General features: G+C 39.4%; 1 protein-coding gene and 1 long non-coding RNA gene across 2 annotated transcripts; both read right to left on the bottom strand.

The window, feature by feature from the left end:
* Window positions 1-35,635: 35,635 nt before the first annotated feature.
* Window positions 35,636-40,894, bottom strand: LOC107825604 (endoglucanase 11-like). Its single transcript, XM_016652482.2, has 6 exons — window positions 40,633-40,894; window positions 40,322-40,534; window positions 39,677-39,877; window positions 39,284-39,538; window positions 36,321-36,614; window positions 35,636-36,194 (listed from the first exon to the last, which is right to left on the bottom strand). Exons 1-6 carry the CDS (start codon window positions 40,858-40,860, stop codon window positions 35,823-35,825), a joined length of 1,563 nt encoding a protein of 520 aa, XP_016507968.1. The 5' UTR covers window positions 40,861-40,894; the 3' UTR covers window positions 35,636-35,822.
* A 14,678-nt stretch (window positions 40,895-55,572) lies between these two features.
* LOC142164880 (uncharacterized) lies at window positions 55,573-56,220 on the bottom strand. Its single transcript, XR_012695959.1, has 3 exons — window positions 56,170-56,220; window positions 55,776-55,923; window positions 55,573-55,618 (listed from the first exon to the last, which is right to left on the bottom strand). It is a non-coding gene; the product is annotated as an uncharacterized LOC142164880 (long non-coding RNA).
* Between the last annotated feature and the right edge of the window lie 15,869 nt (window positions 56,221-72,089).

Genomic DNA, 72,089 nt, shown 5'->3' with positions numbered 1-72,089 from the left:
GAATGAGACCCCACTAGTCTCAAGAATACCTACGGTCTGAAGAATCCTCTAACACTTGTCCAAGAAACCCTGGGCATCCTTGCCCTCTTCACCACTGAAAGTCAAAGGCTGAAGTCTACCAAAACTCTCCAATTTGCACTGCTCGTCCTCTGGCATAACAGGAGCTACATTGTCCTAAGTAGATGCAACCGGCTGGGCTGGAGGTGCCCCCAGTGTCTAAAGTCCCTGCACGACCTGCTCAGGTGTGCGAGCGACGGGAGTCTAAGTGCCTCCCCCGGTCCTAAGAAGTAGCTGCGGCCGTAGTAACTGAGACTGTTTGAGCCAGGCCAGTACACACTAATAGAATCTGGTCCAGGGCCTCATGAAGGCCTGGGATAACAATAGACATATCTGGTGCCTGAGCTGGTACTGTTGGAGCGCCCGCAATTGGGACCTGATCCTGGACTGGGGCGGCTGGTGGATCTGCAGGTGCTGCTCTAGCTGCTGTACGGGCTACACCCTTACCCCTACCACGGCCTCGACCGCATCCTTGGCCACTCGTGGCCCCAATTGGTGACTGGTGGTCGTCAGTCCTGACCGGTAGCATGTGTCTTCACCATCTGTGAGAGAATAGAATAACAGAAGTTTAGTTACCAGAATCAAGAGGTTCGAACGACAGGAATTCAAGAATGTGAAGTTCTTCCTAAAGGTTCTACAGCCTCCCGAGGATAAGTACACACTCCTCTGTATCGATTCGCGAGACTCTACTAAACCTGCTCATGACTCGTGAGACCTATATAACCTAGGTTCTAATACCAACTTGTCACGACCCTAAAACCGACCCGGTCATGATGACACCTATCGTGAAACTAGGCCAGCCGACACGATTCCCAAATCAAACCATTATTCTATAAAATTCATTTTAAGCCATTAATTAACAAGAAATCTCATAATATAAGTCTAAATAGTCAGTGCGGAATAAATACACAAGCCCGACATCGGGGTGTCACAAGTCACGAGCAACTAAAACTCTGTCATAATGCAATAAAGTCTAAACAAGACTGGAAACCATACTAAATAAATCTAAGGAATATATGAGGGAGAAGAACAGGGTTGCGAACGCCATACAACCACCTTATCGACTCCAAAATCCTGTTGAATGGAGAATCAATGCTCACTATTGCGACCTACAACTCCTGGATCTGCACACAAGGTGCAAGGAGTAATGTGAGTACGCCAACTTAGTAAGTAATAAAAGTAAATGAAAGCTGAGCAGTAAGAAAATAGATAATTCCATGTCATAATACCAAAACAAATACAGTACATTTCCCAAAACAGTGCAGAAATAATTTACCTCGTAAAACAAACTCAGTTTCAGTAAAGCCTTTCCTATTAAAACATCTTTCAATAGTTTCAAACGAGTGATGAAAATAGTGAGTAAAATGATAGAAATGTAAACAGCCCCTCGGGCAAAACATGTACCATAAATCGCCCCTCAGGCAAAATATCAACAGAACCAGTCCCTCATGCTACCTCACAATCACTCATAATCAGCCCCTCGGGCAACAATATGAATCAATAATAGCCCCTCGGGCTACATCACATCACTCACACTGGGTACCCGTGCTCACTAGGGGTGTTCAGACTCCGGAGGGGCTCCTACAACCCAAGCGCTATCACAAGCCATCTCGTGGCATAATAAATCTGGCCCTCGGGCTCTCATATATCACAAATCATTAAAATAAGCTGCGACACACAACCTGATCCCATGATATCCTCACAACACAGGCCCTCGGCCTCACTCAGTCAGAAACCTCTCAAGCCACTCGGGCAACAGTAAAACAAGCCACTCGGACAATAGTAAAACAGGATGCTCAGTCCAAAATATCATTTAAAGTATCAAAACAGAGTAAATATGGATGAGTTGTAAAATCAGTAAAACACGACATGACTGAGTACAAATATTAAGTCAAAACTCTGAGGAATAGTAGTAAAAACCCCTAAGGGTCCAAACAGTTGGCACGAGGCCCAAATATGGCATTCAGCCCAAAACATAATAATATTTTCCAAAACATAATAGTATCAAATAGTTTTCAATAAAATACGTGACTTAATAGTCATACGGGACGGACCAAGTTACAATCCTCAACGGTGCACGCCCCCACGCTCGTCATCTAGAGTGTGTGTCACCTCAAAGTAGCACCACGATGTGAAATCCGGGGTTTCATACCCCCAGGACAATATTTACAATCATTACTTACCTCAAACCGGTTCAAACTATAGCCCGCGATACCTTTGCCTCTCGAATTACCTCCAAATGCTCCAAATCTAACCAAAATCAGTATATTATCATCAATATACGCTAAAGGAACAAAGCCCAAGCGAAAATAATCAAATTAACTCAATAATCCCGAAACTGGTCAAACTTGATCCCCGGGCCCACGTCTCAAAATTTGATAAAAATCATATCACAAGAATCCTTATCCTCCCACGAGTCTATACATGCCAAGAACATCAAAATCGGACCTCAAATGGCCCCTTAAATCACCAATTTAAACTCTCCCAGTTCAAGCCCTAATTTTTCAAATTTTCACCCTTAAATCCCACAAATTTCATGCTTAATCAACTGAAAATCACCATAGAATCGAGTTTTAGGTTCAAGAAACTTACCTCAATTAAAACCCCCTTGATTCCCTCTTCAAAACCCTCCAAAAAGCTCCAAGGTCGAACACAAATGGTGGAAAACTGACCAAATTTCGCGAATGCAATAATTTATATGTTCCGTCCAGGGGTTCCACATCTGCGGTCCAATACCGCACCTGCGACCCCCGCACTTGCAACAAAATGTGCGCATCTGCGGAATTTCACTTAAATACCATATATGCACCTGTGATCACACCACCGCACCTGTGGGCCCGCAGGTGCGACTCGTCGTCCGCTTTTGCGATTAAAAAAATTGCATATGCGGTCTCTTCCCGCTTCTGCAATCATCACACCTGTGAACCCCAATCCACATGTGCGAAAACAACAGAAGCAGAAAAATTTCTGCAACTCCACAACCACTCCAACCTTCTGACAACCACCCAAATCCATACCTCGGGACCTCAACCAAACACACCAACAAGTCACATAACACCATTCAATCATGTTCCAACCTTTGAAACACTCAAAACAATATCAAAATATCAAAACACCCTCGGATTCAAGCCTAAGGATTCCAAAACATTCGAATACCGCAACAATCCAAAAACATATCAAACCTCATCCGAATGACCTGAAATTTTGCACACACGTCACAAATGACACAACGGGCCTACTTCAACCTCCGAAATTCCAATCCGACCCTGATATCAAAATTTTCACTGCAGGCCGAAAAACGCCAAAATTCCAATTTCGCCAATTCAAGCCTAAATCTACCACGGACTTCCAAAATAATTTCTATCACGCTCCTAAGTCCCAAATCACCTAACGAAGCTATCCGAACCATCAAAATTCACATTCGAGACCTTCTTCACATAAGTCAATCTCCGGTTGACTTTTCCAACTTAAGCTTACTCAAAAGAGACTAAGTGTCTCATTCCTCTACAAAACCACTCTGAACCCAAACCAACCAACACAATACGATGAAATACAGCTAAACAACACATAAAGAAGCAGAAATGGGGGAAAATGAGCGGTAACTTATGAAACGACCGGCCGGGTCGTTACACTTGACATAGATAATGAATACTCCTACTTGAAGCTCTCCAAAAATCGTCCAACCAAGAGAGAATGGAAGAAAATGGGCCAAATCCCTATTTTAAAGAAACTTCACTGCCCAGCACGAATTTCGTTTCTGCGATGAGAAGGTCGCTTGTGCGACATCCACTTCTGCAGCTCTAAGTCCCATACCTGCGAGAAACCAGACAAAGGACAGAGGCCGTTTTTGTAGCCCTTATACGCATTTTCTCCCACGCTTCGGCGACTCTTTGTGCGTAGGTGCAGTCCCGCTTCTGCGGAACTTGACCGCATATCCGATCCCAGCCTTCTGCCAGGAAACTCCACTTCTGCGCCCTCTCTTGGGTGCTTTTATGGCTTCGCACCTGTGGCCAAAACCTCGCAGGTGAGGTTACACTAGATACCAGCTGCCACTTCATTCTTTTAGCCCAAAAGTTGATCCGTTAACCATCCAAAATCCACCCGAGGCCCTCGGGACATTAACCAAATATACCAACACATTCCAAAACATGACACGGACTTGCTCGAGGCCTCTAACCACATCAAACAATGCCAAACCCATGAATCGCACCCCAATTCAAGCTTAATGAACTTTAGAACTTCAAACTTCTACGTTCGATGCCGAAACCTATCACGTTCGATTGACCTCAAATTTTGCACACAAGTCACATTCAACATTATGGACCTACTCCAACTTCAGGAATTAGAATCCGACCTCGATATCAAAAAGTCCACTCCTAGTCAAACTTCTCAAAAACCTTCAAATTTCTAACTTTCGCCAATTGATCCCAAAATGACCTACACACCTCCAAATCCACTTCCGAACGCGCTCCTAATAACAATCACCATACGAAGCTATTATCAGACTCGGGATCTCAAACAAACATCGATAATCTTGAAATGAACTTCAACCCAAATTTATGAAATTTTTCCAAAATGCTAATTTCCACAATAGGCACCTAAGCGCTCTCGGGTCATCCAAAATCCGATCCGAACATGCGCCCATGTCCGAAATCATCATATGAACCTTCTGGAATCTTCAAATCCTGATTTTGAGGTCGTTACTCAAAATCCAATCTTAGCTAATTCTTCCAACTTAAAGCTTCCGAAATGAGAATTTTCTTTCCAAATCAACTTCAAACTTCCCGAATTTCAATTCCGACAATACATACAAGTCATAATACCTGAAGTGAAGCTACTCATGGCCTCAGACCGACGAACGATATGCTAAGGCTCAAAACGACCGGTCGGGTCATTACAAGTGTGATTTACACAATTTCCTTCATGTACCTATTGCACCACATATTCAATTTATGAGGGTCGAAAACACCAAGCAAAAGGTCCACCAAACATCTTTCGATACAAATTGCCTTCTACTAAGGAATATCGAGCTACTTTTATTCGCATTAGTTGGGATCATTTTTTATCCTCAGGTAATATTTCATACTGCAGATAATTCACGAATTCTTTTCTCCAATCCCTTGTTAAATTATTGAAATTTACCTCATTCTTTGTTTGATCAAACGCTGAGTGAATAAGTGTACCACGATTGCTTTTTTCATCTTTGCCACATCAACTACTGATCCCAAATTTGCTAATGCATCAGCCTCTACATTCTCCTCTCATGGTATTTGAATAGCTTTCTATACTCGAAACTGATGCAATAATTCCCACACTTTTTCCAAATATTGTTGCATTTGTGTTTTTCTAGCCATGTAATCCCTTGAATTTGATTTACCATAAGTTGTGAGTCGCTTTTGATTTCAACTTGATCAATCTCCATCACTTTTGCAAGTCCCAAGCCTTCAATCACTGCCTCATATTCGTCTTCATTATTAGTTATAGTGTAACATTTTATTTTTTGCCTAATAATTTCTCCTGTAAGTGAAATTAAGCATCCAAACATGCTCTTTTTATATTTCAGTATCCACTAGTATATAATGTTCACATCCCCATATTAGATCCGATAAATATTTGTACCTCATTTTCAGCTTCAGGAAGTAAGCTCGAACTAAAATTTGCTACGAAATATGCTAGTACATGTGACTTTATAGCAGTTCGAGGCTGATAAACAATATCACACTCACTAAGTTCTATTGCCCATTTAGCTAATCTTCCTGATAATTCATGTTTAAGTAAAGTATTCCTTAACAAAAAAAGTAGTTACAATATAAATAAGATGGCATTGAAAGTAGGGTCGTAACTTTCTTGATGCCATTATTAGTGCTAACGTAGTTTTTCTAGACGATGGTATTGTGTCTCATCATCTAACATAGAATTACTAACATAGTAAATTGGAGATTGTGTACCTTTTTCTTTTTGCACCAATACTGCGGTTACTGCTACCTCTGACATGGCTAAGTAGATGAGTAATCTCTCGCTATCTCTTAGATTTGACAACAGAGGCAGTTTTGGCGGATATGCTTTAAAATGTTTCAAAGCTTGTTGACAGTCATTAGTCTATTCCAATCAATTTTCGGTTTTTAATAATAAGAAGAATTTAAAACACTTCTCTAAGGATCTACATATGAATCTCCCCAAAGTTGCTACTCTCATTGTTAATCTTTGTACTTCCTTTTTACTCATGATCACATTTGGTATCTCTTCGATAGCTTTAATCTGAGTCGGATGTACTTCAACCCCATTGTTAGAGATAAGAAAACCTAAAACTTTACCTGAGGCTGTGCCAAAAGCGCATTTCTTCGGGTTCAACTTTATATTATACTTGCGGAATATTTCAATGGTTTCATTCAAATGCCTGAGATGATCTTCTGCATATGGCGATTTTACTAGCATGTCATCGATGTAGACGTCCATAATTTTTCCCAAATATTCTTGGAACATCTTGGTCATCAACCTCTGATACGTAACTCTAGCATTCTTCAATCCAAAGGGCATGACTTTATAGCAATAAGTTCCCATGTCTGTAATAAAAGTTCATGACTAGCGGTAGAATCAATTAGTTTATCAATTTGCGGTAAGGGGAATGAATCTTTGGGGAATGATTTGTTTAAATCAGTCTAATCTACACATACTTGCCATTTTCTATTTTTCTTTGGCACAACAACAGTATTAGCTAACCAGTCAAGGTATTTTACCTCTCAAATTGAACCAATTTTCATAAGCTTTTGCACCTTCTCTTGAATTACCTGATTTTTGAATGCTCTGCTTTCGTTTCTTTTGCTTTACCGTGTGATGTAATGGATATTTATTTAACTTGTGAGTCATTACCTTCGGTGGAATACGTGTCATATCTGAGTGCGCCTATGTAAAATAATCAGCGTTAATGCATAAAAATTCAATTAACTTACCTTTCAATTCTAGGCTTAGATTTGTCCCATCATAGACTTTTCTATTGTGTTCGTTCTTCCGTGGTTATTTTAATAGTCTCGTTCTCCTCCAGTTCTTGGATCACATCTGGCCTCAAATCTATATCTGCTTCATTCCTTGAACTTTTAGTTGAGGTAGAAAATAAATTCTCCTTAGCTGGACACTATAATTGCTATGTGTCATCTCCGTCTTTAGATGTTTTGCTTGCCAAAACAACAGTGTTGGTTTCTCATGTCACCTGCTGATCTCCCCTGATCTAACGAACTCCACATTGTGATAGAAATTTGATAACCTGATGTAATGTTGATGACACCGCATCAATGTCATGAATCAACAACCTTCCTAAAATTATGTTGTAAGTTATGTCTGCATCCACCACTTGAAATTTGGTGTCTTTCACGACTCCCTCGATGAATGTTGATAACATAATTTCCTCCTTTTTTATAACACTTGAATGGTCGAATCCAAACAAAGATCGAGCCTTGGGTATCACACGATCAATTGATTGCATCTCATTAACCAATCTTAATAATAGGATATTCACAGAGCTACCTAGATCAATCAAACTCGTTTGACATTAGTATCATGGACAGGTAAAGATATTACAAGCATCATTATGAGGGATGAACAAGCCATCTGCATCTTCGTCATCAAATGTTATGTTGTTTGCTTCTAATACTGGTTGAATCCACTTTTCGTGGGTCATCGAGATCCTAGTTTTTCTTTTTACTGTCGTGTATGTAACTCTATTAACCTCCTCATCCCCAGTTATTACATTCACCGTCCTTTTTAGCGATAGGGTCTTTGGTGGTTCTTGCAAGTTTTTCATATAAGACCGCTTTCCTTTCTCACTAAATAGATCAGTAAGATAACCTTTTTCATAAATAATCAATCTCTGCTTTTAGGAGCCTGCAATCTACTGTTCTGTGACCATGATCATTGTGGAATTCACACCAGAATTTCTGACTTCTTTTGCTGGGATCCGATCTCATATCTTTTGGCCATCAACTTTGTCACTCATACCTCTTAACACATCTATTAACTTGGAAGTAATGACATTGAAATTATAATATTCTATTTTTTATCAAGAATTTTGAACATTGCCCCTTATTATACTCGTTCCTTTCCAAATCGAGAAGAAGAACTTACTTCTTTCTACCTTGATATCTAATCAAACTGTGCAAGTTCTAGTTTTGACCTAAGATCTCGTCCCGCAGGTCCCATGTAAGGTTCACACCTATTTTTTCTGGATCTCCTTTATGACTCTGAGTGTCTAGGTCCGAACCTCTCCTCCAAGTTTAGTTGGGACACTATATCTTCTTTTATTTGTAACTTTGTGTTGTACATGTTATAAACATCATTCCAAGTAGTTGCAGAAAATTGCACTAAGCTATTCTTTAATCATCTCGTGGCTTCTGAACTTCTCTCATTCACGTTGCTTGTAAATGCCATTGCTGCCCAATTATCAAGTACACGAGGTACATCATCCTTTCTAACTAGAATCAATCCACAAATTCTCTGAGCAATTCTGTACTCTCTTGTTTTACCTTGAAGATATCTTCTATTCTTTTTTTCACTTTTTGAGTTCCCGAATATTCTTTTATGAATGAATCTACAAGCTCAACAAAAGAGTCTATTGAATTTTCAGGTAAGAGAGAATACCATGTTAATGCCCCTTTCGTAAGGGTTTCGCCAAATTTTTTCACCAGCACTAATTCGATTTCCTTTTTTTGTTAGGTCGTTGCCCTTAACTCCTGTAGTAAATGTAGTGACGTGATCTTGCGGGTCAGTAGTCCCATCATACTTGGAAATATCGGGCATCTTAGATATTTTCGATATTAGTAACAGTGATGCACTTGGCTTCCATAGTTACTGTGAGTATTTATTAATATCTGCTCCTTTAATCACATGCAGTACTCCCGATATTTGTTCTATTCGCTCGTTTTGTTCCTTGAGCTGTTTCTGCAAGGTCAGAACTAGATTTATAAATTAGTATTATTTGGCGTACTTGACCCTCCGGCTCTAGAACTATTTGGTATTTCTCTACCGCCTGAGTTTTACAGTCTTGAATGATGGTTTTTCACTATTGTGTTAACTGGTGGTGGAGCCGCCTAAACAACACTCATTAAACCACATGCAAAATCAAGAAAAGCTTCATTGATCTGCTGCATGATAAATTGCTTCAAGTTATCTTGCTCATTTGACTATTCTTCTAGTTGTTGTTGTCCAACATGGCGATAAGCTAAAACGACCCGGCTGGTTATTCTGAGCATTTGCACTTTGCTCGCTAGTTCCTTGGAATGAATAGCCTCGTATGATATATTATGATTTATGTAAATCGTCGGTTTTGGTTTTCAGGATAATTAGAAAAGATTTAGAAGAACAATTCTCAGTTTGAAGCTTTAAATTTGAAAGGTTTGACTAAGTTTTGACTTTTAGTATTCGATATAGGATTTGGATTTTTATGATTTGGTTAGCTCTGTTAGGTGATTTTGAACTTGGGAGTGTGTCCGGAATGTATTTTGGAGGTCTATGGAAGACTTAGTCTTGAATTGGCAGAATTGGAATTTTAGCATTTTTCGGTCGGCAGTAGAAATTTTAACATCGGGGTCGGAATGGAATTTTGGATATTGGAGTAGGTCCGTTGTGTCATTTGGGATGTGTGTACAAAATTTCAGGTCATTCAGATGAGGTTTGATAGACTTTTTGATCGAAAGCGGAATTTGGAAGTTTTGGAATTCTTAGGCTTAAATCCGAGGGTGATTTGATGTTTTGATATTGTTTTGAGTGTTATGAAGATTGGAACAAGTTTGAATGATATTATGGAATGTGTTGGCATGTTTGTTGAGGTCCCGAGGGCCTCGGGTTGAGTTTCGGGTGGTTAACGGATCAAATTCTTATTTTGGGAAGTTGCAGATTTCTTTAGGTTTCTGTTGCAGAGATTTGTCCTTCGCGTTCGCGAAGGGATGTGAAGTGAGGCAGGAGAATTGCCTTTCACGTTCGCGATGTTGGTCCTGCATTAGTGAAGGGTGAGGCTGAGTGTGCATCGCGAACACGATGTTGGTCCCGCGTTCGCGAAGGGAAGTAGGAGTAGCTGAGGGCCCTGGTAGTTGTGCATTGCGTTCACGTAGGTAGCGTCGCGTTCGCAAAGGCTTAGGCAGCTGAAGCTTCGCGTTCGCATGGAAGGACTCGCCTTTGCGTAAGAGGAATTTTTGGGCAGTGGAATTTTGTGCTTCGTGTTCGTGAAGAAGGAATTAATCCCTGGGCAGAATGTTTAAATACTAGCCTTCACGATTTTTAGTCTATTTTCCACCATTGTTGAGCGGTTTGGAAGATTTTTGAGAGGGATTGAAGAGGGAATCGAAGGGAAACACTTGGAGGTAAGATTTTTGAACTCAATACTCGATTCTATGGTGATTTCTACCTAATTAGACATGAAATTAGAAGAATTTAAAGCCTAAAATTGGGGAAATAGGGCTTGAATTTGAAGAGTGTAAATTGGGGATTTGTGGGAACATTTGAGGTTCGATTTTGATGTTCTTGGTAATTATGGACTCGTAGGAGGATAAGGATTCTAATGATGTGATCTTTATCGAAATCCGAGGCATGGGACTGGGGGTCAGGTTTGGCCAATTTCGGATTTTTTGATGTAATATGATTATTTTCGCTTGGGCTTTGTTCCTTTAGCGCGTATTAATGGTATGAATATGGTTTTGGTTAGATTTAGAGCATTTGGAGGCCGATTCGAGTGTCAAGGGCATCACGGGCTAGAGTTTGGACCGAATTGAGATAAGTAATGATTGTAAATATTGTCTTGAGGGTATGAAACCCTGGATTTCATATCGTTGCGCTACTTTGAGGTGACGCACATGCAAGATGACGAGCGTGGGGTCGTGCACCGTTGGGGATTGTGACTTGGTTCGTCCTGTATGACTGTTAAGTCATGTATTTGATTGAAAATTGTTTGATATCATTGTGTTTTTGAAAGTATTACTATGTTTTGGGCTGAATGCCATATTTGGGCCTTGTGCCAACTGTTCTGAACCCTTAGGGGCTTTTTACTACTATTCCTTACTGTTTTGACTTATTATCTGCACTCAGTCATGTTGTATTTTATTGATTTCATAACTTATCCGTATTTACTCCGTTTTGATACTTTAAATGACATTTTGTTCTGAGTTTCCTATGTTAAAGTTGCTTGAGTGGCTTGAGAGGTTTCTGACTGAGTGAGGCCGAGGACATGTGTTGTAAAGATATTATGGGATCGGGATGCACGCTGCAACAGGTTGTTACTGATTCATGATATTGTGAGGCGAGGGCTTGATTGATTTATGCCACGAGGTGGCTTGTTGTTGTGTAAGGTTGAGGGGCCTGATTGATTATGCCACGAGATGGCTTGTTATAGCACTTGGGCTATAGGAACCCCTCCAAAGTCTGAACACCCCCAGTGAGCGCGGGTACCCAGTGTGAGTGATGTGATGTTGCCTGAGGGGTTGTTGTTGTTTCGTGTTGTTGCCCATGGGGTTATTCTTGATCCATGTTTTGCCCCGAGCTGTGGTTCTCGATTCATGTTATGCCCGAGGGGCTGATTACGAGTGATTGTGAGGTAGCTCAAGGGGCTGGTTTTGTTGATATTATGCCTCGAGGGGCGGTTTGTGGTACATGTTTTTGCCCGAGGGGCTGTTTACATTTCTATCATTTTTACTCACCGTTTTATCACTCGTTTGAAACTATTGCAAGATGTTTTAAAAAGGAAAGGATTTTTACTGAAACTGAGTTTGACTTACGAAATAAATGATTTATGTACTGTTTTGGAAGTGTATTGTATTTGTTGTAGCATTATGACGTGGTTTACGTATTTTCTTACTGCTCAGCTTTCATTTACTTTTATTACTTACTGAGTTAACGTACTCATATTACTCCATGCACCTTGTGTGCAGATTAAGGTATTTCTGAACCCGATGGCGGGTGTTGATTACTCAGTGGCAGGTTCATCGGAGTTAGCGAGGTAGCTGCCTGGCGATCGCAGCCTTGCTTTCTCCCTCCTTTATTCTTCCTTAGTGTATTTTTTGTGATTTTTCCGGCCATGTTGGCCTTGATGTCATCAGAACAGTGGTAATATATGCTCATGACTTATGACACCCTGATGTCGGACTTGTGTATTCATTTCGCACTGCTTATTTTAGATTATAGTAAGGGATTTTGGTTAATTAATGGCTTAAAATGACTTCTTATGATTTTCTGGTTGGTTTGGGTTTGTCAGCTGGCATTTCACGATAGGCACCATCAAGATCGGGTTAGTTTTAGGGTCGTGACAAGTTGGTATCAGAGCCTAGATTACATAGGTCTCACGAGTCATGAGCGGGTTTAGTAGTGTCTCGCGGATCGGTACAGAGACGTCTGTACTTGTCTTCGAGAGGCTGCAGAACCTTTAGGATAATCCCACATTCTTGAATTGTTATCGTGAGACATTGATTCGCTTGAAAGATAACTCTTGAAATTCCTTCCATGCGTTCATATGTGTGCATGAGCGCTCGATATCAGCTGTGCATCAACGGCTTGTGATTCCCTGATCAAAGGGCAAGATGTGATTCTATGTGTTGATGTTGGGCCAGTCTGGAGGACTTGAGGCCGGGTTTTGCCTATAGCTTGAGCATTGAGGCGTTGATTATGTTAGCGTGTGCTTTTGGATTTATATGTTCGATAGTGTTCCTATTAGTAGAAGTGATGATTGATAGCTACGTGATGAGTATGATGTGACTGCGAGATGTGTTGATATGATTTGAATGTGACGAGAAGAGTCTGCTTGAGGGTAGGAAGAACTATCTGGTGCTTGATTTCCACCATGATTTGATGTAGAGCCCGAGTTGTGGGTGTGTTAAAGGATCCTTTCATGTTGTCTAGTTGGGTAGTGAAGTAGATTTCATGTTATGATATGAGTTTAGACTCAAGAAGATTAAGTGATTGCGTGACGTTCATGACGGTGGAAGGTATAAAGAGATGTTAGTTTGAGGCGAAGTAGGTGGGTTATCTCCTACGGAGTGTTCTAAAGTTTGTGTGATCTCTATGTTATTTTAGAGCGAGTCCTCTTTTACTAGTGAAGTACGTGTGCTGCAGTTTGAGTTTGGATTGCATATGAGAGTTGTCTTGACTGTTAAGAGAGTGAATGCGAGATTTGCAAATGATTTGAAGTACTAGATAGTTTGTGTTGCACGAGCTTATGAAAGATTTAGTTAAATCTCACTATGATATTATGGCAGTAATAAAGTATGGGCATTGTGAGTCTTTGGGTGTTTTGACCTGCGGATTTGAGCTAAGTGGGAGAGTTTGCTATCGATAAGTTGATTGCACGGCTAAGTCTCGTATCAGTTTCAGTTTGAGGTATGCTGGTGAATCAGTTGTGAATTGCAGAGGTTGAGATCGAGGATGACTCCAGTGAAGGAAATTTGGATAAGGGTGTGTTATGCTTTATGGGTATATAAGAAATCGTTGGATGATTATTTGTTGTCGTAAGGGATGTAACGGGTATGGAGTAGGATATCACTCGGCTGCTTAGAAGGAGGGGTTACTTCCTAAGTGTTGCTATACTAATGAGGCACAGGTTGTTCGGTTCATTTGATTAGTCTAATTGAGGTTTGAGCAGAGTGGATGACTCTCGAGAATGGTTTTGAAAGACTCAAGATTTACATGTAGTAATTGGGAATCTTCAGGATGTGTATTTGGCTAGAACTGAGGTTTACATTGGAGAGTGTCAGGACTCGTGGTATTTTTATATCAATTATGGATTCTGCATATCAGTATCAGGAAGGTGAAAGTAATGGCTTTAGATTCGTAGGAAGTTTTTTCAGGGTAAGTAATTGGAATGTGGTGCTTTTGGGGATATTTAAGAGAGTATTCAGTGGCTTATGAGCCTTAGGCAGTGTGGTTTTTTCCTTGGGTCTCATATGGTGAGTCTGGGTTGAGGATTACGGTATTATGGCGAGATGAGGTATCAAATTGAAGGTAATTTAGAAGGAACTTGGATAAATAGTATAGCTTGGTAGTAGGTCAGATCGATATAGTAAGGGATATAATTAGTTCTTTAAGTGCTTATGAGGTAATAAGTTTCTACATGTGTTTTATGGTAATGCTCTTGGATTTTTGGTAACCTGCGTAACTTGGTTGGGTTAAAAGGATTCAGCCCTGACGGTTTGGTTTTGTGCAAATGGGATTCGGAGAAATCCTGATGGTTTCTACCACGGTTAGAGATGATGTATATTTTCTACTGGCGTGGGGAGCATGTGATGTACAATGATTTTCTTCTAGATGGGATCAAATAGAAAGTTCTTGGCTAATTGAGTACGTAGTTGCTTGTGACGCGGAATGAATTATGAAATTCTTATATTTATCATAGGATGGCATGGTATATGCGGTATGTTGTGTAAGGTTGCGATGTGCATCTGTAAGGTCACGGTTCAGTTTTGGAAGGAAAGACATAAGTTCTTATGCAACACATGCAGTTTCAAATGATTGGGTAAAGGGTATTACTAATTGGTGTGTCTTGATAAGGGTATACAATTCAGAAAGGGCAATGTGATTGAGATAGGGTACTTCATTGGTATTGCGGCGCTCTCTTGTTTGATAGACTACTAACATTCAAGTTTGCTTGGTGGCACAGAAGAATTATAGGAGTATCCCTCGTGGGATGATTGGGTATTAGAGGTGTGTTATATATTTTGATGGTGGAGTTGGGATCAGATAAATTGATTCATGTTCTTTATGGATTTGGGGACTATTGGGGGGTTTGGAGACCCGAGTGGATCCTTTGTTTCTTAGTATGTTAGATTTTGATGTGATGTTGGGTATGGACTAGTTGTCTCCGTGTCGTGTTATTCTGGGTTGTCGCGCTAAGACGGTGACGTTGGCTATGCCAAGGATATCACGGATTGAGTGGTAAGGTTCGATGGGTTATGTTCCCAGTAGAGTGATTTCATTTTTGAAGGCCCAGTTGATGGTTAAGAGTGGGTTGTCTTTCTTATTTGGCCTTCGTGAGAGATGTTAGTGCAGAGACTCCTACCATTGATCCAGTTCTGGTGGTGAGGGATTTTCCGGATGTGTTTCCTGTTATCAGGCATGCCGCAGGATAAGGTTGTCAATTTTAGTATTGATTTGGTGTCGGGCACCGTATCATATGGCACCGGCGGAGTTAAAGGAGTTGAAGGAGCAGCTTCAGGAACTCGTTGATAATGGGTTCATTTGTAGGCCTATATGGATGTGTGTTCTGCATCAAGTCAGCTTTGTTGACTCCGAGTTGCTATTGTTGAGGGATGTGTTGATTCAATTGTTATTGAGCTTATTAGTGTTCTGGAGTGATCTATGAGTTACCTTTCCGTGTTGCGAGGCATTATGATTTGTTGGATTATAGGCATATGTGGTACGATTTATTTGGGGTCTCATAGTGGAATTCGAGCGGGAAGAGTATTGGGTATTGCTCGGTGGATGGCGTATCGGTTGTATCCTTTCGGGTTTGTATGATGCTATGTCAATTGCTTCGCCATGGTTATGATGAGTTTCTTTTAGTTCCAGACATCAAATTGTTTGTGGTTGTCGATATTGAGCATAGTGACTTGAGGTGTTTCATGTGAACCAGTGTTTGGATAAGGTCGCGCATTGAAGTGAAGCTATACGGAGGTATGATTCTTCGGGTTAGATTTGTGTGCTCTGATTCTACGATGTGTGATGGGTTCTCAGCATTGTGTTGTGGTGGTACTGGTGAGCTTGCGGTACAACTCTCTCATTTGAGTCATTTTTCATGATTTGAGTACGTTCGGATTGTCGCTTATTGGTGCGCGGATTGCACGAATTGTGGCTTTAGATTGCATTGATGTGACATGTCAGCAGACTAGTCGTGTTGGATGACATGAGGTCATTGGAACTACGGTGAATACTATCGGATTCGATTTCAGCATGTTGGAAGGATAATATCGGGTTTCGGCTTAGAAATTTACTATGGTCCTTGCCAAAGGAGAGGGAGTTTCATGAATGGTTAATCTGAGGAATGGTTATGACTCCTTGCGTGTTTCTTTCATCATTGGCAGTATATGAAAGTGTTGGAATGAGGTTTTGTTTAATAAAAGGTTTATTGCCAGTATTGTGTTGCGGTGAGCAGTTGCTGTGATTAGAAGTTATCGTTATGAGAGTTTGAGTTGAGTGGTATGTCATGTGATTTCATCTTGAATTGCGGTTATGGCTCGATACAGCGTGTTGATACCCAATTTTCCCATAATATTTTCAAAACTATGCCTGGGCATCAATTAGTATTTTTCATACAATTTCTGCATTTTAAAATATTTTTAATTAATTTATCCCAACATTTTATTTATAAAACAATCATTGATTGCATCACAAATAGTTTTATAATAATTTTTGTGGCCTAATTTTATCATTTGCATTTGTACTAAGTTTCAATTATTGCACAAATAGTCATTTGTATTTTTCGGATGCAATTGCAATTACTTTACAAGTATAGCCTATGCATGCATTATTACAGTATTTTACTGAAAAATAGCCTTTTATATTTTTAAAATATTAAATAATTATTTTAAAACATTTATATGCATGAAAATTATTTTTTATATAATTTATTAACTATTTTTAGAAATTATTTTTTATCAATTAAAGAGGTACTTAACAAATAGCCTTTTCTATTTTGGACCTGGCCTAATTAAATGCCCAAATTCAATCCCACATTAGCCTAAAATCTACCCAGGCCCAAATCCCATCTGCCCCTAACCCAATTTAAGCCTACCCGACCCAAAACCCCATCGAATCGTGGTCGTTGATCCTTTAGATCAACGGTCCACATTAAAACCTTCCTTTTTTTTAGTCCCAATGACCCTTAAACCCTAATCATTTGCTTACACCCGCCTCCCCTGAAACCCTTTCCTCTCTAATTCTCTCTGAGACCAAACTTAACCCTATCCGCCGCCACCCAAAACCAGCCCTAATCCCTTTGATTCCTACTCGATATATGGCTTCCCATGGCTATACGAGACCTCTACTTGTCTCTTATTTTCCCCGGTTGCTCGATTGTGTGGTTTTGTGGAAGGACCTCGAAGAGATCTGGTCCAGATCTCGTTTAAAACTCTTCAAGGGTCTGTCTATGGTCTTTGAGTGATTTCTATCCAAGTTTCACGACTCAAATCTTTGATTCAAAGGCCAAATTTTCTTTACCCTTTCTCTTTTCTTCAAAACTTAACATTTGGACTTGAATCCGTCCAGATCCTTGTAGATCTGGAGCGATTTGAGTTCGTCGTTGCTTTTTCCTTAAGGCTCCTTTATTTCTTTACTAATTAATCAATTTTTGGAACATTTTGTTATATTAGGATTTGTTTTTCTTGTTGTTTGTTAGTCGAACCTCTGGGTATCTAAAGTATTTTCAAACTTCCGTTGCTATTCTTTTAGATTTTTTTACTTCTCTACTACTAACCGATTTTTAAACACTACACTACTTCAGGTTTCGATTTCTATGATTTATGTTATTCGAATCTCTGTGTGTTGACGTGCTTTCAAGTTTTCCATGGTTGTTTTCCTTCTTTAAATGTTTTCAAATTAGGGTTTTTTGAATTATTTTCCATCTAATTTCTCTGTGTTCCTAAAAGCTTTACTCAACCTATTTTGTTTATGGGAATTGATATGTTCTTTCCAGAATTGTTGAGTGATTTGTATGAACAACTAATTTTTGACTAGACCCGAATTTTATATTATTTTAGTGTAAATATTTCTTTTAGATCAGAGATATCGACAAGGTGGAAGAATTCCTCCAACAAATGCACAATTTGGACAAAAAGAAGACTTGACAGCTTATCAGCCGCCAGGACCCACTTAAACAGTAGATACACTGTTCATCCACAGTAGAAACACTGTTTATCTACAGTAAAAACACTGTGTAGGGACCCAGATGTGGGACCCATTTTACTATTCAAGATTCTTTTTTTTGTTATATAAGGATGCTTCTTCATTTGAAGAAGGAGAGCCGAAAAACCCCCCTCTCTCTCTACTTTCTCTCTCTCTCTCTCTCTCTCTCTCTCTCTCTCTCAACCAACCCCCTTTGTAAACACTTAGTTCATAGCTTAGTTTATAGTTTGTAAATCAAGTTCAAGAATTAATAAAAGTTTTGAAGTTCATCTTCAGGGCCTTGCTTCTCGGCCTACAAGGTACATATTTTTATTCTTCTTTTTAGTATTTTTGGTCTCTCTCCCTAGCCGTGACTATGTCCGGCTAAATAGATTCATATCTATGTTGAAGAACTAATTTCTCTTGTCCGGCTAGAGAGATACATTGTCGCTCTTTCTTATGCAATTCAAAACGTTTCTCCTTTTTCAACTTTTTCCACACCTTTTTCTCTTTCGCTTTTCTTGAATCCCTTTTTATTCTTTTTCACATTGGGCTTTCTTTTTCTTTTTTTGTTTTTTTCTTTTTTCTTTTTTTTTTCTTTTTTAATTTCCTTCCTTTTCTTCACTTTTGTACCTTTTACCACTTTGTTCCCTTTCTCGTCTCTCCCCCCAAACTTAGACTTTTGCCATTGCTCAAGGAAAGATCGGGTGCCAAGAGAGGGTATATTTTCGAACGGGTATAGGCTTGTAGCATTGGTTCTTGGAAGAAAAAGGTTTAAGACTCAAAAGGGTTAACTAGGGATTATATCATTGGTAGGCTATGGAATTGTTCAACTATCATTTGGATCAAGGAGAGCCTATAATCACTTCTCAAGTCAAATTTTACTTAAGATTTCGCCTCAATAGACGTTCAGGGCAAGTTCTAGACCATTGGCTTGGTACTTGGACTCACAATTCGATTTCTCACCACACGAGCTAACGGATTGCTAAAGACATATAGTCAAGGGCCCACAACAACCTTAGACACGATTTGAGCACACAATGATCCCAAAAGACCACTTGATGATTGTTGGTCAACACAAGAGTCCCAAGGTCACGACTTTCACCATCCTAAACACAACATTTTGTCTTTGACCATGGGATCAAAGGCAAATGTGCTAGGCCCAAGTGAAGCTTTCCTTGAGATACCCTTAACTATAAACTACCAAAAACAAAAAAAAAATAAAAACGGACTCAAACCCTTAAGAAGGTTGTCACGCCATCCATCATCGGGAAGAGCCACCCGGTGCACACAATACTCTACCTTTGGAAAGAATCGTGACATTAAGAAAACCAAAGGCTTATTGAAAGCGTCAAAAACGAAACAAAAAACTACGAATATAATTAAGAGCTAAAAACAAAAAAATTGCGAAAATAGAAAGAATATATACAATAGGGGATTTGAATATACAACGGGGAATGAGTATATATAATGATGTAACTTTATATACAGACCAAATGAAAGATAAAAAATGTGATAAAAGTAACTAAATGTAAAATTATATACACACCAAATGAAAATCAAGAAAGCATAAACTGAATCAATATATATACAATCATCCAAGGATAAAATGTAGGGCGCACCCCCTCAAATAAAAGCTGTCATTGTCCCCAATGCCAACTAAACAAATAAGCACCAAAAAGTATAAGGAAAGGATATGAGGACTCCTTAAGATGTGTCCGTCTGCATAGGATCATCAGTGGTCCCCGGGTCCTCTGTATGCTCGGGAACCTCAGACTGGTTCCCGGTATCCTGCTGCTTAGCTGCTGGGACCTAGGCCTGGACCTGGACAGGTTGTGTATCAGATACATCCTGTGGCTGACTGGAGGAAGCCTCCGGTGGGTCCGCCAATTGGATGACGGCATCATTTGTGCTCGGGATCATCCTCCTCCTCTTCGGAGGTCGCTGCTCCTGCTCCTGCTATGGCTCTACTGCTGGAGCTGTGTCCTCAAACAATAAGTCTAAAGGCAGCTGGTCTGCCTTCAGTCTATCCACATCCGCCCTCACCTATTTCATGGACTCTTTGGAAATCCGTGTCTTGCGCATCTTCTTGTTCTCCTTGGAAAGCTCCATCAGAGCCTTGCCATGTGAATCCACTGCCTTTGTCTAATCAGCTTGGGTACTGAGGATCTTCTCCTGGTTTTCAATTATCTTCTTCAAGGCATCCTCTATAGATTGGGGAACCTGCACTGGCTATGGTACCGACTAAGCCGCAATGGTGGAGGTCAATGTGGACAACTTAAACGAAGCAGTCGCCATCCAGTTGTTCAAGCTATAAAGTGTATGGCCCAGCTGGTGGGCAGTGATAGGATGGGCCCGGGAAGATGGAATCCCTGGGCCAGCTAAAGTAGAGGGACCAGTAGTAGTGGAAGGTCCGGGAGGCATGTCAGCAACTGTAGAGGTAGGCTTAGTGGAGATAGGCTCTGTGGAGGGCTCTACCGCAACCGGTTCTTCAAACTGTCTAGTTGGGGCAGAAGCAGGCAGCTTGTAATTCTTGTCCTTGGGTTTGTCTGACCCCTTCAAACTATACCAAGAAAACGGAGCCACAAGTTTGACCTTGATGTCGAAAGGTCTCTTCTCCACCTCCAAGTCCCGGAAATACATAGTGAGGGTGTTGGGAAAAGGGTAGTTCCGGTCATGCTCAACCCCCATTGAAGAAATGACGCGGGACATCACATTCCCCGTATTGATAAGGTTTCCCGCCATAATTGATGCAACTAGAACAGCCCGGGCAAGTGGAAGAGTCTGATCATGGGTAGTGGGGTCGAGCCGACTGCATACAAAAGTCAACCACCCTCTAGCCTCAAAGTTGAAATTTCTCTAAAGTATTTTGGCCCCTGCTTGCAACCACTCTGGAACCGTACCTGGGATTGCCAGGTATGAAGCTAACCACGGACGAACCTCCTCGCCCATTGCCAACTTTTCATTGTAAAGGGACTCATCTTCTTTATTGAAGCCTAGGTATTCATTCAGCACCTTCCCAGTAAACACCATATTTTTGTTTCGCACCTTGGGTCACTTTGGTGCCCTTCAAGATGTGGGCCACATTGCTATAAAACTCCTTGACCATGTGCTCATTCGCCTTCACACAATCATCTATAAAGTGCTCCCAACCCACTCAAACTCGAAACTGTCTATGCACATTGGGGTGTAGGGGTAGAAGGTCTCTGTCAATGAAGCTCCTCTCAAGAATCAACTTTCGTGACGGCCACCATTCCCTAAACTTGTGGAACGCCACCTGGCTGAAGAATATATCTTCCCAAATAGTGGGATTTCTAGTCCGGTCAACACCCCCAACCTGAGGCACACCACCCCTAGGTACCTCCTCATCTCCCTTATCACCTCCATATGCACCCTCCCCGGATAATGAAGCTGTGGGGGAGGTGGAGTACTTGCCACTGCCGGCTACTGAGCCCTCAGACGACTTAGTGGAGACATGATCTGCTGCTTGGGTAGTGGGTGTAGGTGGAGGAGTATCATCAATCAATCTCATTCTCCCGCGCCAATCAGGGACATATTCGGGCACAGAATCAGAGGAAATATCCTGTGAAGGCATGTACTCACTCCCCGACTGGTCACAAGCTCTATCAGCAGCTTTAATTGCTTTCCGCATCCTTTTAATACTTTCTCTCAATTGGGGAGTCGTCGGATCATATTCTTGCCCTTGCCTCCCGGGGAGGAATCGCCTCGGTTGGGTTGTTTTGCGCATCTACCTCTTTGTTTGACCATTTTCTCCAAGCGCAAACATCTAGCATTGTTAGTATCAGCATAGACAATGAAACAGATATGGAAAATAAATTGCAGAACATGAGCAGACAGTTGCAGAAACAGTTGCAAAAACTACCCAGTGCGGACCGCACAAAAAGGAGTGCAGCCGCACTGGGATCACCGCGGACCACACAAAAACAACTGTGGTTTGCACAAGGGTGGGACTCAGAATACCCCACCTTCTGTTTTGACCATCGCAGACCGCACAAAATGGTACCGCGGCCGCGGTGGGCCAGTGCGGACCGTACAAAATGCAGTGCGGCCGCACTGGGATGAAGGTCACCTTGCATAAGTTCATCACCGCGGTTCGCGCAAAGTGGTATTGCGGACCGCACTAAGGTACCGCGGACCGCACAAAATTAACCGCGGTCCGCGAAGGGTGCCCAGATATGGCACTGAGTTAAGGTTCCTAATTCTTGATTTATTCATTCAAAATTTCGCCTAATTAAAGTCCCTACTTAATCACCCAATTCATTATACTCATCAAGCACCCAGGAATTAACATTTAAACCAAACTAACCTAGAAATTTAAGAATTACTGGAAGAAGAAGAAGCTACAGGCTAATGGACATGAAAATAGAATGAAATTATAAAATTAAACAAAGAAAAATGAGTGAAATGTTACCAGATGTGGAGATGGAATGCAAGGAATCAATCTAAGCAAGGATTTACGTGAAAAAAAGAGGGTGAACAGTAGATTTTAGGTCTCTGAGAGTCAATTTTTCGAAAAGGGTAACCGGTGACCCATGTGGTCTATTTATAGAAAATCATGTGGGACACAGTCTTACCTACCAGTGCGGCCGCACAAAATGGACGGCGGACCGCACTGGGTTTATTCAGAAGAAGTTTGAGAAGGCAACCTCCGCGGTCCGCACAAAATAGACCACGGCCGCAGAGGTCCACCGCGGTCCGCACAAAAATGTCATGCGGCCACGGTGGCAAACTTCAGAGAGTATCCCATTTAGCCTTCACCAGTGTGGACCGCACAAAGTGCAATGCGGCCGCACTGGCAACTTCAGAGACTGTTCAATTTTTCCAAAATGTTTTGCACTGTATCAACACAATCCTTGCAACATCTCACAACCAATTAGCTCAAAAATCAATCCTACACTACAAAGAAAATCAAAGAAAACAAGAAGAAAAAGACATGGGTTGCCTCCTAAGAAGCGCCTGATTTAACGTCGCGGCATGACGCATATTACCATCACATCACTTTAGATGAAAAAGTGCCACCACGTGGCTGTCATCAAATTTTCCAAGATAATGCTTGACCCAGTGCCCATTAACTCTGAAAACTTCACCATTTTTGTTCCTTAGATCAAGAGCACCAAATGGGGTCGCGAACACAACTTCAAATGGCCCACTCCACTTTGACTTGAGCTTACCCAGAAACAGACGTAACCGGGAGTTGAACAAGAGAACCATATCTCCAACCTTGAACTCCTTACCCCGAGTATATTTGTCATGAAGGTACTTCATTTTGTCCTTATACAAGGATGAACTTGAGTAGGCATGAAATCTAAACTCATCGAGCTCATTGAGTTGTTCAACATAAAGATTTGCTGCAACATCCCATTCCAAATTCAACTTCCTCAAAGCCCACATGGCCTTGTGCTCTAACTCAACCAGAAGATGACAAGCTTTTTCAAACACCAACCGATACAGAGACATCCCAACCAGAGTTTTGTAAGCCGTCCGATAAGCCCATAGAGTGTCATCCAACTTTTTCGACCAATCTGTCCTATTGGCATTGACAGTCTATGAATGCTCTTAATTTCCCTGTTAGAGACTTCCACTTGACCACTAGCTTGAGGATGATTGGGGGTAGAAACCTTATGATTGACACCATACTTGGAAAGCAATGTGTCGAAAGCTTTATTGCAAAAGTGAGACCTCCCATCACTAATAATCGCACGAGGAGTGCCAAACCTTGTGAAGATTCTCTTTTTAAGAAATGGAACAACACTTCGGGATTCATTGTTAGGCAAAGCCACGGCCTCAATCCATTTTGAGACATAGTCAACCGCCACGAGAATGTAAGTATTACCACAAGAACTAACAAATGGACCCATGAAATCGATGCCTCAAACATCAAAGATATCCACTTCAAGAATGGTATTGAAAGGCATCTCATCCCTTTTTGAAATTCCGCCCGCTCTTTGGCACTCATTACACCTCTTCACCAAATCGCCCACATCTTTGAAAAAAGTGGGCCAATAGAATCCACAACTAAGAACTTTTGAGGCGGTCCTCACACCACCATGATGGCCACCATAGGGTGAAGAATGGCAAGCCTCTAAGATACTCAATTGTTCTTCCTCCGGGACACATCTATGAATCACACCATCCGTGCAAATCTTGAACAAATATGGCTCACCCAATAGAAATCCAAACTATCCCGCTTGAGCTTCTTCCTTTGGGTAGAAGAGAGCTCATACGGGATTATTTCGGTCACAAGGTAATTGGCAACATCAGCAAACCATGACATATCCTTCATTGATACCGCAAGGAGTTGTTCATCGGGAAATGAATCATTGATCTCAAGGACATCACAAGTCCTCCCATCCTCCTCCAAATGGGACAAGTGGTCCGCCATTTGATTCTCACTACCTTTCTGGTCCACAATTTCTAGATCAAACTCTTGGAGTAGTGGCACCCATCTCATCAATCTTGCCTTGGAGTCTTTCTTTGTCATCAAGTACCTAAGGGCGACATGATCGGTGTGCACTATAACTTTGGCCCCCATAAGATAAGGTCAAAACTTTTCCATAGCAAACACAATAGACAACAACTCTTTCTCGGTGACTGTATAGTTCCTTTGAGCCTCATTCATGGTCTTGCTTGCGTAGTACACCGAATGAAACATCTTGTTAACGCTTTGACCCAAAACCGCCCCAACCGCAACGTCACTTGCGTCACACATGAGCTCGAAAGGCAAGCTCCAATTTGGTAAGGTAATGATCGGGGTAGTGGTCAACTTAAGCTTGAGAAGCTTGAATGCTTGCATACATCCCTCATCAAACACAAACTCTGCATCCTTTTCTAGCAACTTGCACAAGGGGTGTACCACTTTTGAAATATCTTTTATAAACCTCTGGTAAAAACCCGCATGCCCAAGAAAACTCCTCACCCCTTTGACAGAAATAGGGGGAGGAAGCCTTGAAATCACTTCTATCTTGGCTTTGTCAACTTCAATTCCATGCTTTGAGATTTTGTGACCCAACACTATACCCTCTTCAACCATGAAATGGCATTTTTACCAATTGAGTACTAGGTTTGTGTCTTCACACCGGGCCAACACTCTATCCAAATTACCCAAACACTCTTCAAAGGAATCACCGACCACACTGAAATCATCCATGAAGACCTCCAATATATCTTCCACCATGTTGGTGAAAATAGCCATCATGCATCTTTGGAATGTCGCCGGAGCATTACACTATCCGAACGGCATCCGAGAGAAAGCGAAGGTTCCATATGGACAAGTAAAGGTGGTCTTCTCTTGGTCCTATGGGGCAATTAAGATTTGATTATACCCCGAGTACCCATCCAAAAAATAATAAAAGGCACACCCCGCAAGACGGTCAAGCATTTGGTTAAGGAATGGCAATGGGAAATGGTCCTTGCGGGTCACCTTGTTTAGCTTCCGGTAGTCCATGCAAACCCTCCAACCTGTGACTGCCCGAGTCGGAATAAGTTCATTGTTGTCATTGGTCACCACAGTCATACCACCCTTCTTTGGTACACATTGCACCAGAGAAGTCCACGAGCTATCAGAAATGGGGTACACAACCCCGGAATCCAACCATTTGATTACCTCTTTCTTCACAACTTCTTGCATAGCCTCGTTCAATCTTCTTTGATGCTCCAAGGAAGGCTTTGCATCCTCCTCCAAGATAATTTTGTGCATGCAAAATGCGGGGCTTATTCCCCGAATGTTGGCTAGAGTCTATTCAATTGCCCTTTTCCACTTTTGAAGAACCGCCAAGGTGGCTTCAACCTACATGTTAGTAAGGCCAAAAGAAAGAATAACTGGTAAAGTAGAATTTGAGCCCAAGAATTCATACCTGAGGTGTGGAGGAAATGGTTTCAACTCCAACACCGGTGGCTCCTCAATTGATGGCTTTGTTGGTGGAGTTTTTCGATTTTCAAGATCCAAAGATAATTTTCTCGGCTCATAAGAATAAGAGCCCATCCCATGTAGGGCATTCACGCACTCCACTCTACTAGCATCATCATTGACATCCATGTTTAAGAGCACTGCTTCAAGAGGATCTTCCACGTTGATCATAGTACTGGTATCATCCACAATCACAATTGTGACAAGGTCTACAATTGAGCACACCTCGGTGCTATTGGGTTGCTTCATATATTTGCAAACGTGGAAAATGGCCTTTTCATCTCCCACTCGGAAAGTGAGCTCACCCGCTTCAACATCAACCAATGCCTTCCCCGTTACGAGGAAAGGTCTTCCTAAGATAATAGGAACCTCATAGTCCACTTCACAATCCAAAATCACAAAGTCGGCCGGTAATATGAATTTGTCCTCCCGGACAAGCACATCATTAATAATGCCCAAAGGTCGCTTCATCGATTGATCCGCCATTTGAAGTCTCATTGAAGTTGGCCTATGTTGCCCGATACCCAAAGTTGTGAAAACCAAGAAGGGCATTAAATTGATACTAGCTCCCAAGTCACATAGAGCCTTGGCAAAATACGCACTCCCAATGGTGCAAGGAATAGTGAAAGCACCAGGATCTTCAAGCTTCGGGGCCATTGAATGCACTATAGCACTAACTTGGTGAGACATCTTTATAGTTTCACAATCCATAGAACGTTTCTTTGTGACCAAGTCTTTCATGAATTTTGCATAGCCCGACATTTGTTCAAGTGCCTCCACCAAAGGTACATTAATAGATAAGATATTCATCATGTCAATGAACTTTTTAAACTGATTATCATTGCTCTGCTTCGCGAGCCTTTGAGGATAAGGTGGAGGTGGCCTTGGCAAAGGAGCCTTGGCTTTTGGCACAACCTGCTTCGGCATGTCAATTATGTGTTTCCTAGACGGGTTCATATCATTTTGGGTTTCCACCTCGACTTCTTGAACATCAATCCTCACTTCATTGTTCACATTTTCATCAACCACATCCTCAACTACCAAAGGGACTTCGTCATCTTGCAACTCAACATCATCATCCACGACTTGTTTTTGCTTAGAGGCATTCACATCACCACCTCTCCCACTTCTTGTTGTGACCACCATAACATGATTGTTCCCACCTTTTGGGTTCACTACCGTATCACTTGGTAGAGCACCCTTCGGGTGAGTATTCAATGACTGAGAGATTTGGCCTAATTGCACCTCCAAGTTTCGGATAGAGGTGTTGTGAGAAGCTAACTGTGCATTCGAATCCGCATTCCTTTTCATCATCTTCTCGAACATCATTTCAATTATGCTCATATCATTACCAGAAGAACTAGGACCTTGAGAAGGGAAAAGGGGGTGGATTGTTCGGTTGTTGGTACATTGGGTGCATTTGAAAGCCTTGCCTCTTTGTTGCCTTGGTTTCCATTGTTGTTCCACCCACATTGATTGTTGTTGTTGCCCCAATTGTTGTTATTTACATTCCAATTGCCTTGGTTATTGTTTTGATTACCCCAATTGTTGTTTTGGTTGTTGTTGTTCCAATTTCCACCACTTTGTTGTTGATTGCCCCAATTTCCTTGGGGTCACCATTGTTGGTTTGAATAGTTGCCTCTATTGCCTTGATAATTGTTGACATATTGTACCTCTTCACTTTGGTCATCATAACCATCATTTTGACACCCATCATATTCATTAACAAATTGCTCAGAATTTTCTTGATTTTGTTGCCTCCTTTGCCTTCTCTTGTTGACAAGCATACTAATACCCTCCATGGCATTCACTTGGCGAGGATTCTGAACTTGTTGCAACTGTGCCTTAGCCAATTGGTTCATAGTAGTAGTAAGCTCAGCTATCGTTTGCCCGTGATTATGTAATTCCTTGTACAAATGGATAACCGTAGGGTCACCTTGAGGCACATTTGCTCTACTTTGCCATGCTGAAGAAGTGTCCGCCATTTCATCAAGTACATCACATGCCTCCGCATAAGAAAGATTCATAAAATTGCCCCCGGCCAATTGGTTAACAATGCATTGATTTGTAGTATTTATGCCCCGGTAGAAGGTTTGTTGGATCATAGCCTCGGTCATATCATTATTTGGGCATTCCTTCACCATCGTTCTATACCGCTCCCAAATCTCATGCAAAGGTTCTGTTGGCTCTTGCTTGAAGGCTAATATTTCATCTCGAAGTGCCGCCATATGATTAGGAGAGAAGAATTTGGCAATAAACTTATCCGCCAACTCATCCCAAGTTGTGATGGAATGGTTGGGGAATCTCTCAAGCCAATCCAATGCCTTTCCCCGAAGTGAGAATAGGAAAAGTCTCAATCTCAAAGCATCCTCGGACACATTAGTATGTTCGCTCCCCCAGCATGTATCTACGAACCCCTAGAGATGTTTGTAGGCATTTTGATTCGTAGCACCCGTGAAGTACCCACGCTGCTCCAGTAAGGTCAACATCACATTGGTTATCTGAAAGTTGCCCACCCGGATTCGGGGTGGGACAATAGCACTTGCGTAGCCCTGGTTCAGTAATACTCTGGGAGCCACTCTTGGAGGAACCGGGGGAGGGTCTGGAATATTGTCATTTGGATTAGCATTGGCATTCCGGCCTCGCCATTGACCTTGAGGTGCAAGAGGCACCTCATCTTGCTCAAGATCATCTACCTCCTCCCCTACTATCACGTTTCCAAGAGGATCATTAGCGTTGTTTAAAGCCATGTTGGTACCTGAGTAATGACACGAACAAGTAAGTAACAAAGAATTAAAGAAGAACAATACACAAAACTAACTAAGTAGATAGCCAATACCATTAGCTCCCCGGCAACGGCGCCAAAAAGTGATCACTGCCAACTCCGCACTACTACAAAGTAGGAAGAGAGGGTCGCAATAGCTTTTACCCGATATGAGGATCGGGATCGAATTCCTCAGGGAGCTAGGAAGGGAGTCGAGTATCTATCTAGACTAGAGTCGTGTAATTGTTCCAAATGTCACTTCCAAACATCTTTTGATTTTTTCTTTAACAAACTAATATTATCGACTACTAATTAAGATTAAATTATGCTAATGAGAAAATTGCTAGAGTTATATCTAATGGGTAGAAAGGCACTAGAGTAGTGACTTTCACCTAGGTGGCTAATTGACGGGTAAATGCTTCTAAGGTTCGATTGACATGATTGGGGAAATATGCTATAACCGTTGCACAATTTTACTCACTCTCACACCTCTTGGTAGAGAGAGTAATTTTGCCCATTTGACTCTCTCGAGACCAAATGGGTAGGCAAATTAGCTCAAGCAACTAGGGTTCAAGTCGGGTAATTACTCTCTCGAGGTTTAACCCTTTAATTGGGACTGTCAATTCTCTTGAGTCCATCCCAATTCCTTGTTGGGTCAATTTTAGAGACTTAGGCTCTCTTTCTCAATAAGAGCTAAGTCAACTTAGCACAAACCAGTGTTTGCAACCACCAATTCATAGGTTAAGCCATAAAACTATCCCAAATAGCAAACACCCATAGTCAATCTAACCCTAGCTAGCATCACCCATCAATTACCCACACTAGGGTTGAGCCCCAACCCTAGCTAATGGGTTTAGCTACTCATGCTTGAAGAAGAAAATAGAGAAATAGATGAAGAACAAGACTATTAATTAATAGCTAAAGTAAATACAAAGATTCAATGATAAAAACTAAGTAAAAATGCCCAAAATGGCTACAGATGGTCTTCTCACGAGCGCAGCTCTATTCAGAAAATAGCTGATGATCTAAAAATGGTAAAATATTCTATTTATACTAGGCTGAAAAAATGGATAAAAATACCCCTGCGGGGTCAGCGCGGGCCGCATAAAATGGACCGCGGCCGCGCTAGGCTCTTGGACTTCAATTCTGGGCTCTCTGAACTTGGGCTCCATGGACCAAGTAGAATAGACCGCGGCCGCGGAGATCTCTAATGAGGTCCGCACAAGTATGACTGCGGACCGTGCAGCTTGAACCATGGCAAATTTCACCTCTCTGAATCTCTCTTCCGCGGACCGCACATAATGATAGTGCAACCGCGGAACCTTCACCGCGGACCGCAAAATGTGTACTGCGGCCGCGTTACCTGAAACTCATTTTTGCCAACTCTCTGAACCACCTAGTGCGGACTGCACAAAGTCGAATGCGGCCGCACTAGGCCGTTTTGCTCTCAGATTGCCTTATCTTTGATACTTGAGCAGGTTTCACTCCTTTTGAGCTGATCTTTGACATTTCGTCACTTTGTCGATCAAACATGCAATCAAGCACAACTTATGAGCCTTTTGGGACTATTTTGTAACAATTTATAGTCAAAGCATAAGCAATAAGGAGCATGAAACACGTTAAAATTCCTAGTTATCAATTGCACGCCACAACAGGTTGTTACTGATTCATGATATTGTGAGGCCGAGGGCCTGATTGATTTATGCCACGAGGTGGCTTGCTGTTATGTGAGATCGAGGGCCTAATTGATTATGCCACGAGATGTCTTGTTATAGCGCTTGGTCTGTAGGAGCCCCTCCGGAGTCTGAACACCCCCAGTGAGTGCGGGTACCTAGTGTGAGTGATGTGATGTAGCCCGATGAGCTGTTGTTGTTTCATATTATTGTCCGAGAGACTGTTCTTGATCCATGTTTTGCTCGAGGTGTGGTTCTTGATTCATGTTATGCCCAAGGGGCTGATTACGAGTGATTGTGAGGTAGCCCGAGGGGCTGGTTCTGTTGATATTATGCCCGAGGGCGGTTTATGGTACATATTTTTGCCCGAGGGACTGTTTACTTTTGTATCATTTTTACTTACTGTTTTATCACTTGTTTGAAACTATTGGAAGATGTTTTAAAAAGAAAAGGGGTTTTACTAAAACTGAGTTTGACTTACGAAATAAATGATTTTTGTACTATTTTGGAAATGTACTGTATTTGCTGTAGCGTTATGACATGGTTTACGTGTTTTCTTACTGCTCATATTTCATTTACTTTTATTACTTACTGAGTTGGTGTACTCACATTACTCCATGCATCTTGTGTGCAGATTTAGGTATTTCTAAATCCGGTAGCGGGTGTTGATTACTCAGTGGCAGGTTCATCGGAGTTAGCGAGGTAGCTGCCTGGCGATCGCAGCCTTGCTTTCTCCCTCCTTTATTCTTCCTTAGTGTATTTTTTGTGATTTTTCCGGCCATGTTGGCCTTGATGTCATCAGAACAGTGGTAATATATGCTCATGACTTGTGACACCCCGATGTCGGGCTTATGTATTTATTTCGCACTGGTTATGTTAACTTATAGTAAGGGATTTTGGTTAATTAATGGCTTAAAATGACTTCTTATGATTTTTTGGTTGGTTTGGGTTTGTGTCGGCTGACCTAGTTTCACGATAGGCGCCATCACGACCGGGTCTATTTTAGGGTCGTGACATAAGCGAATCTAATAGGTGAATTTTCTCGTGAACATTGTGGAGTATGTGTGGGTGTATGGTGTGGAGGAGTTCTTTCTTGTTGTCCATCCTGAACCTAAATAATTTTATTAGTGCTAGACATAATTTGTTGGTAAAGACTAAATATATAAAATGAAAGTAAAAAGATTACTTGATTTCCAGTAATAAAACTAATTTGTTTAACTAAAAAATAATTTTCTTGTCAAAGCAAATAATAGAATAATTCGGGGTTTTAATAACCAATTTTACCTCACCTTTCCTAATATAAATGAATAATAAATAATAGAAACAAAATATTGAGAGAATAAGGGAAAAGAAATCTTATTGATAATCGCAACTTCCTTCCAAAAATGCAGAACAAAATTATTCAAATAGCAGAGAATAAAAAAATAAGTGGTTGACAGTATAATTCTGTGATATTCTTGATGATCGTACAAAATGTGGTAAGGGGGTTTATATAAGGGTACATTGTATAACTATTTTGCCCTACTTAATTGTTGCTCTTTACTAATTTGGTACATTGATTACCCGTTACTTGGATAATTTATAACGGTTATGGTAATAATATCAAATCGCGTACAATCAAGGATTTTGTCGATTTCTTTCCATATTCGTGGCTATTAATGAACCTTTCTTCCTCATGATCTTTAATTATTCATCTCGCGCCTATTTCTTCTTTTACAGCTGTCAGGTAGTATCTTTGTAAGCGATCCCATGGGTGTTTAACTCATGCTTTCCCTAACCTTCATTTTTTTATTCGTTTGATTCTTGTGTCACATGTCAACATATCATTAGTCCACGTGACGAGTCTATTTTCCACCAATACAAGATCGCGGAAGTCTTACCCAAACATACATGTTCACAACTTATTTAAAAGGGCTTTTTTTGCCCGTCGAACGAAATTAATTACATGTGCTAACACACGCGCGCGCGCGCACACACATATATATACGTACGCGCGCACGCACATATATATATATATGCTCGCACGCACATATTTGTCATCTACTATTTTTTTTTTTTAGGGAAATTCCAAGTTGTAATTATTCCTATTTAAAATAATTAAAAGCTGCAAAAGCAATTTACCCAATTTTTAGCTTATGTTTGTTATCTGCTCTAATTTTAAATCTTGAAGTTATGGAAGTAACAAGTAAAGGGCTCATAAGTTAATTATTCAATTATTGATCATGTCATAGTCACACTATACGATGAACTTTTCGATGTTTCATGTATGGTAAGTTAATTAATATACCATTTACTAGTGTATGTTTGCAACTAACTATACAACATGTAATCTCTGATAGTTACATCCCGTCTTCTGTTCGGTGACAAATTAACTCGAAAGGTGTTCTATTAGTGTTAAATATATTCGTTCTATTAAATTATTGATTTTCCTTTAAAATCCCGTATATAGTAGTGACAAATTTATATATTTAGGAATTTATCTTTAAATTGTTTGACGTTATAATTTATTGGCAATGATAATATCCTATCAACTTATCTCTTATATTTCTTGTCACTACAAATTATACCAATAAGTTTTATGATGACCTCACTCATTAACTTTTATATCGCTAAACTGTCTGAATAATTTATGACGGAGATGTCAAATATATAGAAGCACCTTATATTTTTAGCTACAAAAGTTGATTATATAGACTTATAGTACATAGCAAATTTGCAAAAGAAGTACCTTAAGTTCTAACTTTATCTCAAATTATTACAATCTAGTGAATTCAGATCATAAAATTTATACATGATTTATACGCATGTCTTCTACAGTCATTTTAACCTATGACAAACTATTACTAGGTACTATATAAAAATATCTTTACCTCATTAAAATTCGACTGTGAAAATACTACAAATTAACAACGTAGCTGTTGAACTTGGAGTTTGACAACTTGGCACTGATATGACCCTTCACTGTGCGATCGCATAATACGCGTCCCTACGAGGAATTAAACCTTCACATTATATGGGGCTAAGGTGAAAATAAAAAGTGAGGCCTTAAATTTTTTAATTTTTTTTAACTCTTATAATTTATCACATTTAATTTTTTCATTGTTTGTCAAAACTTTATCAAGAGCTCTTTTTTGAGATTTTATAAAATTTTCAAGTTTTCTTTTCTTTTGAATTTTTGAATAACCGAATGCATATTTTCTTGTTGACATATTTATATTCTAAAAAAAATAAACAATATGTATGGAGTAAAATTAATAAAATAATAAATAACAAATGAAAATAATATTATAAAGTTTGAATGATATTACCCAATGGCTGACCGATTCAAGAAATTTGAAGACTTTGATTCCAAAATATTTAGTTGTTGGCTTGTTGGAGTCTTGGAGAAAGAAAAAAATCTAGTAGAAAGAAGATGAGCATGAATAAAGAGGAAGGAAAAAGGGTACAACAACAACAACAACCCAGTATAAACTCACAACCTCTTGGTTGGAAGTGGAGATTGCTTACCATCAGAGCAACCCATTTTGTTTAAGGAAGGAAAAAAGGTATGTCTACTAATAGTGAAATGAAATTGGGAAGAGGAGTAAAAAGTAGAATTATCAAATAAAATCAAATTGAAAACTATTTTTCTATTATTTTATGCTTTAATTTATTAATATATCTAAAAGTTTTTCTTTCTTTTTAAATGTAATGTACAAAACCTATAAACCTATAAAATATATATTATTCCTGAAAAATGAGCCCCTCCAAAATTGGGGGCCTAAGGCACTTGTCTTACCCCATACACTGTTAGAGCCGGCCCTGATCACCGTCTTAATAAACTTGAAGATATTGGTTATGGTGTCGCTATCCCGTATTTTCCAACAATAACGAGTAAACAATTAGCTAACTAAGTTTTCATTTATTTTTCTAGACAAGTGATAAAAGATATTCCCCCTACTATCAGGCAAATTCTCATAATCAGAGGTGAGACTAAGGCCAGCCGATCCTAAAACACACATCAGATCAAGCATATAAATCTTACTGATCATGTTTCCTATTTACATTCCTCACCGTCAACAGCACCAGAAATTCAGAATTACACTTTAATTGCAACAGCTCCTCTACCTCGATTTTAAAGAAGGGGCTAGTATTTGAACTTTATGAATTCTAAACTCTGCGTTAGATATTAGTAATTTGGCATTTTTGTATATATATAATGAAAATTTTAATATAAATACAGAGTTTGGACAAAAGCTAATGAATTCTTATTAAGCCGGTAGCTATCCTTCAAGTTCTGCCCCTCCTATTTTAGTCTCACCTTCTCTCTTAAATCTTGAATTATATACTTATATTTAGGGGTGTATATAGGTCGGGTTGGTTCGGATTTTGTAATTATCAAACCGAACTAATTGTATCGGGTTATTAGATCTAAAGACCAAACCAAACCAATATAACTGGGGTTTTTCAATCTCGATTTTTCTCGGGTTTTCGGATTTTTTTTCCGGTAAAATCTTCGTAGCACAAAACATATAACTTGTACTCAAAATATTTTGTTGATCCTAATAAAATACAACCATATAAGGTATTTTCCAAGAAAATAATTCAAAATATGAGATGTGTCATGGCATTATCCTAAAATATTCAACAATAAAGACAATAAAATTATGTAATATAAATATTGCTAATTAAAAAGCCATAATAAAAATAAATATAATCTAAAAGTACAAAGCCATGCTAAAGTAAGTAGACTAATAAGGGAGTATTAATTACATGACTAAACGCTAAGGAAAAAATAAAAATAGATTATGCATTTTTATCTTATTTATTGCAAAACAAAAAATAGATATTCAATACATTGTCATTCGTAATATTGAATTGAATGTCTTGTGTTAGCATTAGTATTGATTTGATTTTGGTTTGGGCTTTTGTTAGCATTATTTAAGTTACTAATATTAATGGCTATAAAATTTATAGGAACATTCAGAAGTTCTAAGTCCAACCTTGAAATAATACCTTCAAAGATAAAATTATGAAAAAGTTTAAGAAATATTTATAAATTACATCACAATAAGTATATTATATATTAAATATATCTAAAATTTCTATATATGTAATGTCGGGTTGGTTTGGTTTCGGTTTGACTTTTTTTAGTTAAAACCAAACCAACCCACTTATGGTCGGGTTTTTTTTCTAACATCAAACCAAACCATAATTGGATTTTTTTTCTCGGTTTGACTCGGATTATCGGGTAGGTGCGGTTTGTCGGTTTCCTTTGTACACCCCTATGTTAGCGCGCAGGCTGTTGTTTTTTCTTTCAGAGACGTAACTAGTACTATGTAATATGAAAAATAAATCTTATTCATAGAAGAAATTCAAGCAAGACAAATATTGGAAGAAGAAATGTAAATCTTATTATTCATAGAAGATTATCGTGGAACAGCATATGAAGAATACAATGTTTTAACAAATGGAGCTACTATATATATACTTTTGACTTTCCTTTTGTTGTATTTCTTTCTTCAATCAAATCAAAACATTGCCTTTACGTGGAATTATCATCAATAGTGTAACTGTACTATTTATTAGCAGAAAATAATTGTGAATCTTCAATGTCGGTATCTCTTTCCAGCGCATGCAATTTTGCAAATATCCCAACAAGAGGAGCTGTGTTATAAGTACAAGCCTCTGTTTGCATGTAATTTCTCCTATGATCATTAAACCGATCCTTGTTATCTGGCCCACCAACCAATGCCCCAGTTAGAGTATTGGGATTTGGATTCTTCCGTCCGAACCAGTTATCATAGCCTTGGGTACAACTAATGAAGCTCTTCTTCTTTTTGTACGAGTCCAACGATGCACCCCTATGGTGCACCCTTCGGGGATACTTGGGTCCATAGCCAACCAAGTAACTCATACCCATTGGGTTCAAACCCAATATATAGTCAACCTGTTATTTTTTATGAGTAAAAATTGGTATAAGCAGTAGCATACACAGAATTTAGTATAATCAATATCGACCTATTATCACAATCTGGCCTTGTACGGGATTGAGTTTGAGTTTAAAAAATTGAACCTGTGATTTAGCAAAGGCGAAGATTTCTTCGGGTCCCACGAAACGCCGTTCGCATCTGGCCATCTGATTGGTTTCCCGGAGATGATCTGAATAGACCATGAGGAGAAATGCTGCATTGGAGACGTACTGCATATTGTTCCATTGGCGGATGTAGAGGAGGCCTCCTGGGGTGCGACGCACATTAGTTTTATTGTTTTGGTTCAGACAAGCGCAAATGTAGTGTTCTCCTTTCAAACGGTATTCTTGGAGAATTTTGCTGAGTTCTTCCTCTCCCTTCCCTTGCCTAATTGACAGCTGCAGTATAGGGGAAAAACGCAAGTCATTCGTGTTAGCGCGCGGTCAAATTGTTGCTATTCTTTTCTGGAAAAAATCCATCACAATATGAAAATATAGTAACACTATTAGAAATTCAGGAAAAATCGTCCAAAAAAACGGACTAAAGTAGGTCGGTAATGGCCAATCACCATCCAAAACTTAACGCGACCATTAACGTGTGGTTAGTATTTTGAAGGTCGGAAGAGCGTAGAAGAGGGACAACGAGAATTGAACTCACATTTATGTGTGAGAAGTTTTATTTCACTAGACAGTAAGCTTTGGTGATAAATTATTGTTAATAAAAGCAGGAAAGTTGTCTAACGGGACAAAACAATGGCCAAGTCATGTCATACATGGAGACATTACCATGAACTCAAGTTCATTTACTTCTTACCCATAAACAAGAAGATCTATAGACGCGGTGGCTCATTGAGTTGAAGAAAAGCCAAATTAATGATTATAGTTGAAAAGGACAACTCTTGATTTCCTCTGTGCTTGATTTTGGACTAACTATTCATCGATTTCATCACAAACAACTCGCTTTAACTTAGATTTTGCTTTAACTGGTTAATATGTGTGTTTGTATTCTCAAGGACAATTGGGTCCCTTGTCTCTATGAAATTAATTTCATCTAATAATTCATTATTTTCTGAACTTACATTTCACCATCAAGCAACTTAAAAGACAATTGTAAGCAACTCGGTTTAATAAGAACTAATCGATAACTTAGAATAAAATATACTCCTTTTGTTCCAGTTTACGTGAACATATTTCCTTTTTGGTCCGTTCCAAAAAGAATGAACCCTTTCTAAATTTGGTAACAATTTAGCTTAAAGTTATAACTCTACACTTAATGAGAAGCTTTTATAATCACATAAATACTCTGGCCTCATTTAGACTTGTTTAGGACCACAAATTCCAAAAGTCTTCATTTTTTCCTTAAATTCCGCGCTCAGTCAAACAAGTTCACATAAATTGGAAGGGAATAAGTAATCTGCTATAATAAACTAAATTGCATAGATGATATAAAAAATAGTTACTACAATTCTAGTGGATATCTAGCTTAAATCCCTTACCGACTATGTGGCTTCCCAATTATAGAACATTGATTACTATCTCGGCCCATTGAGAAAAATGGCAGATAAGAGTCACAGTGGAAAAGGAAACGCATTACTTTTGTGTAGGGCTGAAACCGACAAATCGCACTAACCCGATAATCCGAGTCAAACCGAGAAAAGAAACTCGACCATGGTTTGGTTTGATTTGGTTTGGTGCCCCAACCATAATTGATTTGGTTTGATTTTAACTAAAGAAAGTCAAACCGAAACCAAACTAACCCGACATTACATATATAGAAATTTTAGATATATTTAATATATAAATATACTTATTGTGATGTAATTTATAAATATTTCTTAAAAAATTTCATAATTTTATCTTTTAAGGTATTATTTCAAGGTTGGACTTAGAACTTTTGAATGTTCCAATAAGTTTTATAGTCATTAATATTAGTAAATTAAATAATGCTAACAAAAGCCCAAATCAAAATCAAATCAATACTAATGCTAACAAAAGACATTATATTCAATACTACGAACGAGAATGTATTGAATATCTATTTTTTCTTTTGTAATAATTTAGATAAAAATGCATAACCTATTTTTATTTTTTTTAGCGTAAAGTCATGTAATTAATACTCCCTTATTAGTCTACTTATTTTAGCATGACTTAGTACTTTTAGATTATGTTTATTTTTATTATGACTTTTTTAATTAGCAATATTTATATTACATAATTTTATTGTCTTTATTGTTGAATATTTTAGGATAATGCCATGACACTTCTTATTATTTTGTATTATTTTATTGGAAAATACTTTATACAGTTGTATCTTACTAGGATTAAAGAAATATTTTGAGCACAATTTATATGTTTTGTTCTACGAAGATTTTACCGGGAAAAAAATCCGAATAACCCGAAAATTCGAGAAAACCCAAGAAAAACCGAGAGCGAAAAACTTGAGTTTTATTGGTTTGGTTTGGTCTTTAGATTTAATAACCCGACATAATTAGTTTGGTTTGGTAATTGTAAAATCCGAACCAACCCGACCTATGTATACCCCTACTTTTATGCATGATTTTGGACTAATTCTCCCTCCATTAATAACTTGATTTAACATAAGTTGTACCTAAAATATATAGTGTTTGTATTTTCAAGGGCAAGGATCCTCCTTGTCTCTATGAACTTAAGCTCGTTTCACATTATCATACATCTACAACTCAATAGGTGTCAAAACTTACCTAATTTTATTGTTATATGTGCAATGTTCCAAGTATTAATGTAAAATGCAAAAAAGTACATGTGTAAAATAATTAAAATGAAAAAGAAGAGTAGTACAAATCTTCTTGTACCAAGCATGCATGCATATGTATGTATTCTCAATTCTCAATAATAGAATCAACTAAAGCATAGATCTACCTACTCAACGATACATGAAACCATTTTTTTGGGGTAACACATCAAAATCAAAGTTTCAAAATAAACTACTATATATTTACTATATTAACAAAGACTAAGATTTATTAAATTGTAAACATGGTGGCCGGACTTATTTTATTGAAAACTTAAGAGTGTATAGAAGGTATTACCGTAGAGGCAAGTAGTTGGAGACCAGCGTATTTGACGTCCCAACTGAATTCAGAGATGGCCCAAGTGATCCCGCCAAAAGATTGAGCATTTTGTAAAGCATAATTTAAATAATGGGAATTGTCGGTGGCTTTATATAACCACAAAGCTGCCCATAACAACTCATCCATGTAACCACTCAACGATGGATAGTAACCTTTGGCTGCTCCTACACTCGCATCATACTTCCCTCTAAACTTGTCACCAAAATCAAACAACTACAATTTTGGAAAAGAATTTTATAAGTAAACTGTAAACAATCAATATTTGGAGTATCACTTTAAAATGTATGCCACTTGTATATATATACTAGTATTCAAACAAAGTCATTACTAGAAATTAAATAAGTTAGTTACCTGTTCTGCATGGACCAGGAGAAGGTGAGAGTAATGTGGATTTGTTCTCCTAAACACGATTGACGCCGCCGCCAAGGCGGCTGCTGTCTCTCCGGCAACATCTGATCCGGGATGTTTTTCGTCGATTTTGTAAGCTCGACGAGATGTGGTCATGTCCTCCGGTCTTTGCCAACAATAATGATCCGTTTCTCCTTCACCCACCTGCACATAGTGGCAAATTCAATATTTAAATGCAGTAATTTTCAAGTACATGTAAGTTCTCCACAACATATATACTTTAAGAAAATTTTGGTAAATGGCTCAATGAACCATAGAGCCAGTACGTATTACATTTGTAGTTATAATTAGAGGAAAAAGGGATAAATACATTATATGCATTGATTATATTTTCACGTATATAGGCGGAACCCATTGCTGTAAATATCGATATGTCCATTGGAATTCAAAGAAATTAATCACATCTGCTTGATTTACGTCCATAAAGACAATAACAAATGGACCCACTAAGAAATCAAAAGGGTACGAACGTGACTCAGTTGGAAATCGATAGTTCCACTCAGCTTAGCAGTTATTTGGGCGTGATTAAAGGGACTTTTCACATGTTGTTGAAATCTATAAAGAAACAGAAAAAGTTAGTTACAAAACCTGAACCCAAAGAACATGAGGATGAGTGTGCGCTTTGATGAAATAATCAGTCCCCCATTTGATAGCCTCAAGCGCGTACTTATACTCGCCTGCAGCTGCTATATCTCCGCCGTATTCAATGACGCTCCACGAAAGCATCGTTATAGTGAAAGCCATCGGAAGTTGAAACTTAACATTATCGCCGGCGTCATAATAACCTCCCACCAAATCCACCTGTTAATTACACGCGCAGTAAAATATAAAAACATAAACAAACAAAAAAAGATATATACAATGTGAATGAACGACCGGAGCGTAGAAACTGTACAGACCCCTTGATCAAGGCCATCAGTAAGGCCGGAATGGTGACGCCAAGTAGCTCTTTGATTGTAAGGCAAACGACCGGAGCGTTGAGCTTCGAAATAAAGGAGACTTTTAGAGAGAGCTTCTGCGTAATCCAATGATTGAGTGAGTGGAACAAAGGCAAATGTAAAAGCTATTGCTGTCCAATGTTGAAGAAACCATCTTCGTGAGGATTTGTACTGCGTTTTAGCTTCCATGCCTTTGTTTTCCTCTCGCTCCCTTCTCTCTATTTCCTCTTATATATATAATATATATATACAATGACCAGCACGTGACTATAAAGCCTTAGAATTTTTTACACTCACTATTTCAGTTACACCAAGTCAAGCTCACTTATGTCGTAATTTGAGTCCTTTGCCTTGCTGTTTAGACCTTAAAGATTATTTTAGGATTAAATTAGAGCTCAAAATGTGGAAATATTTGTAAAGGTGGAAGTTTTATTTTTGTCTTTGTGATACCTGACTAATAGCCTGTTTGGCGGAGGAGAGGCCAAAAATATTCTTATTTTTTCCAAAATTAATGTGTTTGACCAAGTTTTTAGAGGAAAAAAAGTATTTTGAGTAGAAATATAAGCATTTTTAAGAGTTTGGCCAAACACTAATTTTTGCTCGAAAGTGATTTTCAAATTAATTAGTCAAACACAAACTGTTTCTCACCAAAAGTACTTTTGAAAAAGTACGTTTATATAAAAAAAAGTTTCTCAAAATAAGTTGATTTTTGAAACTTGGTCAAATATGTTATAAGTAAATTTAACATTCAATTAAATGAAATGCGCAATTTTGATCCTTTTACTTGTGAACATTCACAAATTACCATTTAATTATTTATGTGTTAAGTTATGCTTATATTGTTATTTTATATTTGAGGATAACATACTTCTAAAAATAGTCTAAATATAACATATTTCCTACATAAAAGCAACAAAAGCACACATCTTAATGAATTAGTAGTTAAATGTGCTGAATCATAGATCACAAGAGCCAAAATAAGAATTTATCAATAATTGAGGGACCAAAAACAAATTCGAAATGAGTAAAACGCGTGTTTTTGGCAATACGAAGAACCCAAATTTTATACTTAAACTCTTTAGTTAATTAAAATAATCAAATCCTTGTCCAAGTTTCCACTCAGATTCCTAGTAATATAATAGTGATCCTCGTTTCCTATTGTTATGTTTTAATGATTTGGGTACAATGACTTGTAACAAAACTACCTAAACTCCCTGGAAAAAATATAGGGAAATGCTCATACACGTATTCAGCAATGGACGTTTAGCTACTCAGCACTGTGATGTTATAACTAACGTCTCTTACCAACAATTTCTCAATATTCCTTGGTTTTTAAATAAAATTTACCTGAATATGCCCTATGTTTAGCACATCAAGGATTAAAATTTGTAATTCAAGGTATAGTCTAGAGAATAAAATATAGTGCCACATTTTGACCACATCAACACTGGAAGGTTTAAATCTGTAAAGTTATTAGCACTTAACTCACAATAATTTCAAAAATTATGGGTTCGGTTAAACATATAGCACTAAGACTACATCTACCACTTGCTGCACATTGCAATTAAGCTATGGTAAAAGCTTATTCGTACTATGGTTAATTAATATTTATATATTTTTACCTCAATCTATTGCCTGATGGTATATAATTATGGTTTGGTGCATATGTGAAGTGTTTAAAGTTTACCCTGCTAATTATGTGAAGAAAAAAAAAAGAAATAAAACTCGTCCTTTTTCTTTTCCTATTATAGCATATTTGTGAATTGTGATTGATGAAATTTGGTAACTTGCATCTGGCCAAAGCCCGAAAATAGGACACCCATTGAATGGTTGTGACATCTGAGAGTAAGAATAATTATGCTAATATCAACTTGTTGGAAATTAATTTACAAATTTTACTTTGTATGTGTCTAAATACAAAGACTTTTCTCTTGGACAATTAAAGCTTAGACCAATTTTAGAAGCTAGATAATTAGATTTAATCAATTATCCGAAATCATTTAGTAAAATGATATGATTATGTACATTGTAATTGTTATGATTTGTTAAGGCAATGAATTCATTCACGTTTGGTTAAGCAAACTCATTTATTTCCTCATCAATATGCCCGTCTTGTGACTTGCTTCACTAAAAAAAGAAAATCACTACTCCTTCCGTTTCGGTTTATGTGAATTTATTTTTTTTGGTCCATTGATCACGCCCAACAATGCCTTATAAAAAGGACTAAGCGGACATTGCAAATATAATCCGGTTTACAAGTCTGGAGTCGAATCCCAGAAAGAACTAAGGCTTAGCTACAACTGTTCACTATTACCAAGAAGACAAGCTTGAACAATTCCTAACTTATAGATATTAAGATTCTTGTGTTTAACTAATTAACTAATAAATTAAAAGAGTAAATTAACAACTAAAGATACTAAGGGTTAGAGACAAGATTAAGGAGGTCTAGAGTTATGATTTTCCCTATTATCGGAATCCTTCCCGCTACGTTTCTATAAATTCGCCTAAGTATTCTCTACCGATCATGAGTGCTCTGACTGTCGTAACTCTCTCCCGAGTAATTACCACAATTTACTAGACATATTCTCCCAAATTACGCTAACTGGCATTAAGTACGGCTCACTCGGATCACATCCAAGATTTTGTTATCCCTAATCCCACTTTTAAACCCTCCGTATTGATCTCTCATATACGTTAGGAGTGATGTTATTCAACAACTACCTAAATATGCACTCTCTCCAGAGTAATACATACTAAATAGGTACAGTCGATTGAGAGCTCTTCAATCAATCACAATAATAACGTAGTTGAACAAATAGAGAAAAGCTATGGCTCAATTATATAAAAACATAACAAGAATTTATCCTACAAACGGTTCTATCAAAACTCTAGATAACAAATTAGCTATTCATAATAGTATGTAAAACTACAATACCAGAATTCATAACCAATAATAAAAATAGGAAGAAGGAAGTGAAAAACTCGTAGAAGAATTCTCTGCCTTGCTCCTAGTGTATTCTTGCCTCCTTAGGTTGAATCTCCCGGTCTCCTTAGACTCCTTAGGCCTAAATTATGTCAAAGGTTCTCAAAATTATGTCAAAGGTTCTCAAAATTATGTCAAAGGTTCCCATGTATATATACCAAGTGTCGACGCCCCCTTTTTCTAATGCGTGGAGTCGAAATCGGGTATACGACATTAGGAGGACAACTCTATTCCCTTTCGAGAATTGGGTTTTGGAATTTTGAAGCGTCGTCACCTAATGATTATAGTGCATTAGGACACTTTAAGAAAGGTTTGAGTTGGAAAACCAGAGTTCGGGTAAGGGATAGAAATTATCTCGAGGGGAAGGTGTTAGGCACCCCTCAAGATCCACTAGTGTGGTTCCCGGCCATGTTACAATTGTGACTTTACAAATAAACAATCAAGACTTAAATAAGGACTTGCATACAAAATTGTAATTAGGTTGAAAACTTTTGAAGGTAAGTAGAGAGGGAAGAATTTTATAAAAAATAAAAAAAAAAGATTTGAATAGTTTTACAAGAAAATATGAAAGCAAATAAAGGGAGGGGGTCCTAAGTTTGTGATTAATATGGATCACTTCGATGCAATATCCAGCAATCACTTCTCAGAAGAGGGGTCGCGCGTGATATTAGCGCACCGGTCATCATATCCATATTCTACCCTTCCCACCCCGTTAAGGTATTAAAGCGCGGAATGGTATCCTTACTTATTGCATGCTATTACCCGTCCCAATCCTATAATTCTCGGAGGCATTGAGACTACTAATCCTGAAGGGGAAGGAGTTGGGGCTTTTATGGTTTTAAAAGGATAAAATTCTAGGGCGACAAACAAAACACATAAAGTAGATATGGAAAAACACATAACAGTTGAAAGGCTCAAATAAACCTCCTCAAGTCAGAAAAACATAGAGTTTAGCATGTCTTACATGTACCGATTAGGTCTGAATTAAACTTAAAAAAATGCGTGAGGCAGACTGATTTATTACATACTTCAGATAAGAAATCCGAATCAGACCTGCCTGCTGGTTGGAATTGTCAAAGACTGATGCACTTATGGTTTTTACCTTAAAGCTTGCCTAGGTGAAACCTATAGGCATGATATCTAATAATGCAAAGTATATTGATTTTAAGGAAAAGCTTTACTGATTTTAGAAAAAAAGGTATCTGCAGATTTTAAGACGGGTTTTAGATTCGAAACGAGGTTGATTCAATTAACTGATCCTATAGGCATTGTTTCTAAGTGTCATTGATGTGGAAGGGCCAGCCCTCAAATGTCCAAGTTTAGAGGAAACTCAAGGTCCCAAAGCAAGGCTCATAGGAGGGGGGGCAGAACTTAAAATCTAAGAGTAGGTGCAAGTGCAGGGGAGGGGGAGTGATAAGCTGGTGGTCATGCCAAGCAACTTGAAGTACTGGCACACCCCTGACAAACTTGTCATTTCAAGTTGAGGAGTTAGGGCTTATTAAAAGCCAGGCTCAGGCCTGGGCAGCCATTTAAGAGGCTACCAGATCATGAGCCTTAACTCAGCATACATAGGGGTAAGGGTAGGGGATTCATAACAGAAACAGTAGACAAAGGAAAAGTGGGCAAAGGACATGATCAGCAATAAAACATACTGGCACCCTTTACTTGGGGTTAAAATTCCGTTCATGGACAACAACTCATGTTGCCATGCCCTGAATCCCCATTTACAAACACATAGAGGGTAAAGGTATAGGGATCAAGCATTCGCAAGAAAGTAAAGCAAACAACAGCATATGAACATGTCAAACTTTGCAGGTAATAGGCATAGATGTAAAGGTTCTAAGTAAACACATTAGTATGATTGCTAGGAACTGAATCAAGACATACCAGTAAAAGAGCAAGAGCAAGATGCAAAGACAAAGTAGTAGTAGCATATTAGCCTTGACTTTCAGCCAGCTAATAATAAGCAGGAGCAGAGAACATCAGTAGAGAAGAGAGCAAGAGGGAATGCAGGTTTTGAAAGTAGTAGTAGTGTGTAAGAGTATGCAATTCGAAGTGTGTTGTAAAAAGTATTGAATTGTCCGGCTAAAAGTGCGGAAGGGTAGTCCCTTTTATAGTGCAGAGAAGCAAGTAAGAAAGGTAAGAAAATAGTTTACAATCAATCACATAGAATTTCCCTTCAGCTAAGGGATTTGATTTCAAACGGGTAGAAGGTAATTAAGGAAAGAATTTGATCAGAATCTTTTCTAAAGTAGTACAAGAAGAGAAAATACATAGGAACTATTTAAGGAAAGAGTTTGATAGCAACCCAGTTTGTGCAAATAAGGAAAGGCAATCAATCAACAGTCAGTAGAATCAGAAATTGAGTTTTGGTATGAATGAACCCAACCAGAAATGGTGAAGAAAGGTTTAATCAAAGAAAATGAGTAACAATCAATCAAACCCCATTAAAGGATTTCAGAATCAATCAATTAGTAGTTGGCAAAACCCCTTTTAAAGAAAGAATTCCTCATATATAAAGCACACAAACATGTCAAACAAGAAAGAACTGTCATGATAATTAGAAAGAATCTAGTATAGAAAAGTTCAGAGTTATAAACAAAGAGGCTCAAATTCAGTACATAGACTCAAACTTAGTTTGAGAGAATCCAGGGTTCCATAATAGAACCCTAGTCCGAGCACGAGATTAAATTCGCCAAAAACCCCAAATCCTAGGGTTTTCGACTCGAATTAGATGTAGAGACGAGAAGACAAATAACTGAAACAGGCTCAGAGGTCTCTTTCAGAGACTCATGAGAAAACAAACAGGTAAAATAGCAGGTTCGAAACAAACATAGTGAAAAAGCTGATTTGAAGCATAAAGAACATGTTTTAAGAAAAGCTTGGAACTTAAACAAGTTCAGAAGACAAAGAGGTAGTGTAAACTTAAGGAAATAGTAGATGAAACATGTTTATAAAGAACAAAGTCCAGAAGAAGGCCAATAAGAACTAAGAGATTAGTAGAAAATACAGTAAAGGAACACAGGGGTAAATGAACACATAAGATAAATGTGTGAAAGCATGATATAGAAACCAGTAGAAGAAAGAACGGAGCACAATAGAAGAACATGCAAAATAAGGCAAACATAAAGATATGGGAGAAGAACATGCTAGGTAGAAAAGAGAACATACAAATATAGCATAGACAGATTCACACAAAAAAAAAAGAGTCAGAAAACATTTTAAGATTTTTTCAGAAACCCTAAATCGAAGAGAAACAAATTTTGAAAGAAAAGATTGGGGAAAACGTTTCAAAACTCCAGTAGAACATAGATGTAGCATAGATATAAGAAAACAAATAGGGAAAGAACCTCGAATAACTTAGGGTTTCGGAGAAACCCTAGAAATGAGAAAGGCTTGGAAGAAAGTCTGATCTAAGTCGGATGAGGTCAGAAACAGACTCAGAAGAACAAGAGCCACCGGAGCAAGGTCGGAGATAGCCGGAATCTTCGAATCGGTGAAGGTCTGAGTGAAGACCTTCGAGGTCTGGCCTCGATCCTTCGAGCATCAGGCATGCAAGAGCCGGAGGAGGTGAGTATAGGTCGTCCATGGCCTGAGAGGCCATGGATTCCGGTGAGTCGGAGGTTGAAGATGGGATGAGAGAGGCTAGAGTTTCAGGAACCTTCGAGAGAGTTTGAGAGATAGAGAGATAAGGAGTCTCGAAAGAATGAGACGGGGGGAAGGGGGTAGGTGAGGGTTTAATTATGGAAAGGGGGATCTGGGCCGTTGATTTTATTTGATCAATGGCTTAGATTAATTCGGAACTAGGCCGAGTTAATTTAAGGATTGGGCTGGGGCGGATATGGTTGGGTCTTGGGCTAATTGGGTTGGGGTTAAATTGAGGCTAAAATTGAAATCCGAATGGGCTATAATTGCAATGAAATGAGGCTAAATGTTAAATAGCCAATTTTCCCTTTTTATTTTATATAAAATAGTTAAAACGATTTTAAAAGCAAATTAAAAGTACTGACCCAATTAATAATATATAAATATCAATTTAAAAATATTGGAACCAATTTTACAATTATAAAATGCTATTAATCTTAAAGTAGGCTATAATTGCAATTAGATGCAATTTAGCTTCTAAAATACCAAATAAATTTGTAAAAATATACAAAAATTATCTTAACTATATTTTGGTATATATATGGGAATAAAATAAATTATTCACCAAAAAGGATGACTTTGGGAATAATTATGGATTTTGCACTGCTAAAATAGACAATAAATTGATTTCAAAAATCTTAAAAATTAGGGAAAAAATACCAAAACTCTTGGGGCATTCTTATATGTGTATGTACATGCTATTTTGAAAGTATTTTGTATAAAAATACATAGGGAAAAATTGGGTATCAACAACTGCCCCTCTTTACCCGGAAGGATGAAAGAGTTGTCGGGTAAAGATAAGATGACCAATTTTGACCGGAAGTGGCGATTTGAAAGGAGTTTTGACCGAGCTCTGGTTCCTGCGCTGCCTACATATCCCTGGTCTCACAGGAATCAGGCCATATGTAGTTCAGGATCCATTGACGGAATATGCCGATGGAGATTTTCTAAAGGAACGGACGCGATGTTTATGTTGCGAAAGGTGGTTGAAATCTAATAGATTGCGGGAACCGGAGCAGGATCGCTCCTGCTGAGACGGCTCTTGATAGTCGGTGTACCTGCAAGTGAGCAATACAAACATATATCGTGCATAAACTTAAACGTGATACAAGTTCCCGTTGGACCATGAATGTTGTCTTTGGACGAGTAGGATGATGTCCTCGGAGCATGATGTCCTGGGCCATGAAGCATATGATAAAGGATTCGCAGGCTATGAAATGACGTTCTCGGACTATGAGAATGATGCCCTTGAATAATGATATGCAAAAGATAAAATGGGGTCTTCATGCCATGACATGGCGTTCTCGGGCTATGCAAATGGTGCCTCCGAACAATGACGCCTTTGGACAATTTGGCGATCTTTCAGCCCATGAAATGCAGAAGGTGGCGATCTTTCAGCCCATGAAATGTAGGATTCGGCGATATTTCAGCCGATGCAAGACATAAATAAAAGGTGGCGATATTTCATCCATGCGAGAAAGATAAGGTGGCGATCTTTCAGCCGATGCAGGATGGAGACAGAGCTTAGTCTCGGAAGGCAGAAAGATAGCCTTGTGCAATGCGGGAAACGCAGATGGAGGTAGAGTTTAACCTCGGAAGGCATAAAGGTAGCCTTATGCAGAATGCAGATAAATGCAGATGGAGGTAGAGCTTAACCTCAGAAGGAAGAAAAGTAGCCTTATGCAAAATGCAGAAAAATGCAGGATGGAGACAATGCTTAGTCTCGGAAGACAGAAAGGTAGCCTTATGCAAAATGCAAATGGAGACAGAGCTTAGTCTCGAAAGGCAGAAAGGTAGCCTTATGCGATGCAGATGGAGGTAAAGCTTAACCTCGGAAGGCAGAAAGGTAGCCTTATGCAATGCAGATAAATGCAGATGGAGGTAGAGCTTAACCTCGGAAGGCAGAAAGGTGGCCTTATGCAAAATGCCTATGGAGACAGAGCTTAGTCTCGAAAGGCAGAAAGGTAGCCTTATGCGATGCAGATGGAGGTAGAGCTTAACCTCGGAAGGCAGAAAGGTAGCCTTATGCAATGCAGAGAAATGCAGATGGAGGTAGAGCTTAACCTTGGAAGCCAGAAAGGTAGCCTTATGCAAAATGCAGATGGAGACAGAGCTTAGTCTCGCAAGGCAGAAAGGTAGCCTTATGCGATGCAGATGGAGGTAGAGCTTAACCTCGAAAGGCAGAAAGGTAGCCTTATGCAATGCAGAGAAATGCAGATGGAGGTAGAGCTTAACCTCGGAAGGCAGAAAGGTAGCCTTATGCAGAATGCAGATGGAGGTAGAGCTTAACCTCGGAAGGCAGAAAGGTAGCCTTATGCAGTGCAAGAATGTAAAAGGACGATTAGTAGTAAGATCTCTTAGCTGATTACGACAATATGACTGCTGGGAAAATTGTATACGGATAGCAATTGCGGATAAGTGATGATTCTGAGAAGTTGTATTCTTGAGAGTGCATAAATATACCTAATGATATTGCGAATTGAGTGCCTGCATCCAAAGAAAAATCGTGAGTTCTGTAAGGGGAAAGGTTAGTTCGTCTTCCCCGGGCTCTTAACGTTGTGTATTATTGGGGTAGCGTCGTTAAACAACAGCAATTCAGAGTTGCTCCGGTCGATGTGCGGACTGTAATGCGGTATCCCAAAAAGGCGAATGATAACTTCTACGTGGTTCAAGACATTGCAACCTCTTTTTCTCCAGAATTTTGAGGGTCCTCCTCAAAATTCTGCCCCAGTTTGCCGAGCGGACATTTCTGACGGCTGTACTGAATGACTAAAAAACATCTTTGGAATTTTGAGGATCCTCCTCAAAATTCTGCCCCAGTTTACTGGGCTGGCGCTTCTGGCGATGCATGAACTAAAATTAACTTCGGAATTTTGAGGGTCCTCCTCAAAATTCTGTCCCCAGTTCCAATAGCGGGGAAAAATGGAAATTTTATTTAATTATGACCGAACCCATAGGGCTGCCTACGTATCCCCTCTTAAACGGGAATCAGGTCAAGCGTAGTTCAAATTACATCATAGAGGGTATCATAAGTGGTTACACATAATATCGTTTTACTGCATCTGAATTGATTGGCTTCGGCCAGACTTCTCCATCCATCTCTGCAAGAATAAGGGCTCATCCAGTTAGAACTCGCTGAACCATGTACGGACCCTGCCAATTGGGAGAGAACTTCCCCTTGGCTTCATCTTGATGTGGGAATATTTTCTTCAACTTTAGCTGCCCCGATGTAAACTTCCTTGGCTTAACCCTTTTGTTGAAGGCTCTGGACATTCTGTTCTGATACAACTGACCGTGGCAAACCGCATTCATCATTTTCCCATCTATAAGGGCTAACTGCTCGTAGCGACCTTTTACCCATTCTGCATCATCCAATTCTACTTCTTGTATGATCCTTAAGGAGGGAATTTCTATCTCGGCGGGGATGACTGTCACACCTCCTTTTTCCGCCCACGCGAGGGGCATAGGAGTTTTTTCCAATTAAAGGACAATCGAAACGGGATTTGTTTATTTATTTCAGAGTCGCCACTTGGGAGATTTAGGGTGTCCCAAGTCACCAATTTTAATCCTGAATCGAGGAAAAGAATGACTCCATATTACAGTCTGCGTACCAGAAATTCGGATAAGGAATTCTGTTAACCCGGGAGAAGGTGTTAGGCATTCCCGAGTTCCGTGGTTCTAGCACGGTCGCTCAACTGTCATATTTGGCTTGATTATCTGATTTAATACATGTTGAACCTATGTGCAAAATTTAACTTTTAACCATTTTTATCATTATTCTTATTATTATTTTATACAAGAATTGCAACGTCGTGAAAACGCATCTCGAACCACGTCACAACCAGTGTACACGTGATTTTTTGACGCATTTTGACTCCGTCAAGATCGAGATTTGGGTTACATAAATGCACACCCATATTTAAGAAAATAACCTTATTAAATATGCGCCAAAAGACTACGTGTTATTATACTTTTAGGTAGGACCGTGAAATTTACTAAACGGCCCATCCCGGGATCTAAGTATTTTTTTAAAATAAATAAATAAATAAATAAGATTGGAGAACCCTGCAAATTTTTGTATTGTTTACATCTATTTATTTTTAGCGAAATCCTTCCTTATTTTATGAATATCTTTTAATGACTACATTTTTATTATTACTAAGTTTGTCTATAATTATAAAATCAATCTCTACATACTTAAAAATAACATATTAAATATTAGTTTAAAACAAATATTAACGGAAAGTAATATTACTAAAATTATAATTATAAATACAACATGGAATTGTCAAATAAATTTTTTTTTTTTAAAAAAAAACTAACTATCCCATAGTCGGATTAAAAATTATATTGTTAGATGACTTGAGCTATTGAAATTAAATATTTACAAATACTGAAAATTAGAAATAATCTTGATTACTAAACCGTATTTCTAAAAATTAAATAATTTAACCTTAACTAACCTTGTTTTAATTCAAATCATGTCCTAATACTTGATTCGCAAAATTAATTCATGTTTTAACTGAATTTAGCTACATGATTCCGATTAACTTAACGTTGTACTAAAACCCTTATGAATAAGGAACTTAATCAATTTTGCCAAACTGATTTAATAAAGCCATTTTTACGTTATTTTCTTCTATTTTTATTATTTGACAGTTTAATCAGTAATGAACATGCTTAAATATATACTACCTAATAATCAGGTTAAAGCAGAACATTATTTAATACATCGCTACAATATCCCTAATTATGCAAAACAACGACGATTTACAGAATAATAATACATGAAATAACCTAAATGCAATTAATAAAAAAAAACTAAATTAAAAATTTAAACTTCCATTCTTCATTTCAGCATACAAAATGCCAAAATTACAGTTGTGTACCTGGTATTGTCAATATAAGAAGAAGAAAGTCAGCCGCGTAGTACGTAACACAGCAACAACAATAATAACCAGCAATCCAGTCAACAGAAATCCCAGTGACATATTTGAAAATCAAAATAAAATCCAGAAACACCAACAACAAACAACGGATAGAAACCAAGGGAATTTTCAGATTTGAAAGGCTAATTAATGTTTAACCCTTCTTTTCTAAACCCGTATATCAGAATATTTATCAGGTGTGTACTACTCTCTCTTCTAATTTCCAGCTCCTTTTTTATTTGTATTTTCTTTTCTTGAAAGTTTTAATATTTTTCGGAATTTCTTTCTCTTTTCAATATTCAGCTCTTTTTTTCTCTCTCTCTCTATCTCTCTCTCCTCTTTTTCAAAATCTGATCAAGTCCTTCCTTTTATTAACATCTTTCAGCATTAAAAAAAAGTTAAAATCCACTATCTTCCACTCATCCCCCTTTTAATCCCGCTGCCTAATGTTTTGTCCCCCACTTTATTAAACAAATACCCCATTATATCTTGTCCCCCATGCTTATATTAAACAAATGCATTATTCCCCACCATTATATCTTGTCCCCCCATTATTGATTATTTTAAGATTATCTTAATTTTAATGGAAAGAATACTCAAAATAAATAATTAATCAGAATTTTAATTCCAAAAATACCCCTCTGACCTTACTGAAATTACCCTTTTACCCCTGAACGTACTACAAATTACCAAACTACCCCCATCAGCTATAACCAATTCACTTAACCAATTTCAACCAAAATACAACAAATATGACCAATTTCTAACCATGTTCAACAACAAATTCAAACTAAATGATGAACAACAAAGAAACAACTAAAATTATCTTGATTGAACAACATTTTTAACAAACAAACCTACTTTCAGATTCAACAACAACAACAAACAAGTATATTCAGATTTCTAAATTCAATAATCATTTGAACTTAAAATTAAATCTAACAACATTACAACCAACAATTCCTATATTAAAACTAAATAAGATCATGAAGCAAACTGAAGAAATAATCATAAATGATAAACAACAAACAAGAAAATCAAACTTATACTAATTTCGGATTCAAGAACAATCAAACAAAGTATGGACATAAATGAAAAGATTCAACAACAATAACAAGCAAGTTTTATTCAAATTCGAATTAAGCTTAAACAAAACAAATAAACATATTCAAATCACTAAACTTCAAATAATCAAATGATTTTTAAAAAAAAAAATTAAATCCAACAAAATTATAACAAAGATACATGATTCCAAAAAAATTAAAAACCAAAACATAACTTCACATTAAATTACTGAATTAAAAACGAACTTCAAACAAGATGAAACACGAATTAAATCTGTATTAACAACAAACAACGGATTCAAACGATTTAAGCTAACACTTTTCTATATTAAAACTAAATCCTCTTAAAATTAATAAAACAAACTGAAAAATAATTTAATTGAATCTTCAACTTAAATCTATCAACAATATAATTAAACTAACCATTTTTATCTAAAAATAAATAAGAAAAAATGAAACAAACTTATACTAATTTCAAATCTGAAAATATCAAACAAATTATGGACGAAATAAAACTTAGAACAACTAACCGTAAATGACCAACGACGAACATCGAACGAACTCTAAACGAAACCAACGAAACTTTGACATAAACGGACTTGAAGACGACGAAGCGACAAGCTGTGATGGCAGCCATGGCAAAAGAGACGAACACGAAACAGTAGCAACAACACGAAATAGTAGCAGCAGCAGCCACGGCGGAGCAGCAGCAGGCAGCAGCGGCACAGGCAGCAGCGACATGGCAGAGGATCAGCGGTGGAGGGGTTGTTAGTGTTCGACGAGCAGCTGGGGAGGTGAAGGGGAGCTGCTCGACGCCTTGTGTTAGTCGTAGCAGAAGCAGCAGGAATTAGCAGCAGCACGAAGGGAAGACGACGCAGCCATGGCGAAGCTGTAGCATCAACATGAAGAAGAAGACGACGCAGCCATGGCAAAGGAGGTGGTGAAGCAATAAGGTAGTCGTTTGGTTGCTGCCGGGGATCGTTCAATGTGGGGAGGGGGGAGCTGGACAAAAATGGAGCTCGAAGGTGTGTGTGTGAAGGTGAGGCATGAGGGGAAACGGCAGCAGCCATGGCTGCTTGCTTTGGACAGGTGAGGCAGCCATTGGAGCTTGGTTGGAGAGGAGAAGAAGAGGGGGCGGGGGGCGGGTAGTGTCTTTAGGTTTTAGGGTTTTTGTTTTTGTAAAATGTAAGATAGGGGGTGTTGGGTTATGGAATGGGTCGACCCGGTTTTAAAATGGACCGGGTCATGGGGAAGGTTGGGTATTTTTTGGGCTTGGGTTGAAATTTGAAGAAGTGGCCCAATCCGATTTTTCTTTGTATTTTTGCTCTCTTTTTTTTTACTTCCTAATTAATAAAACTAAAATTCTAAAAAATTACAAACTAAATTATCTTATATAAAAAAACTAATTAACTCTAAAAATAATTATCGCACATTTAAATAGCAATTAACGACAAAAATCGCACAATTTAGACGTTTAAATGCTAAACATGCAACGTACATTTATTTTTATGATTTTCTCATTTTTGTAAACAAACTTAAATAAATACTAAATGGAAATGCGACATATTTTAATATTTTTATTAATTTAAACAAATAAACATGCACGGACAAATACAAATAATTATCCAAAATGTCACAAAAATTCTCAAAATTGCACGCAAAGAAAAATTATTTTATTTTGGATTTTTTTGGAGTGATTCTCATATAAGGCAAAAATCACGTGCTCACAGCTGCCCCTCTTTGTCTGAAAACACGAAGTGTTTTCGTGCAAAGATAAAGTGAGCGGATACGAGCGATTTTTGCCCTTTCGAGTAGGGGTGGGCGTTCGGTATTTCGGTTCGGTATTTAAGAATTTTGGTAAATTCATATGGTAAAAATCTAAAAATCAGACATAAACAAAGTAATCATATGGTAAGCCTAACACATAGTCGTGTACTCACAACTATTATTATACAAGCAAATGAATTAAACAGCATGAACGTGATACAGATTACAGAATACAGATGATATTTTCCTACTAAAGGGAAAAGCTCGGAACAGCAGTTCATTCAATCAGCAGTACAACCAAAAGAAAGCGAAACAACAAACCTCTGAAATTGAGGAGTGAGGAATCGAATCGAGCTGGAAATCGCCTCCTATAACCCTAAATTAGTTTGATGCAGAAAATCAGAAATTAAAAAATTTATGCGTCTGAACTCTGAACTCAAAAAGTTCAAAATTTAAAATGTAAAAACTCAAACAAAACCTCAGAGAGTAGTCGACATAGCTTTTCCAGCTTCAGAGAGTGTTGTTCAAAACTTTTCCAGCCTTCATTATAAAGGGCACACCTGCAGCAGGTAAGCCACATAACTACATAAGATACCCAAGATACAGATTAAGGCGAGTAGCCAAATTACATCTCTAAAACAACAGATAATAAGGCAATCTAAGGCTGAGATCAAAAGTTAAAATACCAATTTTTAACTTGTAAAATTATTATCTGACCTTCCCATCTTTCATTGTGTATGCGTAAAACCATAGTTGCAAAAGTAGGAGTATTTGAGTTGTCAGGAACCATTGGGTCATCCTTATAGCCTTCATATTGTCCAAGAACGACCTCTTCATCTTTGATTGGAAGCATTGATTGAAGAACCTGTGTGGATAAGGGAAAACAAATAAGTGAAACACGCATGAGAAAATAGAGTATTGGTTCTTCCAATCATTTATTTTGTAATTCCTGGTACACCACAGATTCAGCTAACAATACCTAGATGAAAAGCAGAAGCCACAGGAAAGAAGAAAGAGCAAAGTGTAGTTACAGCGATTATCTTATCTTATTTATCCTATAAAGAAGCAAGCAACCACGTTGATTTTGTCGCAGTGTTAACCTGATACATACCTTAACTTTCTCATCCCGGATGTGTTCGGGCTTCTGAGAAACGGGCTTCTCGTAGAGACTTACAAAACTTACAAAACTAACAAAAGTAGTGAAGTTAACTGGTGAAGATGAGATGAGACTCGAGCTCGAATGTCGACTGGTCGTAACTCGTAGAGACGTAGACTGATATCCTAAGCAGTCAATTCTCGTCCTAAACTCACAGTCGATTCTCGTCTCTTTCTCGATGAAATGGCTAAGCACTGAAGACTAGAGTGAAGACTCTGAAGCAGTAAGCACTAAGTTATCAAACCCTAATGAAATGCCTAATTTGATTCAAGACTTGGGTCTTGGGTTGGCCGGTTGGGTACTTGGGTATTGATTGGGATTGGGCTTGGGTTGAGAGTTGGGGGAGCTGGGCCTGGGTGGGAGTGGGACGCTGGGATGGGGCATGGCCTGACCGTATGGGCCTATAAAATAGGTAATTGGGCTTAGTCGTTTAGATTGTTTCGGTATTTCGGTTTACCAAATTTGCAAAATTATAAAACCGAAAACCGAACCGAAATACCGAAAATTCATTACCGAATTAGACCGAAAAATCGAAAAAACCGAAACCAAAATACCAAATTAATTTGGTTCAGTTCGGAATTCGGTTTTTCGGATTTTTTGCCCACCCCTACTTTCGAGTACTCCGTGTGAAGCATTTTTGAAAGTTTTGACCGAACCTTTGCTTCAGAGGTTTCCTACATATCCTGGGCTAAAACAGGAATTAGGTCAATGTAGTTCGGGAAGTTTTGGTAGCTGGACTACCGTGGGACTGCAATGTTGCCGTTGTTGCATGCTACTTTCACTTGTTTGCTGATCTCCTTATTACACCATGCTTAAAAGAAAACAAGAAGCTAGGCTAGACTACGGATCATAAGATCTCATCTATCTGCAACTTGTTCTTGTTGCCTTGCTTTCTTGTCGTCTTGTGTTTCCTCCGGTGCTTTTCTTCCATGAATTTGGGGATGACACTGGCCCTTTGCCTTTCTGAATACCAGTTTCATCATTTTGCTCGGTCCGCCGGGGATATGGCTTTCTTCATTAAGCTTTTCGGCGGTTCCTCTGGGGGTACGGCTTTCTTCATCAGACTTGTTATGCTGGGCATAATATAATGTTCACAGGCTGCTTCTTTCAAGACGCGTCTTTTCTTCCTTTTGACTCATGCGCTTGAATTTGTGTTGGGACCTCTTGTTTCCCCCTTCTGCTTTCCGGTGCTGGGGATTTTTATGGTTTCCTGCTGGGGATTCCTGTTGTAACCTTCTGCCTTCCGGTGGGGTTACTGATTTCAAAATCTGAAGTATAAGACTCAAAAGTATTCCTCTCGTTATACAGGTAGGCGCCTGAATGCAAAAATATGAAATGTATGCCCGTATTATACTAGTGGGCGACCTAGAACATGAAATGAAAAAAAAAACAGAAATGTATACCCGCATTATACTGGTGGGCGACCTAGAACACGAAATGAAAATAGAAATGTATGCCCGCATTATACTGGTGGGCGACCTAGGACATGACATGAAAACATAAATGCATACCCGCATTATACTGGTGGGCGACCTGGAACATGAAATGAAAAGACAAAAATGTATTCCCGCATTATACTGGTGGGCGCCTAGAACATGAAATGAAAAGACAAAAATGTATTCCCGCATTATACTGGTGGGCGACCTAGGACATGAAATGAAAACAGAAATGCATACCCGCATTATACTGGTGGGCGACCTAGAACATGAAATGAAAACATAAAATGTATTCCCGCATTATACTGGTGGGCGACCTAGGACATGAAATGAAAACAGAAATGCATACCCGCATTATACTGGTGGGCGACCTAGGACATGACATGAAAACATAAATGCATACCCGCATTATACTGGTGGGCGACCTGGAACATGAAATGAAAAGACAGAAATGTATTCCCGCATTATACTGGTGGGCGACCTAGAAATGAAAAACTAAAATGTATACCCGCATTATACTGGTGGGCGCCTAATGGTAAAGACATGAAATGTATTCCCTTGTTATACAGGTGGGCGCCTAATTGGTAAAGAATAACTTGAATTTGTTTCCTCGATTCTCCGAGAAAATTTTCACTTGTGGCAGAAAATTTTCTGTCCCAGTTCTGGCGATCTTTCTTATGGCGTGTCTTTAGGCCATCATCAACACTTTATTTTCCTGTTCAAATCAAAGAAAATTTAGTTAGTTTTTTTTAAATATGGCGAGTGATCATGTCACTCCTAATGGGGATGATTGTTCCCTTTCCCTTATTCCTGTTCGGCGTTCCCAAAACTTGTTGGGGATGATGTTATTCGCTGGGGATAACATTCTGCTGGGGATGGTTTTTCCATTTATCCCTTCCCCGTTTTGTATCTCAAAACTTGCTGGGGATTATTTTGCTGAAGATGGATTTTCCTTTCTTCCCTTCCCATTCTGTGTTGTCTGACCACCTCGGAACTTGGTCGATATTCGGTCGGAGTCCTGCTGGGGATCCTCTTGGAACTTGGCCCACAATTTCCTCCACATGTTTGTTTGTTTGTTTGTTTTTTACTTTTTTTTTTCTTTTGTTTCTTCCCCGTACTTTCCTTGCCATTTTAGGCCAATATCATTCGGCCTGGCAACCAACGTCTTTTGTCTTATTGCCTTGTCTCTGGCCTGCCCTTTTCACATTTTACGTTGTACCATTTTGGCAACTGGTAGTAAGCTCTGAAAGACCTTTCTCAAAAATAAATTTCTGGAAAAAATCTTTTTAAACAAAAAAAAGAAAAGAGAAAATCTTTTTGTACAAATGATGGGGGAAAGAAAAAAATGGACTTATCTGGGTGGTACAATGAATTCCAACGATCATGTTGTGCATTCCGGATTAATCAACCCAGTCTATTTGTGTCGATCAATCTTTCTGATGTCTTCACTTGCTGGGGATAAATAGGTGATCACTTCTTTGCAAAATGTGGATCCTTTCCGCCAATATACCTTGTCGCCTCATAGTGCCCTTTGAGGGGTTTTCATTAATAAGACTCTCTCATTTCTCACAGCTCCCGTCGCCTTATGGTGCCTGTGAAGGTTTTCACCGATAAGACTCTCTCATTTTGCTTCTCTCAGCTTACGTCGCCTTATGGTGCCTGTGAAGGTTTTCACCGATAAAACTCTCTCATTTTGCTTCTCTCAGCTTACATCGCCTTATGGTGCCTGTGACAGTTTTCACCGATAAGACTCTCTCATTTTGCTTCTCTCAGCTGGGGATTGGAGTGTTGCCGGTAAGATACTCTCTGCTGGGAATTCTTATGGCTATCAATTCTTTCAGCTCATGATCCTTATTTAGTCGGTGACCGACGTGTTATTCTCGGTTTTCCTTTGCCTGTCTTGGTACCCCTCGGATACTGATCGGGAGGTCTTTTTTGGATATCAATATGGGTTTTTAGAAGAAAAGGATATAAAATTCAAAATAGCTTTGATAGGTAAACCATTACAACTTTTGGAATCAAACTCTTTTTTTTTTCAAAATTTAAAAACATAACTTCTGCCCCAGTTTTCTTGCTTGGGGAATTTTTGATTTTTTGTTACATTATTACCGAGCCGTGAGGAGCATACGTATCCTCTTTGAGGAATCAGGTCGAACGTAGTTCACTTGACTCCTTTGTTTTCTTGCGACCTTCAAAAATTTTTTTTTTTATTATTTTTTTCATTAATGATTCCAAGAGAGGGGTATAAAAAGATAAGTAAGGCTCAAAGGGGTAAAGCAAAGGTTAAAAGTGTTTGGATAGAAGAAAGAATTGCCTCCGTCATTTCATTATCCGATAAGCACTAAGTACAAACAAAAAAATAAACAACAAAAGAAATTACACATAATATCTTTTGACTGCATCAGAATTGATAGCCATGTCGACGCATCTTCCTTCGACATATGTCAGACGTAAAGCGCCGTTGGATAATACTCTGGTTACAATATACGGCCCTTGCCAATTCGGGGCAAACTTGCCTTTTGCCTCAATCTGATGTGGGAGGATCCGTTTCAATACTTGTTGCCCTACTTCAAATTTCCTGGGGCGTACCTTCTTATTGTATGCTCTTGCCATTCTCTTCTGATATAACTGGCCATGACATACTGCTTCCAATCTTTTTTCATCAATTAAACTCAACTGCTCTAGTCGGGCTTTGACCCATTCATCATCGTCAATCCCGGCCTCAGCGACAATTCGAAGGGATGGAATTTCAACTTCTGCTGGTATTACTGCTTCAGTTCCGTATACCAACAAATAAGGAGTCGCACCTATTGAAGTACGAACAGTAGTGCGGTATCCCAACAACGCAAATGGTAGATTTTCATGCCATTGTCTGGATCCTTCAACCATTTTCCTCAATATCTTCTTTATGTTTTTGTTGGCTGCCTCAACCGCTCCATTCGCCTTGGGCCGATACGGGGTGGAATTACGGTGTGTAATCTTAAACTGTTCACATACTTCTCTCATCAAGTTGCTGTTAAGATTAGCACCATTGTCCGTGATTATTATTTTTAGGATCCCAAATCTACAGATGATATGGGAATGGACAAAATCCACCACTGCCTTCTTGGTTACTGACTTGAAAGTTTTGGCTTCAACCCACTTAGTGAAATAATCGATGGTTACCAGAATGAACCTATGACCGTTCGAAGCTGCCGGCTCGATAGGCCCAATGACATCCATGCCCCATGCCACAAATGGCCATGGTGCTGACATTGTGTGCAATTCCGTTGGTGGAGAATGAATCAGATCTCCGTGTATCTGACACTGATGGCATTTTCATACGAAACTGATACAATCATGCTCCATAGTGAGCCAATAATATCCCGCTCGCAGAATCTTCTTTGCCAACATATATCCGCTCATATGGGCCCCACAGACTCCAGCATGTACCTCTGTCATCACTATCGTGGCTTGACCTGCATCAATACATCTCAGCAATCCCAGATCTGGGGTTCTTTTGTACAACATTCCTCTACTGAGGAAAAATCCATTTGCCAGTTGTCGAATGACTCTCTTTTGATCTTCGGTTGCCTGCTCCGGGTATATCCCCATCCTGAGGTATTCCTTGATATCATAAAACCATGGCTCGCCATCCATTTCTTCTTTTATCATGTTGCAGTAGGCATGCTGATCACGAACCTGAATATACAATGGGTCAACATGGATTTTGTCTGGATGGTGCAACATCGATGCTAAAGTGGCCAAAGTATCGACAACCTCATTGTGAACTCTCGGGATGTGTCTGAACTCCACTAATCGAAATCGCTTGCTCAGATCGTGCAAACATTGTCGATATGGTATAAGCTTTAAATCCCGTGTTTCCCATTCATCCTGGATCTGATGTACTAGGAGGTCCGAGTCTCCCAAGACCAAAACGTCCTGAACATCCATGTCTGCAGCCAATCGCAGGCCCAAAATGCATGCCTCATATTCAACCATGTTGTTGGTACAATAGAAACGTAGCTGAGCTATAACAGGATAGTGATGTCCTGTTTCAGAAATAAGTACTGCTCCTATTCCAACTCCTTTCGCATTCGCAGCCCCATCGAAGAAAAGCTTCCACCCTGGTTCCTCAGTCAGTTCTAACTCCTCTATATGCATCACTTCTTCATCTGGAAAATACGTCCTCAAAGGCTCGTATTCTTCATCAATAGGATTCTCAGCCAAGTGATCGGCCAATGCTTGGGCTTTCATGGCCGTCCTCGTCACATAGACAATGTCGAACTCTGTAAGTAATATCTGCCATTTTGCCAATCTTCCTGTGGGCATAGGCTTCTAGAAAACATAATTTAATAGATCCAGGCGTGAAATAAGGTAAGTAGTATGTGAAGACAGATAATGCTTAAACTTCTGTGCTACCCAAGTTAGAGCACAACATGTCTTCTCAACTTGAGTGTACTTATTCTCATAGACTGTAAACTTCTTGCTGAGATAATAAATGGCTTGCTCTTTTCTTCCTGTGATGTCGTGTTGCCCCAACATGCAGCCAAACGAATGCTCCAGGACCGTTAGATAAAGGATTAATGGCCTCCCCGACTCAGGTGGAACCAACACAGGTGGATTGGATAAATATCCTTTGATCTGGTCAAATGCCTCCTGACATTCGGCCGTCCATTCTATCGCGACATCTTTTTTCAACAATCGAAAGATGGGTTCACAAGTCGCTGTGAGCTGAGCGATGAATCTACTGATATAGTTCAACCTTCCCAACAGACTCATTACTTCTGTTTTGTTCCTCGGTGGCGGCAATTCCTGGATGGATTTGATCTTTGACGGATCCAACTCAATGCCTCGCCGACTGACGATGAATCCCAACAACTTTCCAGATGGAACATCAAATGCACATTTGTCTGGGTTGAGCTTAATGTCGTACCTTCGAAGTCTTTGGAAAAACTTCCTAAGGTCTGCTACGTGGTCTTCCTGATGCTTGGATTTGATGATCACATCATCTACGTACACTTCGATCTCTTTGTGTATCATATCATGGAACACAGTAGTCATTGCTCTCATGTACGTTGCCCCAGCGTTCTTCAAACCGAATGGCATTACCCAATATCAATAAGTCCCCTATGGCGTAATGAAAGCTGTTTTCTCTGCATCTTCTTCATCCATCAGAATCTGATGATACCCGGCGTAGCAATCCACAAAGGAGCCGATTTCTCATCCGGCGCAATTGTCGATCAAGATATGGATATTGGGCAATGGAAAGTTATCTATTGGGCTTGCCCTGTTCAGATTGCGGTAGTCGACGCATACCCTGATCTTCCCATCTTTCTTTGGTACTGGCACCACATTAGCCAACCAATCTGGATATCGAGTGACCCGAATAACCTTTGCTTGCAGCTGCTTGGTTACTTCTTCTTTAATCTTCACACTCATATCTGTCTTGAACTTCCTCAGTTTCTGCTTGACGGGAAGGCATGCCAGGTCAGTGGGCAATTTGTGAACCACTAGCTTGGTGCTTAAACCCGGCATGTCATCATACGACCATGCAAAACATCTTTAAACTCAATGAGTGCTTTGATTAATTCTTCCTTGATGCCAGGCTCAATGTGGATACTGATTTTGGTTTCTCGGACATTATCCGCGTCCCCTAAATTTACAGCCTCGGTGTCATTCAGATTAGGCTTGGGTTTCTCTTCAAATTGGCATAGTTCTCGGTTTATTTCTTCGAAGGCTTTATCCTCGTCATATTCAGACTCATCGTCACAATCGATCTCTTGTATTATTAAATCAGGGTCAGATTGATTTATTAGACTAGGTCAAAGATCCGCCATGCATGCCATATCATTAGAACCAGTAAAAAGAGAACTGTTCAGAAAGAGAAAAGAATAAAACAAAATTAAAATGAGACAAGAAAAAGAATTTTATTAAAAATGCGGGATAACAGGGTTCACACTTTTACAAGACAAAATGAGATTTGGATTACACCCTGAATAATCCGAAAAACAAGAAAGCAAAAATCAAAGCCTAGTATCAGGACTCTCCCCGAGTAAGAAGAGGAGTAACCGTCCAATTGTTGGTTTTGGCCTCAGGCCCCATAAACTGTATGTCTGTTCCGCTGGAACCCTCTCCAACTTCTACCATATTGACATCAGTGAACAATCTTTCGAAGCTCTGATTCAGATCCCCGTCAATCCCAATCAATGGCCCGAGAATTTTCGGGACCGGTGACCTCTTGGCGCTTGCTCTAACAAAAGATCTTGAGAGACGTGGCACAGGTTTGGGAAGAAACCAAACTTTCTTCTTCATTTTCCGCGCTCACTTTACATCTGCCGCAGTCGGTTTGAACCCCAACCCAAAGGTCTCCAAATTCTTGGGCAAGGAAACAGGTTGAACAATTCCCTGAAGCTCAGCTCCCAAACCTTTTCCTGGCACAAACCCATTACCCAGCATTTCTGAAACCATCATGACCGTTGCGGAAGCTACCCTAGGGTGCTGAATGATTTCACCCTCAGGGATCTTGTTTGCCGACACTGCATCAAAAATCTAGTAGACCCAGGGACCTTTGTCATCATTGGTCTCTATGAAGGGTACAATGGCGCCTCTTATGGTGCACGCAGTGTCCTCGCCGTGCAACACGACCTCTTGTCTATCCCACTCGAACTTGACCATCTGATGCAAGGTGGATGGCACTGCTTTGGCTGCATAGATCCACAGTCGTCCCAACAGAAGGTTATAAGATACCGCGTCATCTAATACCTGGAATTCCATGGTAAACTGGACTGGACCGATGGTCAACTCAAGTACGCAAATGCTATTCTTGCCCCACGGTGGCTGTTCCATTTCCGTCAAATCCTCGGACGCAAATGCTATTCTTGTGGATTCTTCCGTGGTCAATCTTCAACTGGTTCAGGGTGGATAACGGACAAATATTGGCACTTGAGTCGTTATCCACCAATGCCCGAGTAACTGCCAAATCTTCACATTTGACAGTTAGGTAGAGAGCTTTATTATGCTCCGTGCCCTCCACTGGCAGATCATCATCTGAAAATGTTACCCTGTTCACCTCGAAAATTTTGTTGGCAATCGTTTCCAGGTGATTTACAGAAATCTCGTTGGGCACATGAGCTTCATTCAGTATCTTCATCAGGGCCCGACGATGTTCATCCGAATGGATTAGTAATGATAGCAGCGAGATCTGGGCCGGTGTTTTCTTTAACTGTTCGACCACGGAGTAATCCTGCACTTTCATCTTCTTCAAGAATTCCTCAGCTTCTTCTTCTAACACAGGTTTCTTTGTTGTAGCTGGATTGGGTCTTCTCAACTCCGCCGGAGCAAAACACCGTCCTGATCGAGTCAGTCCCTGCGCCTCATAACTATCCTCATCCACCTGTTTTCCCTTGTACATCACCACTGCCTTCTCATACTTCCAAGGAACGGCCTTGCTATCAATCACTGGTGTTTGGACTACTGGCTTTATGATGACCGGTTCCCTGCAGACCCCCTTCACAACAACAACGGATGCAGATGATGCTCCCGTTATTACCAATTTGGCTGGTTCTGGTTTCCTTGTAGCGGCAGATAGATTCTTCCCTAATATCACCACTGGCTTGAGATCTTCCCCATTCAATTGTACCCCTACTTCCTCATCAGTCGATTTTTCTTTCGGAGTGGCACGGATCATCATCACTGTTTGTGAGGGTTTCTTTGGCTCCCCTCCTTCGTGCACAAGATCGATCATATGGGCTTTAGGGTGCTTTGGCAATGGGTTCTGGTTAATGTTGGGTGCCTCCGGTGCCTGTACCTCGATCTTGTTGGTATCAATAAGATCTTGTATCGCATGTTTCAGCCTCCAACATTTCTCGGTATCATGTCCGGGAGCTCCTGAACAATATTCACATCTTACCGAGTGATCCATATTTTGGGGTAAGGGATTTGACAATCTAGGTTCAACAGGATTTAATAAACCCAACTGCTTCAATTTGTGGAACAAGGCAATATAAGTTTCCCCCAACTCAGTAAAAGTTCTTTGCCTCTGCGATCTTTCATTTCTGGAAGTTGGATTTCCCCTGAAACCCATCCCTGGAGGGTTCCTGTAGGCTCTTGGCGGTGGATAGGTGATTTGTGGTGGTGGGTAGGTATTATGTGGAGGTGGGTATGTATTGTGGGGAGCCGGCGCGCGCCATTGTAGGCGAACCAGAGGTTGGGTGTATGTCTGGGCTTGATGGACGGTTAAATATTGTTCTTGTGGTGGGTAGTAGGGTTGTGGAGGGTAATTTGGAATGTGTGGGTAGTTTAGACAATGGGGTCTGGGTTGGTAATGAGGGGAAGGACCTCTAGATCTGGACCAATTGTCGGTCTCTATTGTCGTGACCTCCTCTCTCCTTTTCTTTCCGAGCGCACCTCCCGTGCCGCTCTGAATGGCCTGAGTTGTTGCCTTAATTGCCGAGTAACTCAGGATCTTATTGGACTTAAGTCCCTCTTCTATCATACCTCCCATTTTCACCACTTCATTGAATGATTTGCCAACTGACGTCACCAAGTGACCAAAGTAAGTTGGCTCGAGAGTTTGTAGAAAGTAATCCACCATTTCTCCCTCTCTCATTAGGGGATCAACTCTGGCTGCCTGTTCTCTCCATCGGAACCCAAATTCCCTGAAGCTCTCTCCGGGTTTCTTCTCAAGCTTTAGCAATGTGAGACGGTTTGGGACTATCTCAAGGTTGTATTGGAAATGTCCGGCGAAAGCCTGTGCCAAGTCATCCCAGGTGTACCACCTGCTTGGATCTTGTCTTGTATACCACTCTAATGCCGACCCGCTCAAACTCTGGCCAGAGTAAGCTATCAGTAGCTCATCTTTGCCTCTTGCTCCCCTCATTTTGCTACAAAAACCCCGTAGATGTGCCATAGGATCGCCATGCCCTTCGTATAAATCGAACTTGGGCATCTTGAACCCTGCTGGTAATTGAACGTCAGGGAAAGGGCATAGATCCTTGTAAGCCACGCTGACCTGGTTGCCTAACCCGTGTATGTTCCTGAAGGACTGCTCCAGGCTTTTAAATTTCTGCATCACCTCGTCCTGCTCTGGGCTCTTAGCCGGCTTTTCAATCTCCGCCGGGACCTCAAAGTGGGGATTATAGGTATGTGGCTCGGGTGCTTTGAATGTGAGTTCAGGGGGTAATATTGTGTGTCGTGAGCCTGAAACAGCGGCTCACTGGATGATCTATGCAATAGGGCTGGGGGAGGTGCCACAAAGACGGGAACATTTGGTGGAGGAGGGTTTTGACTGGGTGGTGGAGCTTGGGGATCATAAGCCTCTCTTCCCTGATAGTAGTGATGGCTTGGGAAACTTGTTGAAGGATCGGGAGAGGGGTATTCTGTCGTGTGTCCTGGTTGGAGAGTAGGAGTAACAGGTAGTTCCTGCCCCTTTTGGGCTCTATCCAAGGCTATCTGCATTTCATTCATTTCCAGCATCATCTTTTCCATTTTTTCCATGGCTTCCTTCAGCATCTGATTTGCCTTTTTTTCCGACTCAACACTGTTGTCTGATCCAGTCATGCTTTCTGGTATAGGACCTTTCGATCTTGTTTGATAATGGTACGATGCCAGTACGCTCTAACAACTAACTGGTATGATTGGAAAAACAACAAACTTGTCAGTGTTAGAGTCTTAACAGATATTGTAATTGCACATTGGGGATGCAATGTTCTTAGGCAGTGAACCATTTCTAACATGCTTTTGCTCTGATCGCATGCATCATCCCGGCTTATTTCATTTGTGCCTCTTTTAAGTGTTTCAGGGACATTTTCTTTTCTTCTCTTTCTCTCTTTTTCCCTTTTATTTTATTTTTTATTTTTTTTTAATTTTTTTTAATTAAAGTCGAATCCTATAGAGATTGCCTACGTATCGTGACCCCGCACGAATCAGACCAGGCATAGTTCATGCATCCGTAAAATAAAGACCCAATTTTACATTTTGTTACCCAAATATGCTATTACAAACTGTTATTTGAAAGAAAACAAACGAAATACAGACTCCACACTATTAACAATATTTGAAGAGAACACAGGGGTAGACAACAAACTCTGAAAAACAAACAAGTGCAGACTTGAACTAGGGATACATTAAAGATTTCAATTTAGGTGCCCGCGAGGCATCGTTCGGCCTTTCCGCGGGCTTTAGTGTAAGACCCCTTTGCAAGTTCTTCAACTCATTCATGATCCGATGGACGTAGCCCATGATGGAGGCAAGAAGGGTATCACGAGGTATTTGCTCACATGCTAGGCATCTCATGTAGATGTAGTGCCCAATCTCATCAATCCTACCTCGGATATTATCCCTTTCTATGCACAGCTGTTCTATCCATTGATTCTTTAGTCCCAATATTCGAGTATTGTCAATGAGATGATCTTGGAACCTCTCCATTTGTCTTCCATTTGGGCTATTGACTCATAGCAGCATTCCCTATCTGTTCTAGCATCTCGGGCTTGTTTAAGGACCCGATTATTGAGAATGGAGTTTATTTCTCTCAATGTTGTAACACTCATTTCGTAGTCCCTTTTCACTTGCCATAGGTGCTCTCTCCGCGCTGCTGTAACTTTTGCCCACCTGACCCGCATTCTTGCTATACAAGCCTCAGATCTCTCCAAGTCTTCTCGGCTTTTGCTGACCTGACTCCTCAACTCTGCTATCAACCTCGTATCAGCCCGGCTTATCAGTTGGTTGTTGGCATCCATTGTCATCCTCCGGATCTGAGCTTTGAGGTTCTCGCTTTCTCTGGCTAATCTATTCTTTTTTCCCTTGTTGGCAGCAACCTGCACTTTGTTCTTAAATTTTAGATCCTTAATCTGTTGTTTCAGCTTGCCTATTTCGGCAAGATATTTCCGCTCTTTGGCCAAACGGTCCCAATGTTCTTGTGAAGACTTGGCAAACTCTTGAAGGTGAGGTCTTTTAGCCGGCCTTCCAGACGACATTTCCCCTTTGTACCAAGCCTGATATCCAGGTGAAACTTCCCCTCTTGCTTGATTCAACACACAAGTATTTGCCTCTAAGTATTGACATTGGCTCCAAATCTGGTGAACCCTCGCTTCAGGAAACTGACCATCGGAACTGATCTCAATTACCTGGGTGCTTAAATCCTCATCTTTGGGCACTATCTGACACCTCCCAAGTTGCCTCAAAACCCGATACGGCGCATAAGGTTGAATGCTCTTAAGTCCCATCAAGAGAAAATGGGGTCTAGCTGCTGGCATGTATATGACTTCGTCAATCGGTAACCATCCCAGTGTCCACTGTATTTGACTGGCGTTGAGGGTCCGGAAATATGAAGTCCATGCCGAGACTCCTTCAGGTAGGCGGGCCTCATTAATTCTGGTGTAGAACTCCTCTATGCATGTCTTTTCAGAAGACCCATGGCTTAGGAACTGGGCTCGGTGACATAGGTGTTCGGTCATCCACATTTGCAACAACAAGTTACAACCTTCAAAAACGTTTCCTCCGGCTTTGCAGGCCGTGAGAGCTCGGAACATATCAGATACAATCATCGGTGCCAGCGTGCTATCTTTTTGAGTGAGCAAAGTACTGACGACCCCAGCTATCTTTATGTCAATATTCCCGTCTTTTCTCGGGAAAATTAAAAGCTCTAAGAAGGTTATCATGAAAGCAACCCGTCTATGTTCGTCCAACTTTCGACGGTTACTTTTGCTACACAACTTGTTTTCTGACTTGTCAAATCCTCCTATGTGGCCATATCTTTGGTATATGAAGCTCAGAGTGCAAAAACCTTTTGCCAAATCAGGGTTATGGATTGTTCTGACTATCTTTAACGAGTCCAGAAACCGGTGCACTGCTACGGCTCTTGGAGCAACCAGGTATTTATGCCTCAACGGAACCTCAGTACTGCCGATGTACCCTGCTATTTCCTCTAAAGTTGGGGTGAGTTCAAAGTCCGAGAAATGGAAGACATTGTGCGTAGGGTCCCAGTAAGGGACTAGGGCCCTTATAATATCTCCTCGAGGCCTGATGTCCAACAAACTCGTGAGACCTTTCAAATGTTTCTTGATTTCGTCATGCCCTTCTTTGCTTAAATCACTCCACCATAGCCGCAACTGGAGGGAAATTTTATTCATGATTGAAAAAGGTTCATTCTGAATCGTGCTCATTCTGCACATTTATTAATATGATTAAACAAAAGAAAATTTATTTGACTCAAAATGATTTGATTATTTTCCTAAAAAAAAACAGATCTTCCGAACACGACCTTTCAGCACTTCAGGGACGAAGATTTTAAGGTTGTGCGAGTTAAAAAAAATGACAGAAGTGGCCATTTATACAAAGTCAGCCTTCCGGCGTTCCTTTTGGGAGCATTCGGCTTTTGATAAAAAACGGCATCACCCGACTCTGTGACAAAAAATTAAAATTTTGACATATATTTTTTCGATTTTTTTACAAAAAGGGAGGTTGGACCCGAAGAGGGTTGCCTACGTATCTCACGTCCTGTGAGAATCAAACCGGCGCAGACATAAACTAAACTTGTAAACAAGACTCCTTTCTTTTTCTTTTTTTTTTTCAAATAAATTAAATTAAAAAAAAACATTTTTATTTTTATTTTTCAAAATTTTGGCAGGGTTTTGATACTTTTTGGACTTTTGGTTTTATTTTTCTAAAAAGTAGTTATCTCCCTACACTGCTATTTTTCTCTTCTTCTTTTTTTTCACAATTTATCTTAAAATTGATGATTTCAGAAGCCGGTCAGCATGCAGATCTGAAGCAAATAAATATGCAAATCAAACAGGATGCAGCGGGATGGTCTTTTTCTATTTCAGGTTGCTAGTCCTAGACGAACCCAACCACTGTGTTGAGCCCCCTAAGTCAAAATGCAACATGATGCAAATAAGCGTTTCTATTAGGGATCCGGCATGAAGTCACGCTATTCTATGTCAAAACCTGGGTCTATGTTCTAGACAGTGTACCCGAGCAGACAACTCGAGTTGAGGAAGGAGCTCCTTTCTAGGAACCAAAAGGCCAGCCGGCTTAGAAACTTTCCGAGCCTCTTTTATTTTAGGGTATGACACTAACAGAATAGGGAGTCTTAACCAGTAAGCACATCCCCGAAGGTAAGAAGAGAAGGTTTCGGCACAGTTTATATGTACAGTTCAAATAATATCAAAGCAGTAAAAGCATCATTTTGCATATTAAGCACAGATCATACGAGAATATCAGATAATAAAGCCAAAATATAACAATTTATCAAGCTCGAATTTCTAACCCTGAACCGGTGGTTCTGGGTCACCAGTCCCCAGCAGAGTCGCCAGAGCTGTCATACCTCCTTTTTCCGCCCCCGCGAGGGGCGTAGGAGTTTTTTCCAATTAAAGGACAATCGAAAGGGGATTTGTTTATTTATTTCAGAGTCGCCACTTGGGAGATTTAGGGTGTCCCAAGTCACCAATTTTAATCCCGAATCGAGGAAAAGAATGACTCCATATTACAGTCTGCGTACCAGAAATCCGGATAAGGAATTCTGTTAACCCGGGAGAAGGTGTTAGGCATTCCCGAGTTCCGTGGTTCTAGCACGATCGCTCAACTGTCATATTTTGTCTTGATTATCTGATTTAATACATGTTGAACCTATGTGCAAAATTTAACTTTTAACCGCTTTTATCATTATTCTTATTATTATTTTATACAAGAATTGCATCGTCGTGAAAACGCATCTCGAACCACATCACAACCAGTGTACACGTGATTTGTTGACGCATTTTGACTCCGTCAAGATCGGGATTTGGGTTACATAAATGCACACCCATATTTAAGAAAATAACCTTATTAAATATACGCCAAAAGACTACACGTTATTATACTTTTAGGTAGGACCGTAAAATTTACTAAACGGCCCATCCCGGGATCTAAGTATTTTTTTTAAAAAAAAAAAAAAGATTGGAGGACCCTTCAAATTTTTGTATTGTTTACATCTATTTATTTTTAGCGAAATCTTTCCTTATTTTATGAATATCTTTTAATGACTACATTTTTATTATTACTAAGTTTGTCTATAAATATAAAATCAATCTCTACATACTTAAAAATAACATATTAAATACTAGTTTAAAACAAATATTAAGGGAAAGTAATATTACTAAAATTATAATTATAAATACAACATGGAATTGTCAAATAATATTTTTTAAAAAAAAACTAACTATCCCATAGTCGGATTAAAAATCATATTGTTAGATGACTTGAGCTATTGAAATTAATTATTTACAAATACTGAAAATTAGAAATAATCTTGATTACTAAACCGTATTTCTGAAAATTAAATAATTTAACCTTAACTAACCTTGTTTTAATTCAAATCCTGTCCTAATACTTGATTCGCAAAATTAATTCATGTTTTAACTGAATTTAGCTACATGATTCCGATTAACTTAACGTTGTACTAAAACCCTTATGAATAAG

This window comes from Nicotiana tabacum, chromosome 10 (genome assembly GCF_000715075.1).
Source record: "Nicotiana tabacum cultivar K326 chromosome 10, ASM71507v2, whole genome shotgun sequence".
Lineage (NCBI taxonomy): Eukaryota > Viridiplantae > Streptophyta > Magnoliopsida > Solanales > Solanaceae > Nicotiana > Nicotiana tabacum.
The sequence above is the reverse complement of the archived record's forward strand: the minus strand, read 5'-3'. Positions and strand labels throughout refer to the sequence as shown.

What these genes read in the sequence shown, in the direction of transcription:
- LOC107825604 (XM_016652482.2), bottom strand. Translation starts at nt 40,860, where the DNA reads ATGGAAGCTAAAACGCAGTACAAATCCTCACGAAGATGGTTTCTTCAA. An exon ending in CTCATGTTCTTTGGGTTCAG is followed by an intron (nt 39,878 to 40,321) that starts GTTTTGTAACTA and finishes CACTATGTGCAG; the next exon opens with GTGGGTGAAGGAGAAACGGA. An exon ending in TCCTGGTCCATGCAGAACAG is followed by an intron (nt 39,539 to 39,676) that starts GTAACTAACTTA and finishes CCAAAATTGTAG; the next exon opens with TTGTTTGATTTTGGTGACAA.